General features: G+C 38.0%; 1 protein-coding gene across 1 annotated transcript; it reads right to left on the reverse strand.

The window, feature by feature from the left end:
• Positions 1-8,721: 8,721 nt before the first annotated feature.
• Positions 8,722-55,044, reverse strand: MEI4 (meiotic double-stranded break formation protein 4). The gene is made up of 5 exons (XM_058175997.1): positions 55,035-55,044; positions 54,235-54,480; positions 52,572-53,107; positions 33,210-33,341; positions 8,722-8,979 (listed from the first exon to the last, which is right to left on the reverse strand). Exons 1-5 carry the CDS (start codon positions 55,042-55,044, stop codon positions 8,722-8,724), a joined length of 1,182 nt encoding a protein of 393 aa, XP_058031980.1.
• Positions 55,045-72,089: the final 17,045 nt, after the last annotated feature.

The raw sequence follows: 72,089 nt of genomic DNA on the forward strand, positions 1-72,089 counted from the left end.
TATACTGATATTGTTTCCTGGTTGCTTATTTGTACCCTATGATTATCATTAAGTGTTGTACCTTGATGAAGGTATCTTTTCTTTTATGTACACTGAGAGCATATGCACCAAGACAAATTCCTTGTGTGTCCAATCACACTTTGCCAATAAAAAATTCTATTCTATTCTATTCTATTCTATTCTATTCTATTCTATTCTATTCTATTCTATTCTATTCTATTCTATTCTATTCTATTCTAGTGTTTTCACTACAGAAGTTTGCTATTTGTTTTCCCTGAACATAGATCCTCACATACGATTTATTCTGAATGGACTACCCAGAAAAAAAAATCTCATGAGACAGCAAATGGACAATGTGAGTCTTCTGCTTGATTATATCTCAAGTTATATCTCAAGTTTCTTTCAGGACATTTTTTAAAAATTGTCCTTTGTCCTTCTTAGCCCGTTGAAATAGCAGCATGGAAGACAGGCAACCTATTTGTCATAGAGTGACTGACATATAAGTCTACATCAAAGTAAATGATGTTCACAAGTCAAATCTTTCAATTATCTTTGTTCTGCTGCCCAAAGTTTTCAAAGCAGTCTTTTTCTGTTGTACCAGATCAGATGCTCATTGCCCCCATTAATAAAAGCTGGAAAACCATGAAAAAAATGCTTGCTAAAATGAATTTAAATATCCATGAACTTAGCAAATTTGGTGGCTATTGGAAATAAGAAAACACCCATGACACTGTCTAGAAAATCATGTCCAGGATGTTAAGTCTCGGCCATATATTGTAATTTGTTGGAAAAATAAGGGAGGCTGATTTGATGTATATTGTTTCCCACTTCTCACTGACAAACTGATTAGCAAAGTAGTCTTTGCTTGTAAGGTGTCTTTATCTATAGGAATCTCTGGCTCGGGATCACCTGAGTCAGGGATTCCCAACCTCTGATCCATGGACCGGCACTGCAAAGCCCCATCTACAGGATGCAGGCAACATACAAATCCACACCATCAGTTTGTGGGAAAACCTCTCTCCATGAAACCGGTCCCTGGTGCCCAAAGGGGGCGGGGGGCACTGACTAAGTACATTGGGAGTTTTAAAAAAATCTTAGAAGGCAATGATGACAAACAACTTCTATAATGCTGAAACTATAAGGATGTCCCTGTGAAGTTAGCAAGAATCAAGTTTAATTTTCAGGGTTTACATTAATGATCTGACTAGATATAATAGAAGGATGGCCATGTTAATCTACGATAGGCAAAATCAGATGATGTATGGCACCTTTTCCTACTAACACACTTTACTAACAGGCATAAGCTTTTTTGAGTTGCAGCACACATCATCAGACTGATCAAGCATATGTCTTTTAAACCAAATGTTAATGCTACCAGACTCCTTTGAATTCTTAACTGGGACATGACTGATATGCAGAGCAAATACATGAAAACAGGAGGAAGTTTGGTGTGAGCAAGAAAACAAGAATTTAGAAGTGACGGCAGAAACAGAATTATGTATGAGCTACACTGGAAACTGGTAACCTGATTCTATTGATCAGTATTGCCATCAGGGATCCATATATCTATTGCAGGGAATATGTGTAGATAGATACCGAGAGAGAGAAAAATCTTGTTTAGAATAAAATAACCATTTATTTATTGATCTCTAGGTTGAGTTGTAGCGAGTACAGCTTAGAAGAGATCCATGCTATATTCAGTTGTGTCACTTGAGACCTGCTGAAAGTACATAGAATTGCACCTGAGTTACCTCCTTTGAAACCATTTATGAAAGCTAATTATGTGCTAAGAAAGCTTCGATAATTTCATACAGAAACTGTGATGAAATGGACTCCACCATGCATTTGGTCCCAGTTTCATTTGTACACGTTAAGAAATGTAAGAGGTTTTACATTGCACATAAAAAAGGAGCTTGAGAGTACCAAATCCCCCCTTGACAGAGAAAGTTCTCTAAATGTAATTGGTAAACCTATAGATTCCATACTCATAACCGTGGCCTATTCTCCTGCTCACTAAGTGTGCAGTTAGGCAGGGAACACGCTTGGCACTTGCCTGGATTGAGTCAAAACATGACAATTAGTAAGTGGAACCCTTGATGTTATGATGGTCTTTCTTTTGGCATATTTGATCATTCTTCCAGATGGAATCATTACTATGGATCAGATTCAGTAGGATTCACTCAATGCAATAAGGGCAAGCACAAAAGTTCTTTATTAGGAGTCCTAAGTAATGTATCTGCTAATGTAATAAACATGACATGCTCTTCTTACATGGTTTTGTTTGAAAAGAAAAATTGTGGTTCAAGTGCAAGGTTCCATAGCTTCCTCCTAACAGTTATATTGAATACAGAATAAGAGTTGGAAAGGACCTTGGAGGTCTTCTAGTCCAACTCCCTATTTTCTAGTCCAACTTCCTATTTTCTGGGGACAGGAGGAATAGAACTGGGTAGAAACAGAAACAAATCCTAGTTAACTCCACAAGTAGACTTGGGAAGTTCATGTTTTCCACCTCAAATTAGGGGATAGAAAATGAGAGGGCTCTACAGAATGAATGAATGAATGAATGAATGATGTTTGCATGCAAACCTAAACTGCTTATTCTTGTTCTAGTTGCTTCCTACAATAAATGTGGAGGGATAAGATAAATTACTTTAAAAGTGACTGCCATCAAAGGCAGGTATTTGTCATCCTTTGTCATACTACAATGAAAAACCATATTACGGAATCAGATGGTGTAATTCTTGCTTTTCCATTTCACTTTAGACTGAACAAGACAATAGATGTCCCAAATTTGAAATTTCCTCAAAATATAACCTTCTATCCTACACTTCAATTACAGATAATCCTTGTTTAGCAACTGCCTCTGATAGTAAACATTCACAGTTATGATGGGGAAAAAAATGACAACAACTTTAGGACCTTTTGTAAAGCAAAGGGAAGCTGAAGTAAGACCGTAAGCACAGTTGTAATTTTACTTAATGACCATTTCACTTAGTTGCAAATCCCAATTGTAGTAGCTAAAAAAGGACTGCCTATAAATAATTTCTGTTTCTCATAGAATTAAAGCTTCCCATTATTTGTTAATGATCATTTAAATAACTTTGTTAATTAGAACTAAGAACACATAAAGGTATCATAACTTTTAAAAAAGTTTAGATACATACAAACAAAAGTAAAGACAAAAAATAGATTATAGTGAGATAGCAGGCTGACACTGAATGTTACAAAGTGAAATCTTTTCCTTCTGGCATAGAACAATCAAAAGAATGAAAGGTAAGAAAAATAATTATCTTTGTAAAATGATGTGCTTACATATCTGAATATTTAGAATGTCTGCTATCTTTCTCGGACTTGTTGAAGACTTGTAAGGCAGTAAACAATTGTCAAAAATACTTACTGTGATATATTTGACTGACATATATTTCTTTATTCTGCTTGCTGCAATTACTGCTTAAGTGACTCTTATGCTATGATGTAAATCTGTTTAGAAAGATTTCCCTGCATATTTTGAACAAAATTAAAAGTGCCAAAATAAAATATTCAGGATTAGATTTAAATAATTTCATTTCTGAATCTCTAGAATATCAATTCTGACAGAATCCTTTGGTGGGAGAAGGGAGGCAGAAAGTAATCTGAGGCTATCTGGAATATATAACAGTTTGGGGGATCCTCTGCGGGAAAATATTTCTCCACAGCATGGTTGCAATATTCCAGTTTCTTAAATGCAATATATAAGTAAAAAATCTCTTGCATTGTAAGTCTAAAATTTGACAGTGGGGCACAGTTTTGCTCCTTGGAGTGTCAAGTCACTGTCTGGGAGTTAAGTCTTCACCATCAACATTAAGATCATCATAATGTCAATTTAAAAAGAAAAGAGCCAAGAGGAGGAGGAGAAAGGGAGGAATTGGAATGTTTTATTTCATATTTTTGCAGCTTCTACTTTCCCACAAGTGGACATTTGAATAGAAAAAGGTATACTGCAAAATGCTTGTGCAGTTTCCAGGTTCTGTTTGATTTCATCTTCTATTGCAGTGGTAGTCAACCTGGTCCCTACCGCCCACTAGTGGGTGTTCCAGCTTTCATGGTGGGCGGTAGGGGTTTTGTCCAATACTGAAGCACTTTCCTTTTTTTTATTTTAATTGATTTTTTTTAAAAAAAATTCATAGCATTAATTAAAAACATTTTCATTAGGTTTTCATAAAATTCCCTGTGACAATTTAAATTTCTGAAAATATACTATTTGTATCGCCTGCGCATAAGTTTAGTTCATATTACGTAAATGAAACTAAATGACGCTATAGTGCGACCGCAAACAAAAGATCCACATGAGAATAGCTCGCGCATCTCCCCCGACACCACCCAGCTGTAACAGACAAGCAGAGCTGGTAGCCAGCAACCCCCACCCCCAATCCACAATGTGCGAGAGACATGCGCAGATGACGATACATGGCGCATTACCGTGGAACCGGTAGGTGGTTAGAAAATTTTACTACTAACAGAGATACAAAAGTGGGCAGTAAGTAAGAAGGTTGACTACCCCTGATCTATTTTATCTGAAGGAATGCAAGTGAAACTGAAAAGCACATGATTTATAATTTACATAAAGCATTCTTTTTATTTATTCTACTTCTCCATTATGTCTGTCGATGGAGTGGCAGACTCCCATGTCTGCCTAATGAGCAACATTAGTTTGATAGGAAGCATGTTGTGCTGAGCTCAGAATTAAGAGTAATTTTCAAAACTAGCATGCTAAGAGAACGCTAAATCTACTAGAGTAGTTGTTTTGTCTGGCACTGTACACAGGCTATCTTCTCTGAAATAAGTGATTTGAGAGCCTTACTGGGTAAAATATTTAATTGCTGGCAAAATGTTTAATCTGATGATTTCATCTTACTTGTTTTATCCTAGCTCAGTGAAAGAATTTGGCTAATTATTCCCTTCGGCTGTAAGTATTGAAGGGTTATTGGAATATGTTACTACAGTGTTTCCCTGAAAATAAGACCCTGTCTTATATTTTTTTGAACCCTAAAATGTTTGGCCTTATTGCCATGCGCTCAAAAGCCTGATTGGGCTTATTATCAGGGGATGTCTTATTTTGGGGGAAACAGTGTACTTTGCTTGACTAATTAGACTCCACTCCATTTTTGTGTTAATGATTCTCTCATTAACTAAAGGAGTTTAATGATAAAAACTATTAACAGTGAGCACAAAAAGAAATGTGAGCAACTGCCTAATTGAATTATTGAACTGAATATAGTAAATTCATGTTGGTAAGAGAATGAAAATTAAAGCTACAAGGATAAACTAAATCAAAGAATTTCCCAGGGCTCGCCAGATGTTTGGATGCAATTTCCATCCACACCTAAACCTGCCACTATAAACTTTTGCTGCTATCTAGTGGTTACTCAGACCTTTGCAGCCCAGGTAAAACAGTTCTCCAGTCACCCCTTTTCATATTGGGCATGATTGATGGGAAAGATAATTCAACATAAGACACAGGCAATTTGAAACAGAAGAAATCTGAAGAGCAAATAAGAGAGGAGGTTATGACAGGCAGAATAATAGATTCTTTGATGATGAGAGAAAATATTGGAAATTTTACTCCAGAAGACAGATTGATCAGAAAATAAATGGTCAAAAGAGTTTTGTATAAAACAGGGGTGCCACAGTGCTTAGATCTGACCCACGGTGCCGCCCTGAAAGTAGCAAAGGACCAGCCCATGGTGCCTCTACCAGTGAAAATGAAGCCCGACCCTGTTTTTGGCCGCGATGGTCTCCTTCACCATCTGCTAGCGAAAACAGAGCTTGGGGCGGTCCCTGGGCTCCGTTTTTGTTGGCAGAGGGCTGCAAGATGCCATTATGACCAAAAATGGGGCCCAATTAGCCCCACTGACAGAGGGCTGCAGGTCATTGGGGCCAAAAATGGGGCCAAGGGGGATACATGTAGCTCCCCCCCCGCTCCGTTTCACTGGCAGAAGGTTGCAGTAGGCTGTTGCAGCCATAAAGCTTAGTTTTCTCTGGCAGAGGGCTAGCAAAACAAACTAAAAGCAAAACAAAAGAAAAGGAGAAATGTTTCCCCTTTTGTATTTCAGCATCCAAGAAGGGACAGGAAAAGAGAAAGAAAAAAGAGGAAAGAAAAAGAAAAAGAAGGAAAGATGGGAAGGGAGCAAGGAAGGAAAAAGAAGGAAAGAGGGGAAGGAAGAAGGAGAATGAAGAGAGAAAGAAAAAAGAAAAGGAAGAAAGGAAGGGAGATTATAATGAGAGGGAGGGAGGGTCTGAGGGAAGTTCTGCCTTAGCATTTGGCCACCAGCAGCCCAGCTGCCCTTTTGCCATCCCCTTGTCTCCTGACCTCTCTTGGTGGTCTCCCATCCTATCGCTGAGGATGCTTTGGTTATAAAGCTGAGTCTCCTTGTGTAGAGAGGGAGTGGGCCTCTCTCTGACCCACACATTTTGCCCTCCCACACACACCATGAACCTGGCAAAGGAGAGTGAGAACAGCAGCAGCAGCATCGGGGGGTGGGGAGGTAAGTGCAGATAGGCATCCCCTTGGGGAAACGGGGTTGGGCTGGGTTGTGGGATCCCAATGCACTGGGAGCTTGAGGGCCAGGCTGGGTGCTTGCCCTCCACTGCCTAGGGCTCTGGACACCCTGTGACGCTATCTGGGGGTCCTCCACATGGCCCGAGAGGGACGCTGAGGCTCCTCTGGAGGACAAGGGTTTGGTGCTCTCCCTGGTCTCGCCTTCCTTGACTGGTGACAATGGATCCCCCCCCCATTATTTTAAAAGCTATTCACATAGTTGCTTAGGATGAGGAAAGTGTTGCATCTCTCTAGTGCTTTTTTCTCTGTTGCAATTTAGGTATGCTCTTATAATTTTAGACAGCTATTTTTAGTAGAACAATGCTTTCCATTTCATTTTTTTCTCATTAATCTTGATTACTTGTTGAAATGGCTAAAGGGCAAGGTACATATTATGTATGTAAATTGCCTGAAACATCTTTTTAAAAACAGCACAATTCCCAGCTATTCAGAAACTTACTATATGTTGCAAAAAAATAGCTGAGGCATTGGGACTTTTAACCTAATGGTAAAATCTATGTGATATGCTTCTATTAATTTCAGGGGATGTCTGGAGTACTAGAGGGTTTTTATTCAGTAGTTGCAAATGGTAGATCTTTCCTAATTATAGATATGCCAATCATTTATTTCTTGAAAAAAGTGGGGAAGACTTTTAGACTTTTGACCTTCTGTTGCGATTTCAATTTTAAAAAGTCCTTGAACCGTACATCTCTGCTAAGAGTTAATATTCTCCAGAGACCTGTTATGAAAAGGAAGTAAATTGATAACTATGGAGAATCAGTCAGAAAAAGAATTTGCATCAAGAAGCCAAACTGTGACATAATTAATTATGGTCAATTAAGGTACCATTCTGAGAAATTTAAAAACGAAATACTTGATAGAAAAAAATCAATTTCGAATCCACATTGAAATTGCTCATTATAAGATGTTTTAGGAAACAATTCCCTATTCAGTAATTAAAGTTGAAAAGGGAGGCCAGCATATTTATTCAACATTCCCCCTTCTCCATTGTAGAATAATCACTTTAGATGACTCAGTATTAATTATGTTGGAATAAATTGCAATTTAAATAGCTTATACACTCACACACACATATATATTGTAGTTATATATATAATATACGTATGTATGTGTGTGTGTGTACGTGTGTAATATAAATTTCAGCAAGGATTACACATTTGTTTTATAAAGTAAACAATATATAAGTCTAATTATTATACCTTGTAGATATCTAATTGTCAGAATGAAGCACAGTGAGCATTCGTCATTGTGGAAATGTATTTAGTGCTTTCCAATAGAAAATAATTCAGAACCTTTTCCTGAAAGCTGTTGGGTGGGAAAATATAACCTACAAATAACAGTTCCTAATCATGAAAACTATTCAGAAAGCTGAAACTTAACTGTGTGCTTAAGTTGTCTGAAAAGTATGGTAATTAGGCTCATAAACGGGTGTCCTTCATTGCATTACAATTTTAAATATACACTCACACACACATATATATTGTAGTTATATATATAATATACGTATGTATGTGTGTGTGTGTGTACGTGTGTAATATAAATTTCAGCAAGGATTACACATTTGTTTTATAAAGTAAACAATATATAAGTCTAATTATTATACCTTGTAGATATCTAATTGTCAGAATGAAGCACAGTGAGCATTCGTCATTGTGGAAATGTATTTAGTGCTTTCCAATAGAAAATAATTCAGAACCTTTTCCTGAAAGCTGTTGGGTGGGAAAATATAACCTACAAATAACAGTTCCTAATCATGAAAACTATTCAGAAAGCTGAAACTTAACTGTGTGCTTAAGTTGTCTGAAAAGTATGGTAATTAGGCTCATAAACGGGTGTCCTTCATTGCATTACAATTTTAAATATTCTAATATCTGAATTTACAATTTCAGAGCTAATTTTTAGTATCAGAGCTAATCTGCTTTATTCAAAGGTACATATTATAAATGTTGCTCAAATTTTAGCCACCAAAAACTGAAGTGGTGATCATGAAACTGCCAAACACCCAATCAAGCAATATCTGACTCCAATACAATAAAAATTTATTAACACCTTTGCTTCAGAGCTTCATTCTCATTCAATGGAAAATTTTAGTTGCTTCCTGCCTCCTTCTTAGCAAAAGCTGGTCAGTTTCTTCCTTGAAGTTCTTTTTGTGCTGCATTCAAAAGTGTACCCAGGCGCCATAAATAAATACAGAACAAAGGAAACTCATCAGAGAGATGGAGGACAGCTTGATCAATGTCCTGCAAAAACTTTTTCTTCTCTTTTTCTTCATAACCAAGCCTGGTTTTGTTTTTTTGCTCTGTGTGGGTTTCAAGAAGCTGTTCCAAAATGTTACACAGAAAGAACATATTTTCATACTGTACACTGTATTTGGCTTGAATCTGGGATGGGAAAAAAGATAAATAGCAGCATCAGTATGAAATAATTATAGTAGTAGCTTGAAAGAAAAAGATATATGATTATTTTGTACATGCATTATTTTATTTATTTTATTTATATGTTACCTATCTCACTGTCAATGGAGTTTATCAGATTAACAGAGTTGGAAGGGACCTTGCAGGTCATCTAGTCCAACACTCTGCCCAAGCAAGAGACCCTAGTGGGGATGGGATCTTCTTTCTAGCCCACTATCTCCCTGTGGAATGCCCCCATCAGGACCCCAGGTCAATTGGCAAAGCCACGTTTTGAGGCTCCTTCAGAAGGTCAAGAGGTTGGGGGAGGATCTCGCCTCACGGGACATAATGTTCCAAAGGGTTGGAACCAAGGCAGAAAAAGGCCATTCTCCTGGATCCCACCTACTGGAATTATATTATGCAATATTTTATGGTACATTACTAATATTACGTTCAGAATGCACTGAAAAATCATGTGTGAAGTAATGTTTATTGATGGCTAAATTTATGATGGGTCATTCATCAATGTATTACTAGTTAGTATTAGTAGTACATTGTTAGTACTAATGCAATCAATGATAATAAGCAAATGCAGATTGAAAATAATCCCTAGAAAAAATTATGGTGTAGATCAGGGGTGTTAAGCTCAATTTCATTGAGGGCCGCATCAGGGTTGTGTTTGAATTGGGGGGGCTTGACGTCACTCCTGTTGGGGGTGCCTGTGGTGGTCTAAGTGCTTTGCTAGCGAAAACGGGCTCCCAAGCTGTTTTCGGCTGCAACGGCCTCCTGCAACCCTCTGCCAGCAAAAACGGAGCTCAAGGGGGCTGAGGGTGGTTCTCCCGAGCTCCTTTTTGCTGGCAGAGGGTTCACAGGCCAGTTCTTTGCTGTTTCCAGGGCAGCCTCATGGACCAGATCTAAGCACTCCACAGGCTGGATCTGCCGTCCAGGCCTTGAGTTTGACATCCCTGGTGTAAATACAAAGCATTCATTAAACAAGAAAAAAAATCACATTGCTTCACAGGAGACAGGTCTGATTTTCTTTGTTTCTAACAGATCAATGAAAATGATTGGCCATATCAAATTAAAGTAGCAATAATATGAGGAAACCATGAATATCTTGATTAATCAATTATGCATACAGTATATTTTTCAGCCGTCATTTCAACATGCTTTTTAATTAATTAAATGTATTATTTTATTGAAAGGTGTCAGTTTGCTTTTCTTGAATGGCAATTAAGCAAATGCTTTGAATAGTTTTCCCTTTCTATAAAGACAATCTAATGTGCTGAAAATGAATTGAAATGAAAATGTAGTCAAATAATGAATATCTAACTCCAGCTGACAGATGACCTCACCCAGAGACCTCATGGTGAAGTTAAATAAAAAGTGTCACAGTGTAGAATTTGAACGCAATCCCTTCCCTAATGCCAAAATTGAATGAATTCAACCACAGAGAAAGATAAACCATCAAAAGTTCCTCAATCACTGCACTTAAGCCAGCAGGATACCATGGTTGATGATATGGAAAGCCTCTCAGAAATCAAAATAACCAAAATGGTTGCACTACCCATATGTTAGTTCTCCCCAAAGCCATAAACAAGTGCAACCAATGCTGTCTCAGTATATTTTTGAGCCTGAAATCTCATTGAAAAGGGTGCATATAATCATCCCAGTCCAAGGCTTCAGTGATAACAGCCCCACCATCTCTTGGATAAAAACTGTCCAATATAGTTAGGTCTAGAGAAATATTCTTGAGGAGGGGGCACATAACACCACTCCTTCAAAAAAGCTGGGACTATCCCCTCCTTCTACAAAATACATATTACACCATGCCTTTCCCTGGGCTGACTTCACAAAGAGGAGGGACATTTATATAATAAATAGGTGGTTGGATTAGCAGTCTTGGGGATTCTGCTTACCTCCTTAGGAGTTTGCAGGTTCTAACTTATTTTTATTTATTTATTTATTTGTTAAACTGATTTGCCACCTATCTACATTTATTTGCCGTTTATCTCGCCATGGCACTACTCTAGGCAGTTTACAATAAAAAGGAAGAAATGAAAAGAGTGCAAACAAAACAGAAGTAAAATAGACCAATAAACAACAGAAAATAAAAAAAAGAACACTTGTCTCAGCTAATCACATAACACCACTTTGATGTGACTTGAGCAGTTGGAGTCCAATTCTGACTCTATGGCCCTGTAGATATTCTTAAGACTCATCTTTCCTAGCAGAGTAGGAGTCACTTAAAAAGGTCTGCTGGACAGGTTTTCTTTAAACAGAAAAAAATATATTTTTGCCATTCTTATCAGCACAATATAACCCCTAACATGGGGGGTCTTATTTGAATTTCATCATACTCCTTATCTCTGTTATAGAAATTTTATTATTTGAAAGAGTTGATTGCTTTCTGTTGATATGAAGCTGCAGTCTTTTCCTGTATTCATTGCAATTTAATTCTCATAGGTCAACACATATTTTTCCTTGAGCCTTTTGGCGTTGAAGCTGGGTGGACATTTCTGCTCTGAAACTATGGCTTTCAATTTAATTCCTAAACCTCTGGTAGAGAAAAGTATGGCTACCCACTTTTCCATAACTAAGAAGATTGAACAGATAAGTATAGATCAGTGATGAAATCCAATTTTTTTTCTACCAGTTCTGTGGGTGGGTGCGCTTGGAGGGCGTGATGTGGCTTGGTGGGCGTGGCAGAGGAAGGATACTGCAAAATCTCCATTCCCTCCCCACTCCTAGAGGAAGGATATTGCAAAATCTCCATTCCCACCCCACTCTGGGGCCAGTCAGAGGTGGTATTTGCTGGTTCTCCGAACTACTCAAAATTTCTGCTAGACAGAACCTGTCAGAACCTGCTGGATTTCACCCTGGTATAGATGATAGATAGCATGAAGTAAACTTATATGGAATTTACTCCAAACAGAATAGCTTGTAGTTATTGAAGAAAAAAAAATCGGCTATAAGATTTACCAGCCTATATTAATTAATGTTTTACAATAAAACATGGAAACTATGAAACAAATATAGTTTTAAAACAAAATACACGTTAGTAAGTTCATTTTATTTACAGTTATATTGCCAGACACTATTTATTTGTTAAAATTTGCTGGTTTAAATTAAAGCATTGGAAGCCATTTTAAAATGAAACATTCAAGCAATTTTACATGTATTATCAGTTTGTGGAGAACAATTAACCTACTTTTTGACACAAGAGTTTGAATTACACAGCAATAATATTACAGGAAAGGCATATGCAGCACACCCATTTATAGTTGAACATTTGGAGTGCATTCAAGAATGCTGAAAGGAAGGTATGATTAATCAGCCCATTGAACAGATAGAAATGAAAACAGCCCCTGAGAAAATTAATATTTAAGCTTCCTGTCCTCCTGATATTTTCTTTATTAAAAGATTCCAGGTGGTTGAAAGTAGATTAAAGTTCTAATTCCAATTGTTACTGAACAAAAGCCTGACACAAAGTTTCTGCTATTCATGCAAAATCTCTGCTGACTTGAAAAACCACTTATGCATATATATGAAAGCATTAAGGTAAACTGGTAATTTTTAACGGGTTCTATCCCAAGGTAGTTATTTTAGGAATAGGTAAGGCTTTCAAAAGTCATTTTGTGAGTGTAGAGTACCCATAACTTATCCTCAAAATTCCAAATATGCCTATCAGTCTAAAAAGGTTGGGTACTCTTTTTATGAAATTTTATAATAATTAACTGGCTGCTGTTGAAAGATTACATTAACTATATGCCCCTTATTTTGAACTAGTACAGCATTTCAAATACTTGATTTTTCCATCCTAAGAAAACTGTTATTTATAACCAAACAAAATTTGCAAATTCCGTCTTTCTCAATCAAATTCTTATGCAATCATTCTCCACCCCAGGAGAAGGACTTATTCTATATGCATCTCTCTGTAAGTATTCCATTAAATAATGCATTATTAGTAGGAATGATAATTGAAGGTTGGATGATGATGATATTCCAGATCCTTAGGAAGAAATTGATAGGTGGACAAAAATGCCAAATTCAATCTAAATGTCTGGCTGTATGGCCAACCATAATAATAATACTCCAAGGAGGGGTAAAATGCTCCTGGTTTGGACCAGATCACCTGATCTGGTAGTGATGGCGGCGGGTGGTTTGGAGAACCAGTAGCAAAAATCCCTGGCCCTGCCCCCTGCCCCAGCTGAGCCGTGTGATCATCAGAGGTTTGTATGGTTTTTTTAATTTTTAAAAGCATTTTTTCTTCGGCTGAAAAAATGCTTTTAAAAGTAAAAAAAAAAGCCTTTGATGATCGAGCGTTCAGCTGGAATCGTCAGAACCCTTTAAAAGCTTTTTTTAAATAACCTATTCGGCCGAAGAGGTTGTTAAAAAAAAAAGCTTTTAAAAGGCTCCTCTGGCGATCCCAGCTGAGTTGCCTGATTGCCGGAATCTTTAAAAGCATGTTTTCTACAAGCTCTTCGGCCAAAGAGGTTGTTAAAAAAATCCTTTTAAGAGGTTCTGGAGATCAGGTAACTTCAGCTGGGATCGTCAGAGGAGCCTTTTAAAAGCTTTTTTTCCTCTGGCGATCCCAGCTGGGTAGCCTGATCATCACAGTCTTTTAAAATCATTTTTTTACAACCTCTTACAACAGCCCCCACCCATGCCCACACAATCACCTGGTCCCCACTTGCCTAGTTGTTGCTTCTTTCGTGCTCGCTAAGCCTTGCTTCGGCTGCTGCAATCAGTTGCATCAGCTAGCAATTAAATCTGCCTGCCTGCAATCCATCTCCTCGGTAAGCAACTCAATCTGCCTGCTTCCAATTGGGTAACTAACGGGGGGGGGGGGAGAGCTTTAAAAAATAGTTAATTGGGTATTTTTTAAGGAGTTTTTTTTTAGACAGCAATTTAAAGTTAAGAAAGTTTTAAATCTAGCTGCTTTTATCTAAAACAGGGGTCTCCAACCTTAGTAACTTTAAGGCTTGTGGACTTCAACTCAGCTTTGCTGGCTGAGGAACTCTGAGAGTTGAAGTCCACAAACCTTACATTTACTAAGGTTGGAAACCCCTGATCTAAAAAATATAAATAAAATAAAATAATAAAATAAAGTATTTGTGTAGCTTTCTGAGATTTTGTGTGTTTCTGTAGTGTTTCACTCTAACTACACAAACACACAAAATCTCACAAAGCTGTACGTGGCATTTTGTGTGTGTGTGTTAGTTGTGTTGTGTTGTGTGTGTGTAAAGTGTGAAAGTTGGTTTTTGAGCTTTTTGTGGCTGTGTGAGGTTCCTGCTTGTTGCAGGGGCCATTTTGAGTGAAGTACAGCTGCTTTTACATTGTGTGTGAGTCAGCTATGTTGTGTTGTGTATGTGTGTAAAGTGTGAAAGTTGGTTTTTGGTACCTCTTATTGTTTTGTGTACTTTATTATTTTTATTATTTATTGTTATTGTCCACGCCACCCGGTCACCTGACCACCAAGCCATGCCCACCAATTAAGCCACGCCTACAGAACCGGTAGGGAAAATTTTTAAATTTCACCCCTGACTCCAAGAGTCATATGATTTAGCCACCTCAACCTATTTTTTATTACTTAGGATCAGTTTTTTCTCCAACAATTTGTACTTTGCATTGTTTATCTAAAACATTTAAAAATTAACTTCATTTTAGCGCTTCCAACATTATTCAATATTAATCTAATATCAAGTAACTTTTTTTTCTTGTGGTTCAAGATATTGAACCACAATTTTCCTCAGAACATGATTTCCTTAGCATCATGTTCAAAGGCATTAGTATTTCTTCAGCTTTACTGATGGTTCAGCTTTCACAGCATATACTGTATTACAACTGGAAAAACCATAGCCTTGACAATATAAATTGTTCAAGAAAGGGATGATATTATTTTCTTCCATTTACAGAGAGCATTCCAGGATTTTCTCAAAGAAACTACATTAAAATTTGACCATGTCAATTTTTCAATCTGGAGCCTGTGAAGAGCAATGTTGCTATTTATAAGTTTCTGACAGACCGTGAATTATAATGTTGAAGAAGACTGAAGCAAAGTAGAGATTGGGTAGGTTTGCCTTTTCTTGGTTGGTGTTTTTCTCTCATAGCTGAGGAGTCAATATATTTTCTTCTTCTCCATTTATTTTGGACTTATCTAAAGAAGTCTTAGCTTTCCTTCATTACCTTCACATCATTTGGAACATTAACTTTCTAGATCTGCTCTCTACAGTTTCAGGCTACTTCTTCGATGACTTGTCTTTCTTTTCATCTTCTGTATATGTCAACTTTTGTTTTCAGATCTTTAAGAAAGATTTTATGCATTTACTGGCTTCTTCTGCTGTCCTCTATTTTTTTTTCATTTGGATTGCTTGCTTTTATCTTTTTTAAGGAACTCTAATTAGCCTTAAGCTTCTTTTCTCACTAGTTTCTTCCCATGTCCTATTTCTCATTTCTCTTAGTTTATTAAAATCTACTTTTCTGAAGTCCAAGATCTGCATTTAACTAGGTTCAGCTTTAGTGTCCCTTAAAATTTCTAATTCAAATTGTTGAACGTCACCTCTACAATACAGCATTGGGATACATCCGGTAGCAACTTGTTGAAATTGAACCTGTCCATTCAATTCAATACATTTGAGATTGCTTGCTATGGTTCTCTCCGGCCAGTAGTCTCCATTTTATGCAATATTTTCCCCTTGGGAGTACAGATTGTAGGATAGGATACAGACAATAGGATTGTTCCCTATTGTAGAAGTACAGGATTCTAAAAACAAATTAAAGCAACACTAATATTATAATTTAAAATTACCAATACAAGCAAATTGAAAAATGTATAAAAAGAATATGTACAAGAATATATACAAAGTTAGGATTATTTGCTTGCTAAAACTGACATAGGTACAAAAGAGCTTTTTATTTTAACATCATCATTTCTTCTATCAAGAGCTTAGTATTTGAGCAGCATTTTTTTTTTATTGAGATGCTGAAGTATAAATGTCAAACCAAGTCAAGTTTAATTTAGTTGTTCAACCATAAACCATAACATTCAGGGTGGAAGAATAGAGGATCAATAGATTATCACATCGACAGCATTCCACTTAAACTTTAAAATACCATTTATACTGACCACATCCTTGGATTCTAATGTAAAAGTACACATTTCCCAAAGTTGGTTAAACCATAATTATACAAAATTTAAGCATTATGTATAATATTAATTCAAACTGCCATAAAACTAATAACTAATTATCTATTTAGATATACTGTAGATTCAGAATAATGTTTTATTAAATGTTCCTAAAGTTCTATTCAGGGAAGAAATAATTGCATATATTAATTTGACTTAGACTTTGAGACAAGGTTTAATATTTTGGGATGCCCATTTTCTTTGAACTACACATTTATTCCATGAAAATTTGACAGGGGAATACAGAAATGCATTATCTTTGTTGTTCTTATTGCTGAGAGATAGTCCTTCAACACTGGAAATACAATTTTCCTCAGTGATTTGAAGACCTGATGCTACTTGCAATTCAGGAACAGTTTGCTTATAGACATAGATATTTCTATAGACAAAACATACACAGAATAATCCTTCAAAAGCTATGTGGGTTTAGATGGGGAAGGGAGCCGTATCTAACTCAAAACAAAGTGGCTGTGAATATCAAACCACCGAAATCTGGCAATAACCCATCTTTAATCTTGTTCAGGGAATGAAAAAAATGTACTTTATTGTGTCATACATGTGTTCACCATTGTGAATCAGTAGAGCAACTATATCTCCAATATTTCTGCAAGAGAAAATCCAGCTCACACTAATACTAATTTTTGTCCATACGTGGCATTATAAAGAAGAAGAAGAAATCTGGAGAAAGTAAGAATTTGTCAGAGAAAGCTACCTGAACTGATGCTTTTAAAAAATATCAAATTATCATTTTCTTTAGTGAGAACCCACAAATAAGAATTTGGTGAAGTATAAGTCACTGAATCCTAAACCAATGTTAACAACCAAATACAGTAAGATAACTCAAGCTCACATTACAGAGTGAATTAAATTTATTGCATAATCCTACTTAGCAATACTTCACAGAAGTCAAAGATACACTCTGTCACTCTAAATCTGATTTTTGTTAGAAGAATAAGCAATTTGTTTATTATTTCATTCCATCATTTTTTCAGCATGTTATTATTTAATAATAAGAAATTCACATTTTTTATATACATGAAAAACACAATCTCTAGCATTATAATGTTAAAGCAGTGGTTGCTAAGTGGGAAATAATGTGACAGTGCTTTTCAGTTGGAAAGAGACAAGACTATTCAGTTTTATACTTTTGGGTTTTGTTGAAGCAGTGGTGAAATCCAATTATTTTTACTAACGGTTCTGTGGGCATGGCTTGGTGGGCGTGGCAGGGGAAGGATATTGTAAAATCTCTATTCCTTCCCCACTCCAAGGGAAAGATACTGCAAAATCCCCATTCCCTCCCCACTCCTGGGGGAAGGATATTGCAAAATCTCCATTCCCACCCCACTCTGGGACCAGCCAAGGGTGGTATTTGCTGGTTCTACGAACTACTCAAAATTTCCGCTACCGGTTGTCCAGAACCTGTCAGAACCTGCTGGATTTTACCCTGTGTTGAAGGTGTGAAACAGTGACTGCCCCTCTCTTTGGAAATACTTGCTTACTACTTTGTACGCATTGAAAACAATGTGCCTGCATGTTATAGAACAGCTTACTCTCTTGAAAATTTTCTCTCCAATCTCTTTGAGGTGCAAGGTGGGAGAGGAGAAAAAAGCAAACAATTCCTGTCCTATGCCTGATGCTTTTCACTATCACCAGAATTGTGTTTTTTTTCAATGTGGAAAAGAGCAAATAGCTTATTCTTTTGAAATCTCTTCTTCTCCAATTTTTTTGTTAGGGGGGAGAAAAAGGTTAACAATGAACAAAGGGATGTAAACAGAGCAAAAGCTTGCCCACGGAGTTTTCTTTGAAATAGAACAAACAGAAGAATCGTCCAATGCCAATCCAGGATTATTAGCCACTGCAGAGGTCACAAGTTCAAGGTTTCTTTTACAAACAGGAACATCACACAAAAGCCAGAGGTCACACATTGATCCAGCAAAAACATGGTCAGAACTGCGCTGGCAGCTAAGACTGCAGCCAGCTGTCAGTAATCAAGAGATTTACTCCCTTGCTTGATTTACTTCCATTGCTCTAGTCTTTTCTCTACTCATCAGGGGAGCAGGATGGGAGGCCTTACATCCTCATCTGACTTCTCCAGCTGCTGAAGTAATGCCTATGGTTAACTAGCCTCATGTGATTCCTGGCTTTATTTATTTATTTATTTTTTTCACAACAGGATATATAAGCATGCATGAAAATAACTATATAATATATAAGCATATATATGAGCATAATATGTAATAACTATATTAATTGGATATGATGAAAGGAAACAATAGGACAGGAAAGGCAGGCTCGTTTGTGCTCTTATGCACACCCCTTACAGACCTCTTAGGAATGGGGTGAGGTCAATAGTAGACAGTTTTTGGTTAAAGGTTTGGGAATTTTGAGAAGAGACTGCAGAGTCAGATAGTGTGTTCCAAGTATTAATAACTCTGTTACAGAAGTCATATTTTCTGCAATCAAGATTGGAGCGGTTAACATTAAGTTTAAATCTATTGTTTGCTCTTGAATTGTTGCAATTGAAGCTGAAGTAGTCTTCCACAGGAAGGACATTGCAATAGATGATTCTATGAGTTAAACACAGGTCCTGTTGAAGGCGGCGGAGTTCTAAGTTTTCTAAACACAAGTTTTCAAGTCTGGTGGCATAAGGTATTTTGTTGTATTCAGAGGAGTGAAGAACTCTTCTTGTAAAATATTTTTGGACACGTTCAATTGTATTGATGTCAGAAATGTGGTATGGGTTCCAGACAGGCAAGCTGTATTTAAGAATTGGTCTAGCAAATGTTTTATAAGCTCTGGTTAGTAGTGTAGTGTTTCTGGAGAAGAAGCTACGTAAGATTAGGTTTACAACTCTTAAAGCCTTTTTTGCGATATAGTTGCAGTGGGCTTTGGCACTTAGATCATTGGATATGAAAACTCCAAGGTCTTTAACAGGGTGGGGGTCATCTGTAAGGTAATGTCCATTGAGTTTGTATTTAGTGTTTAGATTCTTTTTCCCAATGTGTAAGACAGAGCATTTGCTGGTTGAGATTTGGAGTTGCCAAGTTTTGACCATTCTGACACAAAGTCAAGGTCTTTTTGAAGGGTAGCTGTATTGTTGGTAGTGTTAAATATTTTGACATTGTTAGCGAAGAGAACACGATTACTTTTAATATGGTCACAGAGATCATTAATGTATAATATGAAGAGTGTTGGTCCAAGAACACTGCCTTGGGGAACGCCGCTATTGACAGGAACAGGATTTGACAGGGCACTGCCTATTTTGACCACTTGTTGTCTGTTTGACAGGACAGTCTGTTATCCAATTGTGGAGGGGTCCGGAGATGCCCTAGGATTTTAGTTTTAGGAGAAGTTTGTCATGTATCACTGAGTCAAAAGCTTTACAGAAGTTATGTAAATTGCATCTATTGCTTTGCCTTGATCAAGAATTGTAGTCCATATGTTTTTGCAGTGAAGAAGTTGTAAGTTACATGATAATTTTTTTCTGAAACCAAATTGTTTATTAGAGAGTAGATTGTTTGTTTCTAGGTGGAGGGTAATGGATTGGTTGATGATAGATTCCATAACTTTACAGGTGATGCAGCATAGAGAGATTGGTCTGTAATTTTCAACTAAGCTGGGGTCTCCTTTTTTGAAGACAGGGATGACTGTGGCTAGTGACCAAAGTTTGGGAAGGGAACTGGTCGTGAAGGCTTTTCCAAAGATTATGCTTAGGGGTTCTGCTATATTAGTGGAAAGGTTTTTTAAGAAGTATGCACATAGTCCATCAGGGCCAACCAAGGATGGTTTCAGTTTACGAAGAGCTTTTTCAACATTTTCTTCAGTGAAATCTATATGTGTTAGGTCGTTGTTGGTACGGTTGGGGAATGTCGTGTATGAGCCATTACTGTTAACAAAGACTGAGCCGAAGAATGTGTTAAAGAGGTTTGCTTTAACTGTTTCATCATTATTTTCTTTGCCGTTAGATTCTTTTAGTGGTGGGATGGATCTCGAGTCATTAAGTTTATTTATTTATTATTTATATTTTTATACCGCCCTTCTCTGAAGACTCAGGGCAGTGTACAGCCAGAATAAAACAGTAACACAACGGTTAAAAACAATATATCAATAAAAATCTAATTCAATTTGGCTAAAAGTTAAAAATTATAAGATAAAAATTATAAAAGACCCTATAAAACCCTATAATCCCATTAAAATTCCCATTAGGCCAGCCCTGCTCGATGAAATAAGAAAGTCTTGAACTCGCGCTTAAAGGTCCAGAGGTCAAGTTTGTTGTTCACAAAATTATAAAAAGCACGACTGGAATTTGTGCGCAGAAGGTCTTCTTCTTGCTTGGTGTGGTAATTGGTACATTCAATTTTTATTTGGTTGCATATATCTCTGTAGCAGTTTTTGAGATTAGCTACATGTCCCTTTTTGTTTTTTCTCCAAAGGGATTTGTTTGGATTGAAGCTTTTTTATTGATATGGTAATTTGTTTTTCCTGATTTTGGTGGTGGTTTGTGGTACGTAGCGTTTAATGACTCTATTGACTTCGAGTAGGAAAACTCTGTAGTGGTCTTCAGCAGTGATACAGGTTGAGAATAGATTTTGCCAGTCAAGAAATGAGAGGTAGGTCATAGTTGGCTTTTTTGAAATTGTAGTTTGGAATACTATTATTATGACGATTTTTGTAAGGGCGTATATTGAGACAAAAGTCTATCATGCTGTGGTCACTGTTGGAAAAGGGTTCTTTTATTTGTAATCCATAAATTGAGTTTGTGTTGTTGCAGAAGATGAGGTCAAGGCAGTTGTTGAGTCTTGTATTGTTAGTTACTAGTTGTTCAAGACCTAGATTTTTAACAGTGTTGTATAGGGTAGTATGGATGGGTTCAGTTGTACATTTGTTTGTTATCCAGTTAATAAGAGGTAGATTGAGGTCACCCAGGAAGATGAGAGGATATGGGCAAGAGGTAGCCCAAGTTAGTAGTGAGGTTAACATGTTCGCATGTGCGATGTCGTAGTCAGGGACTCTGTAGCCCCTGAGTAGGAATCAAAGTGTGGTGTTAAGGGACAGGTTGCATACAATAGTTTCAGGGATAGCAAGTTTATGTGCAACTTGAACATTTTTTAGATTCAGTGACTTTTTATGAAAGATAGCTACTCCACCTCCTCTGCGGGTTTCACGATCTGATCTAAAAACATGGTACTCTTTGTCTGAAATAATGGAGTTAAGGATGGATGAGTTCAGCCATGTTTTGCATACAAATATATCAAATGTACCATTATTTAACATGAGGATAAATTCAGGCAATTTGTTTACAATGCTTCTTGCGTTTATCAATTTGCATTTAAGATCTGCAGCATTGGGTGAAGAGAAAATAAGGGGCGTGTGTACCTAGTTATTGATGATAGTTGGTTGGAGGTTCTGATCCATGAATGTTTGGAGGTTCTGTTCAACAGGCAGTTGGAGGTTGGTTGGTTGAACAATGGATGGTTGAACAATGGATGGTTGTTCAACAGTTGGTTGAACAGTGGATGGTTGAACAATGGATGGTTGGGGGTTCTGTACGACGGATGGATAGAGGTTAGTTGGTTGAGCGATGGTTGGTTGAGATTTTTGTACGACGGATGATTGGAAGTTCGGTGCGACGGATGGTTGGATGCTTTGATTGATGGGCGGGTTGGATGTTGGCCAATTGACTAGTTTTTTCTTTTTATGCAGTCAGCACGGTAGTCAATGTAAAGGTTGGTTTCTCCTTCGTCTTGCCTTCGTTTGAGTTCTGTGCGAAGTTCACAGGAGCGAATCCATTGCAGAAAAGATAGATCGGGTCTTGCTCTAAGTTTGTTGAGGCTGAGGTTGGTTCTGGAAATTTTGTTTATGGCTTGAATGAACTTTCGTTTGCAGATGATTCTACAGAATTTTGGTGCCACTGAGCCATCACTGTTTTTGTATTCAGGTCCATCTCTGGAGACTTCAGTTATTTCGTCAGGGGAGAGGGTGGGTGAAATGTAATTTTTAATGATGTTACGAACTTTAGTAATATCTGATTCACTGGTATTATCTAATCTAAATAATATTGAATTTTGAAGTTTCTGTTCTCTTTCAATGGTATCTTTAATTAAAATGGCTACATTGTTTGTTTGTTTGATTTATTGATTAGAATATATGTGCGGTTTAGGTTGTGGATTAGGCAATGTTTGTTGGATTGGGAAAAGATTTTGTTCTGTGGAGTTTCCATTTTTTTGTACTGTAATAATTCTTTTTTCGAGATTTGTGAGACGTGGTTCTAAACATGCTAGTATTTTTTTTCTAAGTTTGAGTGGATTCTATGATAGTTTCTTGTGACATTAAAGTTGTTTCTATGATATGGAGTCTATTAGACATGTCTAATTAGGTCTTGTCTCTTCTAAAGCTGGCATTCCACAGGCTGAGCCACTGCAGCTTCTTCAAGCTCATATTCTGAATCTGAGTCCTGAGCCAAGACTATGACACCCACCACTATTACCAAGTACGCTTGGTCCGCCAGTTGCGCCCCTTCCTTGACCGGGATGCCTTATGCACGGTCACTCACGCTCTTGTCACTTCCCGTTTGGATTATTGCAATGCTCTCTACACGGGGCTGCCCTTGAAGTGCACCCGGAGGCTGCAGTTAGTCCAGAATGCAGCTGCGCGGGTAACAGTGGGAGCAACTCATTGCTCCCATGTAACACCAATCCTGCGCGGCTTGCACTGGCTGCCTGTAGTCTTTCGGGTGCGCTTTAAGATTTTGGTCACCACCTTTAAAGCGCTCCATGGCTTAGGGCCCGGGTACTTACGGGACCGCTTGCTGTTACCGTATGCCTCCCACCGACCCGTACGCTCACACAGAGAGGGTCTTCTCAGGGTGCCGTCCGCCAAACAATGTCGGCTGGCGGCCCCCAGGGGCAGGGCCTTCTCTATGGGAGCTCCTATGCTCTGGAACGAACTTCCCCCTGGATTACGTCAAGTGCCTGATCTTCGGACCTTCCGCCGTGAGCTGAAAACACACTTATTTATTCAAGCGGGACTGGCCTAATATTTTTTAAATTTTTTAATTGGGGTTTTATCATTTTGGGGTTTGAAATTTTAAATTTTAAATTTCTTCATATTGGCCATTTCTTCTAATTTGCTCGGTTTTAAATTGTTGTCTTAACTGTATTTTTTCATGTTTTTTACCTTTTGGCTGTACACCGCCCTGAGTCCTTCGGGAGAAGGGCGGTATAAAAATTTAATAAAACTAAACTAAACTAAACACTGCAAGAGCTAGTATTGCATGGTACATGAAATCCAAAAATAATTTGTTTTTTAATCACAATCTCTCATGAAACTCTAGATCACGTGTGTCAAACTTGCTGCGTTACGTTGCCATCATGTGATGTATTGCGAAGTTTTCCCCCTTCGTGAAACTGGGGTGGGCGTGGCCTTGAGTGATGCCTCTGGCACGCGGGCCACCAGTTTGACACCCGTGCTCTAGATTCTTTGGAGCCCCAGTTAAGAATGATGTGCAGAATTATGATAGAAATGTATTTCATTGAGGATACCAAATATTTAGCACATACCAAAATCAGAACCATGGTTGAAGGCTATAAAGTTTTATTTCTCTCTATAATCTGATATAGGACAATGGCTTGTGCTCTCTGATAATTACTTGCAACCTTTCCATCTCTAGGGTAGTCAGACAGCTATTTAATTCAATTTTATGGCAGAAAAAGAGGGTAATTAAATCTGTTTTCCTAATCTATCTGTGGATAGATTAGATCAGCATGCTATTCTAGAGAGGCCTGCTAAATATATATTTTCCTTTTATAATTTGATATTTAAAACATTATTGGTCCTTTTTCATGCTCACACCTGTTTTGTTGGGAAGAAGGAAACAGAAGCACTATAATTATTTAGCTGACCCAAAGTAATGTTCTCTTATTGACAATTAGCTCCAAATATGGAAATCTCAACAGTTTTATACCCTCACACCTGGGAAAGTATCGGTGCATTCTAGCTTGTTAACTAAATTATGCTACGTCCATGTTGGCACTTTAACTTTTGAAATGGTTCCCTTCAGACCCATGAGCTGATCAGCAAATTTGAACCTGTTAATGCACATGTGTCTTTGTTTTTAGATCACCTCTTGTGTTTGAGAAACTTATGTCTGAAACCCATCTATGAAACTTACTATCTTTTTAAAAATGCATTTGCCCATTCCATGTGGTTAATAAATGCATAATAAATGTTTCTCAAGTGCTCCAAAGATTCTATTTCTAGAAATGTTTTATAATTTATGCCTTTTTATTATTTATCTTTATTGTAGTCTTGATTTAGTTTTTGTTACATTATTCAAAATCTTCCTTGAGTTACTTCCAGCATTGAATTTAGTGAAACACCTCCGTGCTACATCAACCTTTATATACATAAGCTGTCCCAAGTTTCTTAAATTCACAATACTTTAAAGTGTATGCGAACATATATGTCAACACCTTGCAAGACTAAGAAAAACCTGATCCCTTCATCCAAAATAATGTTAAAAATAACATCCCCTTCCATATTACAAAAATCTCATTTCAAATCACTGATCCTTCCAATCGTTTGCCCAAGTTAATACTAAACTTTTGAATCTTTTGTTCACTATGCTATCCACATAGACGTATTATGCAGTATAATGGAATAATTCAAGAATGAAAGGAAACATCCCAAGCCCGAAACTATACATTTTTTAAAATTCCTTATTTGATCACAAAAGAATCTTGCCTTAACATAAAAAATGCATCATATAGTTTAAGCACTTCACCTCTTTTTCTTTCTAAGTAGAAGGTGAACCAATTGATAATACCATGTGACTTTGCTTTATTTCCAGTAAATCAAACACATCTGAAATGCAATCCATTTATTTGAAGTAAAGGAAATGTTCTGTTGAACTTCTGATATGTGGTTTAGTTAGAAATTCTCTTTTTTAGCATTTCTGGCAATTACCTTTACACTGTAAAGTAAAAACCAAGGCTGAAAAGGAAATGGATTTTGTGGTACTATAAACTCTAGTTCTCCAGGGACAAAACAAAAACAACATCAACAAAACCTTACTCTTCAGCAGGTGATTCTCACTTTGCTCCTTCTTTGTTTAAGTTAGCATCATATTTCAGAATAGTTAGTAAATTCTGCATCTCTAGAAAAGTAATTCAATGATAGATATATTGTTAAATTGTGGATATTAAATTGTGGTATAATTATTCCTGACTGAATCGCAGTTGGAAAAATCTAGAGAGGCATTTACTGTTCCTAATTAACTCACCCTCCCCAACTCTTATTTTCCTTAAAAACTTTGATGTGATGATGAATTGAAAATACTGATTTTTAAACAAGGTGCTTTTAAAATGGTTTCAACTGTAAAACCTGCTAGGCAAATTATAAAATACAGTTTTAATCTGTATGATACAAAGATTCATACAGATGAGAATGACAGATGAGTTTTAGCTTCAGAAAATTAGTGTTTGCTTTAATTTTTATGAATGTAATAAACTACACTGTTGTCTGTAGAATTTCATGTGGGGACTCCACTTTATTACTTAAAGTATTTACAACCTACTTTATTTCAATGGATTTATGGGAAAGGAACAAGAATAAGCCAAAATAAACCTACAATAACAAATGTTTCAAATTCTATAATGCAATATTATAAAAGAGAACAAGAATTAACTATGGTTCTTAATGATAGAAATGTTTGGATAAATAGCCAAATCTTCCTTTGGCTCTGAAATGAAACTTACAACTAGCCTTAGCATAGGGCATTCTATTACTATTATGAACTCTGTATGCAGATATATTCTAAAAAGTAGCACTCCAAGCGAAAATACAGAAATATATACCAGAAGTCCTTGTTTAGTGACAATTGGAACTGATAACTCAGTGATTAAGGGGCAATTGCTAAGTGAAAACCATATGTTTAGATGTAGGCTTGCAATTTTACTTCAAAGGCTTCCTTTGTTTATAGTGTTAGAAGAATATAGCAAGATTTCAGCTTGATTTATTGACATGGCCAACAACCATGGTTTCAGAGGAGGAACTGGCCCACATTTGAATTTTAAGGCAATGCTAACAAGTTACAATACTGTCCTTGGGTTTTTCTGCTGTGTTGCTAGTTGTAGCTAGGACTGGGTTAACCCAATAGCAATCCCAACTTTGATGTAACCCAGATTTCCAGTGGGAAAAGAATATAATGTGATATTTAAAAAAAGCATTAATATTTAATGGAACTGACTAACCTGCCATAAACTCCTTTGAATTTTCTCAAGGGAGTTCCTCTCTAAATGGATTTTGCTTTTTATCTTCAAATTTATTTTCTGTATCCCTGAGGTTGATGGTTGGACTATTTAATTGCAATAATGACATACAAAGAGCCTCTGTATGATGGCCTCCGTTGGAAGCCAGTTTGGAGGAGGAAGATGCTGGAACTGGAGCCCTCAGATGGGGTTGGCATGAATCCCCAAAAGTGTCCAAAGAGCCTGGGCCTGTCTGGCATCAAGGTGAGCAGTCGACTGGATAGTCAGTGCCTACACTACTAGAAGCAGGGGAGGATGGTCTGCTGCTGAGTTCCACCTCTGATGAGGAACAGCTACTGCTTGCACCCAATCCACAGAGACAAAGAATGTGGTGTAGAGAAGCACAGAGGAGGTTGGTGAGATTACTTGCAAGGAAACAGCTTTTGTTGTGTCCTCCTCGCCTCCGTCCGAATGATGGCTTAATTAGCCAGCTCTTATCAGCTCTGGCAGCAAAAGAATCAGCATCTGCCAAGAGCCCTCGATAGCTTCCAAGACGCTGGTGAGTCACAACCTTCAGCTCTAGTCAATCCGTGGATTTGCCTGATACAAAGAGACACACCAGCTCTTGCTGCCTTTTATATCCTGTGGGGTGTGGCTCCATGACTCAGCACTTCCTAGGCCTGCCCCTCCCCTGCTTCTGTCGTTCTCTTCTCTCCTGCCTACAAAACCTGGGATTGAGCCAAGCCTGATTGCTGTCAGCTGGGTCTACAGGTGTGGCCTGGGGAGTGGGGAAGAGTCAGAAGAAGGAGGCCTCGTTATCCCTTTCGCTTGGCCTGCTTCTGGCTCCTGGAGCTGATCCAGGGAGGCCGGTGCTTCTGAGGTAAGTCCTGATGGCCCTTCCCCCTCACTGTCCAAATCACTTTCTGGCAGCAGGCCCGGCTCCAAGGCACTTTCGGACATGGGGCCAGGTTCGGGGGCAGGAGCCACAACAGCTTTACCCCTCCTAATGAAAAACATTGGACTTGGGAGATTTAGTCAGACATAGAAGGTGAATTTGTTGGAGACAACCATTTACTTCTGCAGTGAACTCTCTTTGACTCTGTGAATGTTGGACCTTGTTTTTGTTTTTCGGATTGCTTGCAGACCCTGCTCTGTGGACTTTGGGCTTTGCTGTTGCCTGGTAGAATTGCAGATCTCGCTCTTATAGATATTGGACCTTGTCTTTGGAACTGGACTCTTGTGGATTGTGGGGAAATTGGGGCCAAACTTTATCAGCCTGACTACAGAAAGGTTTGGGGGCTGCTTTGAGAAACAGTTTGACATAATATAGTTGGGTAATAAACATACTATACTAGTTCCTGCTGCTGTTTAAGTGACTCAGGTCAAAATATCCTATACAGGGATGGTATTCACTTATCTTTGCTATTGGTTTGCAAATGTGAGCGCGCACGCAGAGCGTCATGCACATGCGCATAGCATCAAAAATGAGACATGATGACATCTGGGCAGAGCCTCCCTCAGCCACTGCTACCAGTTCACCCGAACCGGATAGAACTGGCTGAATACTACCACTGATCCTATAAGGCAGCGGTTCTCAACCTGTGGGTTGGGACCCCGTTGGGGGTCGAATGACGATTTGCCAGGGGTCGCCTAAGACCATCAGAAATATGGGAAGTATACTTGCGAGTTGAAGAATCGTGCTCCAATGCTTGACTCCACAAGCCAGCTGCAGGCTCTTCAAATTGCTAGTAAATTCGGCTTCAGGCGCGATGAATTAAAAAAGAGAGAAATCTTTGCTCTGATGTCTCCCTCTCAAGCCAGCTGCAATCACTCCCAATCGCTAGCTTAATCTGGCTTCAGGTGCGATAAACTTAATAGGGGAGGAGTCTCCGCTTTAATGCCTCCGTCCTCAAGGCAATCGCAAGCAGTTCAGATCGCTAGCCAATACGGCTTCAGGCGCGATAAATTCAAGACGCAAATAATTTTACGGTTGGGGGTCGCCACATTGTGGGGAATTGTATTAAAGGAGTCGCACATCATGGGGAATTATATTAAAGGGGTCGCAGCACTATAAAGGTTGAGAACCACTGCTATAAGGGAATCATGGCTTATCTCTAACTCATCCCTGACTGAAAATAGCTGTTAGAGAAAGCTCTAACAGCTATTTCCCCTCCCCCCCAGATGTGTTTGCAAATCCCATTCTAAAACTTCAAATTTGTGGAAAATAAGAGGAAGGTTTGTTTTATTTAGAATCTTTTCATGTAAAAAGTTACCCTACCTTTGGTTGTTTAGGTGACTTCCATGGGGAGAAAGATTTAGGGCCGTTACTATGCTGTTTCTTTTTTACATATCATATGTACAGAAAATCTTGCTCTTTGTCTCACTTAGAATAGTGTAACTTATGTTTAAAAGGAGTCCTAAAATATGTTAATATAATTAGGGATAGGAGAGTTGTGAAATGTGTGTTACTAGGCTGATGTCTCAAGCTTCTCCTATACGTTGAAAGGAATATATTAGCACTGGCTATTTGCGTAGTGAGCTTGTGGATGGCAGTTTTTTTTTTTTTGTTTACATTTATACCCCGCCCTTCTCCGAAGACTCAGGGCGGCTTACAGTGTATAAGGCAATAGTCTCATTCTATTTGTATATTTTTACAAAGTCAACTTATTGCCCCCCCAACAATCTGGGTCCTCATTTTACCTACCTTATAAAGGATGGAAGGCTGAGTCAACCTTGGGCCGGGCTTGAACCTGCAGTAATTGCAGGCTTTGTGTTCTTAATAACAGGCTTTACCAGCCTGAGCTATCCCCTATCCGGCTTTGTTTAGGAAGCAAATTAAAAGTCTTTAGTGTGAAACTGATTAGGGCCTTCACAATATTAGGCAGCAGATAGTAACAGGCTAATTAAGGTCACAGAACTGAGGTTGTTAATTTGAGGTTAGCACTTTCAGAGGGGAGCTCTACTACCAGAAGCAGCTCAGGAAGATAATAGTTTAAGCAATCACTTCACTCTGGAAATCAAGCACAGGACAATGACTACTAACTGACTGTGATGTTGAACAGGTATGCTGCAAAGGTCATAAAAGCATGAATTGGTCACAAAGGTATTTTTTCATCGTCATAACTACAAACTGAAGCAGTCCCTAAACAAGAATGGCCTGTAGATGAATTTGTAGTATTATGAATATGGATTTATCAGATGTAAATAGGGCTTAGGTGAACTAATGGCTGCCATTCTATTGAATACAAAACACCTAGAGGTCATGTTTTAATACTCTAGCTTGCTTTTTGGATGGTACAGGAGTGATCAGCTGTGTCAGAAATGTACATTGGCATTTCTAAAATACATTCTTATCCATTCCATAGGTACCAGTTTCTCATAATCTGGAATAACAATATCTTTCTGTTTTCATTTCATTTAGTTATCTCCATCTAAATAAATTTCTTTTCTAGAGTTGTCATCCCTCTGATTTCTACATAGACTTGAGATTTGCAGGTTAAAATTGTATATTTGACCATTACTATCAAAGAGATCCCATATGTTTCAATTAAAAAGACTGAATCAGCATGATCGACCATTCAGTATTTCAACTTTGTATACATTTAGTCCTTGACCTACAACCATTCATTTAGTGACTGTTCAAAATTGTAATGGCACTGAAAAAAATGACTTATGATTGGTTTTCACACAATCGTTGCAGCATCCCCATGATCAAATGATCAAAATTCAGATGCTTGACAGCTGACATGGGTTTATGGATAGTTGCATTGTCCCGAGATCGTGTGATCACTATTTGTAACCTTCCCAGCCAACTTCCCATAAGGAAAGTCAAGATTCATTAAATGAATTTAGATTCACTGAATGATCAAATGATGCACTTAACAACTGCAGTAATTCACTTAACTGTGATAAGAAAGGTAACCAAATGGGGTAAAACTCACTTAACAACTGTCTTGCTTAGCAATGGAAATTTTGGACTTAAATTGTGGTTGTAATTCGAAAACTACCTGCAATGTATTTTGTAGGCAAGCTTCCTAGGGTTTTGCTATTTCATGCCAAAAATCTTATAAAATTAAGTTGCGCCTTCCAGATAAGAATGGGATTATGGAAACTGTAAAGCAACTAGAGAACTTTCATTTGTTAAAAACATGTTTTACTCAGAGCAAGAAGGGAATAGTAAATGCAAGTGCTTTAACAGCTGTTATCCATGGTATGTAATTATCTGTTTTTATCTGATAGAAGTGGTGACCCATAGTGACCATACATTATACATAAAGTGTACTTTAATTTGGTTTTTTTTTCTGTAGCATGAGAGGTACATACCTACTTACTGGAACAGTTCTAAAACAAATGAGTCCTACAATCATATTATGAATATGTGGATATGTTTGAGTGGTTTTTGACACAGCTTCAGGGAATTCTCAGGACTCTCTCAAACCTTCTGCAGACACCTGTTATTTGACAGCCCAGAGGAAAGTGTGAAGCAAAGGGTACCATCAGTCTTTCTCCTGACAAGTACCTATCTCAGCATGTTTCTCCACAAGTTAAATCATCTTCAACGGAGCATATCAGATCTGATTTTCTCCATTAATGTCTTTCTGTTTGTTTTACAGTTCTGTGCTGCTTTTTAATATTATAATTCATATCTGCTGTCAATAATATATTGGACAGACATCTTATTCCGGATGCCACCATTTCTGTGCTTGGTCATTGGGTTCAGAATTCTTTATCAAAGTTCCTGGATTTCTATAAGCATTCCTAAAACTGATCCTATTAGCTCCTCAGCTAACATGTCACCACAGAAGGTCTCTAGGTCAGGCAAGTCCAACCTTTTAACTTGCCTGAGCTGCACTGAGTGAAGAGGAATTTTCCTGGGCCTCATATAAAATATATAGTTAATGTATATAAACAACAAACTTCCTTTATTTTGGGGAGTCTTGTGTGCTCACATGACTAGTTGTTCAGGGCTGCATGCGGGGCATGAATTGGACTTGCTAAGTCAGGGCTGTCAAACTCCTGGCCCGCAGGCTGGATGCGTCATGCGCTGACCACGCCCATGCCCAGTTTAGCAAAGGGGAGAAAAGTCCTGATATGTCATGCGATGCTGTCATGACTATGTGAGTTTGACACCCCTGCTCTAAGTTGTTGGTTTCTTCCCAAAACCCTGCTACTACAATATTTTGGGTGTGGAATAGACTGACTCGTGCTGGCTAAGTCACAATTACAATCATATAGGATGTATTTTCTTAATAGCAACAACTTGTTAACTAATGGTGTCACTTCCCAAAATGGAGGCTCTTTTTTCTCTTCCAGAATGCATAGAAGATTAAGAAAATTCAAAAAACAATCCATGGTATTTCTCATCATCTTTCATCAGACAATGGGCTGTCATACAATTGTTACTACAGAGACTTGCCAATTATTTTTACAGAAAGACAAATGGAGCCTCTCTCAACACACAGATAAAGATGTCTTAAATGCATTTTATCTTAAACCTTTTTATAATAAATCATTTCATGTTCACAAAATCAATTTCATTGCTTATTCAGCTGAAGAAAAAAATAACTTCTGTTTTCTGATTGTCACATTCAGTTTTATTGTACAATAAAAGAAAACAGCAAACGTCTGCTTCTAATCTGCAGAGCACTGGGTTTGTTTTTTTTAAAGCCACTGATCATTCTCCAGGTTGACTGGCAGGTCACATTTTTAAATATTTTCTTGCCATTTCTAGAGTTGACTTACAGCCAATGAATGTTCTGGTCAGCAAGGAAGTATTATGCTTCAACTGAGATAAAATACAAGGAACATCATAGAATTTAGTTGAAAGCCCAGATTCAAGTGCATAAGAATATCTCTAGTACCCCTAGTATATTTCTGCGGGTGACAATTCATGCTTTATTCTGCATTATTTATATGTCATCTATGTGCAGAACATTTTACAAAGAGCGTGTTATGACAGTGCTCTATTCCCACAAGCTCAAAACAGATACAGGAGCACAACAAAGGATGAGAGATGGAGGTCGGTAACAAGAATGGACAAAAAAATAATTTATATTTTGACTTATTTACAATAAGATAAAGGAACTATCTTTTCATCTCATATACCACTGTCAATTGTGGTATAAGGCTCTAAGAAATTCTAGAAATAGTTTAGTGAATTTGCTCCATTTTCTGGGAATCAAATCATTCTTAACAATACCTAATCATTTCATTTAATTTTGTTTCTAGGTAACTTTTAATTTCCCCATCTTAAAGGCACTGAGCCACATGATCTGATTATCAAAACACCATAATCAGCCTGTGTAAAGCATTCAAAACAGCCACTTTTCAAAGCATGTTGATGCAAGTCAGGCCTGTCAAACTGGCAGTCCTTGGGCCAGATGCGTCACATGCAGGCCACACCCACCTGGGCTCTGCAAAGGCAAACAATGTGATACATCACGATACATCACGTGACATGATCAACACAAGTGATTTGACACCCGTGATGTAAGTGAACCAGTCTGTCTTAAAACATTAAAGCATCCATGTCACTCAATGAAGCTGCTTCAATAGCTTTCCCCAGTTGTTTCTGGATGCATGCGTGTACATGGCTGCTTCCTCAAGGTTCACTACTGAGATGAATTTCACCACTGGTGGTATTAATCATCCCTACCTTCATTGAAATCTGGCTAATAAGCTACAGATGTAAGTCAGAATACTTAAAAGAAAGCTTCAAGAATAATAGTATCAAGGTAAAATCTATAACATATTTATAACAGCATAAAGCTACAGAATTGTACCTTGTTTGCATGCTGCAATTTATTAGCAAATAGACTGATTTCTCGGAAAAGCAGGGATATTGTAGAATGCTTCAGTATGTTACATTGTCCAAACAGAACAAGGGTATGGGAGATGGAATTCTTAATCTGAAACTGAATAAAAATATCATTAAGTTTCATCTCATTTACAAAATAGTTGTTGTTTTTTTATTGAAAAAGTTTTTAAAAAAACAAAGACATTTTCGCCCCTTTTTTCCCCCCTCCCTCCCAGAAAACCCCTTCCCCTCCTTCCCCCGGCTTCCCGGTCAATCACAAGGTATTGTTATACATAAACCAAACATAGAATAAAATTTTCCTTCAATCCAATTAACCTCATCCAAAGCTTTTCATCTCCCAACCCCTCCCATTACATAAAATAACTTTCTAATTATTCAAAGGCAATCTGATATTTCTTAATCTGATATCTGTTTTGTAGATAATCAATCCATTTTTCCATTCAATTAAATATCTTTCCTGCGTATTGTCTTTTAAAAAAGCTGAGATTTTAGCCATCTCAGCCAAATTAATGACTTTCAGTATCCATTCTTCTATTGTAGGTACCTCTTCTTTCTTCCAGTATTGTCCAATCAACAGTCTTGCTGCTGTTATTAAATTCAGAATCAATTTAGTCTCAATCCCTGTACAATCCGTTATAATTCCCAAAAGGAAAAATTGTGGCAGGAACTTTATCTTCTTCTTCAGTACATTTTGAATAATCCACCAAATTCTTATCCAAAAGGCCTTAATTTTCTTGCAAGTCCACCAAATATGAAAATATGTAGCGTCATCACAATCACACCTCCAACATTTCGCTTGGATATTAGGATACATACATGATAATTTTTTGGGATCTAAGTGCCATCTATAAAACATCTTATAAAAATTTTCCTTAAGTTCTGTGCTTGTGTAAACTTAACATTTCTAACCCAGATTTTCTCCCATGTTTCCAACATTATTGGTTCCTGAATATTCTGTGCCCATTTTATCATACAGTCCTTTACCAAATCCTTTTCCGAATCTATTTCAAGCAACACATTATACAATCTCTTTATATGCTCCTGGGTCTGATTTCTAATTTGCTTTATTAAATTTTCCTCCTTTGCATTATACCAATTTTTGATCTTCTTTCCATCTAGCACTTATTTGCCCATATTGAAACCAAGTATAATTCCTCCCTTCTTCATTTAATACCTGTAATGATTTTAATTGCAATCTACCTCCTTCAGCATACAAAAGTTCTTTATAAGTAATCATTTCCTGTTTCTGTTCTATATTTATATTCTCTATTGCATGTCTAGGGCTCGCCCATATAGGAATCTTGTAATCTAATTTATAAGAATAGTTATTCCAGACCATAAAGAGCACTTCTCAACACATGATTCTTAAAAGCCCTATCCACTTTTTTTTCATAAAATAAATATGCATGCCATCCATATAACAAGTCATAACCTTCTATATTCAAAATTCTTTCCTCCGTTAAATTAAACCAGTCACTTATTACTGAAAGGGCTACTGCTTCATAATATAGTTTAAAGTTAGGCATTTTTAAGCCACCTCTTTCCCGTGAGTCCTGTATTATTTTCATTTTAACCCTCGCCTTTTTACCCTGCCATATAAATTTATTAATCCCAATCTGCCAATCTTCCAAATTTTTATCCTTTTTAATTATTGGTATCATCTGGAACAGAAACAAAAATCTAGGTAACACATTCATTTTAATAGCTGCAATCCTTCCCAATAGCGATAACTGCACTCATATCATTCTGAACTTTTTGCCATAGCAAGTCATAATTATTCTTATAAAGTTTCTTGTTCGATGAGCTAATATAAACCCCTAAGTATTTAACCTTTTTTACCACCTCAAATCCTGTCATTTCCTCTAGTTTTTGTTTCTGTTGTATAGACATATTTTTAATTATCACTTTTGTTTTATTCTGATTTATTTTAAATCCTGATACCTTTCCATATTTATCAATTACTTCCAACAAAAGTCTACTTGAATTTATAGGATTTGTTAAGGTAACCACTACATCATCTGCAAAAGCTCTAACTTTGTACTCATATTGTCTAATCTTAATTCCCTCTATTTTCGTTAATTCTCGTATTTTATCTAATAATGGTTCCAGAGTCAAAACAAACAATAGTGGTGATAAGGGACATCCCTGTCTCGTTCCTTTTGCAATCTTAATAACTTCTGTCAAACTACCATTTATTATAATCTGAGCTGTTTGCTCTCCATAAATCGCTTTAATTATTCTAACAAAACAATCTCCAAATTGCATTTTCTCTATTAATTTAAATAAAAAATCCCAATGCAATCGATCAAAGGCTTTCTCTGCATCCAAAAAAATAAGTGCTGCTGAAGTATTCTTCTTTTCCAAATATTCCAATATATTAATAATCTGTCTAACATTATTCCTCATCTGCCTCCCTTTTATAAAACCAGATTGATCAGTATGAATTCTTTGTTGTAAAACTAACATTAATCTATTTGCTATTATTTTAACAAAAATCTTATAATCATTATTTAAAAGTGAAATCGGCCTGTAGTTACCGGGTTTAGAGCAATCTTGCTCCTCTTTTGGTATCAGTGAAATAAAAGATGTTTTCCATGACGGGGGTATTCCCACTCCTAGTTGTATCTGATTAAATAATTCTTTAAGTGGGCCTAATATTTCATCCTGTATTTTTTTATAATAACTTGCTGTAAGACCATCTGTACCAGGGGTTTTCCCCATTTTTAATTGTTTAATTGCCTCCACTATTTCTCCAGTAGCTATCGGCCGATTCAGCTCCTCCCTCTGTTCTAATGTTAGAATATTAACCTTATAATCTTTCAAATAATCATAAATGTCCCTATTCAATATTTTGTCTTTTGCATATAAAGCAGTGTAAAATTCTGAGAATGCCTTTTTAATTTTATCCTGTTGATATATCTCTTTGCCTTTATATTCTATTTTTTGTATGACACGTGCTTTCTGTTTTTTCCTTAAGTTATATGCCAACCATCTCCCAGGTTTATTTGCATTACAAAAGGTATTATGTTTAGCATATTGTATATTTGTTGCCACCTGGTCTGCCATTAACATATTAAATTGACTCTGTAATATTTTTATAGCCTCTTTAAGTTTGTGATCTTGTGGGTTTTGAATTAATAACTGTTGCTTCCTTTGAATTTCTTCTTCCAAGTACCTACGCTGCCTTTGTTTATTATTCCTTTGCCTGTTGTCCAAGTATATCAATATCCTCTAATAAAAGCTTTACTCGCCTCCCACACAGTTCCTATAGGTGTCCCTTTGTGCATATTAAAATCAAAAAATTCTTTCAACTGTTTCTTACAATGATTTACATTATCCTCATATCTAAACAGATTTTCATTCAACCTCCATGTTCTACCACCTTTTTTCCCTTGTAATAATTCCATCCATACTGGGCTATGGTCAGTTAAACACCTCGGAAATATCTTCATTTTCTTCACCCTAGAAAGCAAGTCATTAGAAATTAAAATAAAATCAATACGTGAGAAAGATTGATGCCTATCGGGGGAAAAAGTAAAATCTCTCTCATCTGGATTCCGTAACCTCCATATATCTCTAAACTCAAAGTCTTCCATCATTTCAAAAAAGGATTTTGGTAGTTTTGCATGTATAGGTATCTTCTTGGAAGAGGTTCTCTTATCACTTCTTGTATCAATTACTCCATTCCAGTCTCCTAATAAAATAAACGAACTATAATCCCAGAGGATCAACCTCTCGTGTAACATTTTATAAAACTTTTCTTGTTGCTGATTAGGTGCATAAATACCTATCAGCAAAGTCTTTTTTGCATCTATCACCAGTTCAATAGCAATAAATCTTCCTTGAATATCTGCCTCAATTAACTTAGCTGGTATATCCTTCCTGATATATACAACAATTCCATGCTTCTTTTCCAAAGCTGATGCAACAAAATGTTTACCTAATTTTGAGTTAATTAAATATTTTTGGTCTGATAATTTTATATGTGTCTCTTGCAGGCAAATCACATCATTTTTAAATTGTTTCAAGTAGTGAAATATTTTCCTTCTTTTCTGAGCTGAATTCAAGCCATTAACATTCCATGACAAAATTCTATTTGCCATTACTGGCCTCCTGAAGCTTTGAAGCAAACAACGGAAGATCCTCCTCCGGTATCTTCCGTCTGGCTCCTCCCACAGCTTCCATACTGGGGTCCTGACTTTTACTTTGAGACTGTTGCTCTTCTTTACGCTTAAGAGCTCCTCTTGTCACCCTTTGCTCTTGTGGTTCCTCTAATGCTGGCAGCAATGAAGGCTCTTGGATCACCACGCCTTCTTGAATCTCTTGAAGTTTTTCTATCACTTCTGTTTCAACTTTCAAAACTGTAGAAAGAAAATCCTTTGCCTTTAAAACAGTGTCAATTCTATATCTCCTTCCTTGATAAAATACTGTCAGTCCAACTGGCACCTCCCATCTGAATTGAATCTGATGTTTTTTAAGTTCTTGTGTAAAAAAAACAAATTCCTTCCTATCTCTTAACATCTTGGAAGGAATCTCTTTCAACACCTTCAGCTCCTGTTCTCCAATTTTTAAAGTTGTCTGATATGAAACTTGCAGAATCTGATTTCTCATAGTCCTTTTCACAAAATAAACCACAATGTCCCGAGGAAGCTTTCTCTGTCTTGCAATCCAGGAGTTAACTCTATATATTTTATCAATTTGGTAAGCTACCTCTTGGGGTTCCACTTCAATAAATTCAGCCAATGCTTCTGATATAATTTTTCTTAAGTCTTCTCCTCGCTGTTCTTGCATACCACGAATTCTAAGAGCTCCTTCCATAAGTTTATATTGTAATATCACAACCTGATCTTCATTTTGATCCACTTTTTTCTGAACACCTTTCATTTTGTCTTCTAAATGCTTATTTGACTGAGAGATCTGTTGCATTTCCACTTCCAATCCTTCAATTTTTTTACTCAGTCCTTGAACTGCCATGAGAATATCTTCTCTTATTTTTGCATTAAAATTCTCCATCATCTCTTTTTGCCTATCTTCAGAAAGTTTTAATTGTACTTTCAATATATCCTCAAGACTTGGTTCAGATCCCCTTCTTCCAGAAGGCTTTAAAGGTTTAGCTGCCATTCTGTCTTCAAAAAGATCAGGAATTTAAACTTAACAACTTTCCTTTACTCCATTCAGTATAAGAGAACTCCGTTTGTAACAATCCACAAATAACGCTACTTTGTTGTACTAAAAAATTTTACTTTCACTTTCAGACGCCATTTTAAAAGTCAATTAATCAGAGACAAAGAAAGGTTTCAGGTTTCAAAAAGGGAGTCGGTACTTGCCGTGTTGATTCTACATCAAAGATTGAACGCTTGTGAAATTCCCGTCTGCTTAGAAAATCAATCAATTTAATTTACAAAATATTTTAACTAAATTAAAATGTGCAGATATATTTAGAACATTTATAGAACATCCAAAGGACTAGTAGAGACTAAAAAAAGCAAATCAAACACATTTTATTGAAATGTACTATGCATCAATATAAAACTATTTTATATACTTCACAACCATTAAAAATATGAGTAGATATAGTCAGAAGATTATTTGATCATAAATAGCATGCTAAATTACTGCCTTTCATGCCAATGAACCAATTTTAGAACAACTTCCACGCAGTGAAGCTACACTAATTTACTGAATACTATTTATTTATTAGATTATTATCCTGCCTTCAGAAATGCAGGGTAGTATAGATCAGTGGTCACCAACCAGTGGTCCGTGGAGAAAATTTTGGTGGTGTGCAGAAAAATTATTTGCATTTTTTATATTGCACTAAATACTATTTATCTTTTTAAAAAAATTCATATTAGTGGTCCTTGGGATTTAAAATTATGAATTTAGTGGTCCCTTAGGTCCGAAAGGTTGGTGAACCCTGGTATAGATAATGCTCCTAGCTCCTATTTTCTCCACAATAACTTTATGAGGTACTTTGGACCGATAGAAAAAAACTAGTCCAGAATCAGTCAATATGCTTCAGTGTCTGAGGGGAGCTTAATATCTGGATTTACCTGGTGCCAGGGAGAGTTTTAAGTTCAACGTTTATACTAATAACTGACAGGAATAAAACCAGAATGCAATAAACTCTTCTATAACTTGATTTGGTGTCTTAAAGCTGTAGGCGCTTAGCATGCTTATAGGGTTTACTACCATAATCCTCTACTAAGTCGATATATAGTGTGTTCAAATATATCAATTATTAATAAATAATGATTTCTGGAATGTATATACTGGTAGTCTTTGCTTAATGACTGGTTACTTAATAACTGTTTGAGATTATAACAAACTTCAAAATATCTACTTACAACCTGTCCTCCAACGTATGACTGCTGCATACACACACACTCACACACACACATTCCCATGATCACATAATCGCAATTTGGATACTTGGCAATCAAGTCACATTTACTACCAGTTCTAGCATCCCTTAATCACATGTTCATGATTTTTTGCCATTGTCCGGCAAAAACACGCATTAGATATGCTGAATTTGATTAATGACCACTTGGTTTGCTTTATGACCATTGTAAAAATGGTTGTTAAAAAACCGTAATGACTAATATTCCAGACTCAATTGTGATCATTAGTTAAGGACTACCTGCAAAGCCCAGTACCAATACACACAGAAGTGCAATCTTTTTCTCCCTTCACCCAAGACAAAATAATAATAATAGTATCATGTTCAGTTCCTTCCTTCAAAAATATTCTACCCTCTTCCTTTTTCCTAGTACAGGACTGTATGGCATTTTTGCTTATTTTGGAATTCCCAAAACAATGTTATATAAAACTGAAAGGATAAGCCTAAAATTGAATTGCCAATATCTAATGGTTTGTCAACATCAGAATATTTTTCCTTGTTTCTTTTAATTTCATTTATATACGAAAAGTTACTAATGTTATTATTATTAATTTAAATGACATAGATTACCAATATTTGCAAAACAGTAAGTGATTCTTAGTACGTTATTTGCACATGTTTGTTAATGTAATAAAGCACCAATTTTTAAAGCCATTTTCACAAGTGTCTCTTCGCACTTCTACCATTGGGCAGAAGACATCGAAGCATAGCCAGCCGAACAAATAGATTTAAAAATAGTTTCTATCCTTGGGCTGTCAGACTCTTAAACACAATCAGGATTTCCCGATTCCAAAGGAAAGCGTTTTCGGGCAGCAGACCCACGATCCCCTTCCTGATTCCAAAAGTAGGGTGTGCAGAGGCAGAAAAAGTACATCGCGTTTTAGGTGGCAGATCTGGCCAGGAGGAAAGAGGTGAGTCTGCTGAGAAGGATGAGAGTGCGCGGCTCTGCAATATGCAACGGGAAGGAGCATTTTCAGGCGGCAGCGCTACGATCGCCTCCCTGAATCCAAAATGGTTCCCGGTTCCCCGCTGCACATTACAGGGGAACTGGCCGCTGCCTGAAACGCAGCTCTGAAAATTGCATTGGGGAATTGGGCCAATGGCAGCGGTGGCTGGAAAAGAGGGACGTTTCACGGCTCCCGTTCAGCTTGGCTCGGCTCCTGGGCATAGGGGGCTTAGACGGTGGCGGCAGCAGTGGCTCCTCATGTTGCTGGGGAATGAAGTCATTGCAACCACTGTCTGGCCTGAGCTGCCCACTGGGCGGCCAGAGGGGTGACCAGCCACAAACCGTGGGGCCCGCCTTGTTCACCAAAGCCACTGGGCAGATCGCCCCTCAAAGTGTCCCAAAGAGGTTTGTTCCTTTTCAGGACAGGCTGTGCCCTGGCCCAGATCCCTGCTGCCTGGAACTGTCCGAAAATGTCCAAAGGGTAGGGGCCAGCGGGTGGGCAGGGCTACATTCAGCGTATAAGACGCACCCAGATTTTCACCCTCTTTTTGGGGGTAAAAAGGTGCATCTTATACACCGAAAAATACGGTAATCTGCTGTTTAATTCAGCAGTATAATTATTGAGCACTTCATTTTTATTATAGTTCAAACCATTTTTACCAATTAGTTTCATTTTAAAACCACATAAGTAGCACAGCTATCTAAATCAATGATGTTACTCTGGATTTCTTCTTATGCAGACAACAGACCTATATAATTATGGTAGATTATTCTTAAATTGCTGAGAATTGGGTAGTGTACAAATATTTTTATTTGCATTATTCATATCTACTGATTTCATTGGGATTTACTCCCACCTATTAATAAGATTATGTGAATCATCTAGATATAACAACTGCAACAGCATTTAGGAACTTATTGGGTTGTGGTGCCATGCTTCTGGTGAGGTTTTTTTCTCTCCTCCATCCACCAGTATAATTAAAACTGGAGAGCAGAGAAAGAGACAGCAACATTAGTATTTATTTCCTATTCCATATTTTTTCTTTCTTTATTTTTTTGCCTAATGAGTCTAGATTATTTGAAACTCTACCATTTATGCATCTTAATCACTTATTTACACTGTAAATTTTGAGTCGGACTATTAATCTTATATATCATTGTATACTAAATAAAGGAAAAGTTATATACAATTTATTTTCTCTCGGAAATCCTTCCCTGGGCTTATTTACCTATAAACAACAGCAGAACATTGAAGAAAAATCTCAACCAAAGCATATTAAATATAGAAACAATTTAGCATCCAGCATAGCTGAGTACTTATTCAGGGATATGGAGGGAGAACAAGACAATGCAATCATAGAAATGGATATATTTTTGATTGTACAGGTAATCAATTTATGACCACAATTATCTCTGGAGTCTTCTTTTGTCGAGTGAAATAATCATTAAGCAAAGCATCATATGATTGCTTTATTCAATGAATGCAGTACTGACTCCCCCATTGTGGTCATTATCTGATAGCAAGGGTGCCTCAGGATGGGGAAGACTGCAACAGCTACAGGGCCCACTAGTATGCTGCTGTGAGCTAGGCGGCCTGGTCTGACTATTATACAGGATCTCTCATTGTGCAGAAAACTGCGGAGGGTGCCCAGGCCTTTTCACTGCCCCACCATACTAGGGAGTCCCAGACTTGCTCGCCACCATACCATACCTGGGAGGCCTGCATAATTGCAGCAGCATGCATAAATGTCTCCATTTACTTTGCCTTTTTCTGCAACTGCTGTCAGGCATGCCCAGCTGATATGCGGTGCATCCTTCCTATAGAGGCCATTTCATGCCTTTCTGCAAATGGGCACCATTCTCACAATTGGGAAGCTCTTATTCCAAATTGTGTGATTTGGAGAATCAACCTTCCAAATGATTGTGAGAATGGCACCAGCTTTTGTGATTATTTGGAAGGTTAGAAAGTTTGTATGGGTGGCTGTAGAGTAAGCTAGAACAGGGGTGTCAAATTTGATTTCACTGAGGGCTGCATCAGGGTTGGGTTTGACCTCAGCTCAACGTCACACGTCGGGTTCCTGTGGTGGCCCGAGTGCTCTGCCAGTGAAAATGGGCTCCCGAGCTCCGTTTTCGGCTGCAATGGCCTCCTGCAACCCTCTGCCAGCAAAAATGGAGCTCTGTTTTTGCTGGCAGAGGCACCATGGGCCGGTCCTTCACTCTTTCCAGGGTAGCCCGGCAGGCCAGATTTAAGCACCCTGTGGACTGCATCTGGCCCACGGGCCTTGAGTTTGACACCCCTGAGCTAGAACATCAGTTAAATATACTTTTCCCGGCACTTGTATTAACAAATAAGTAGGTTACTTGTTGAAAACTCTATTTGCTGATTCTCAAGACTTAATAAATTCAATAAGGATTACTTCTCCATAAAGGTGGGAACAGCAGTCAAGAATGGGTTAACTCTGTCTGTTAGCTGCTAGGACTGAGTCTGCAAACTGTTAAGCCATGCCTCTTCCTGTTGCTTCCCAGCTTTTAGACTCAATCTAGTTTGGACAGACATGTCTTTTTGAGTTAACACATTTCCACTTGTTTTTTCCACCTTTAATGACAAAGATCTCTTCTTAGAGGCTCCCAGGACATTTGGTTGAGCAATTATCTTACCAGCATGAAGGGCTTTTAGCCTGACCCCACTGAAGGCTGCGTGGGTGGCATCGAACTGCCAGCTGGCAGTTTCCGAATGGGCAGCGCTCATGAGCTTGCTTTGAAATGCTGACCCAGGGGTTTGCCTTTGCAACCCACATTGTGTACTGAGCTCGATGAGGACAGAGTGGCGGTGGAGGTGATGGCTGCGCAGATGAGCATTTGCTCCGCAGCTCTAGACTGGGAGTGCGAAGTACAATCCCGCGCCGATTTACATTGCGCTTGACGCCGGAGGTGACAAGGCATCAGGGCGAGAGAGAGAAAAACTCCATCATGCCTCAATTACCTGATCTCGGCAACAGCAGGGCAGTGCTCACGAGCTTTGCTCCATACCGCTGCCTTGGGAATTGATCAAAAGCCTCAGATCAAGTTGTGGATCACAGCGTGGAGGGTGGTGAGTAGCGGGATGTTCTTTATGCCCCTGCAGCCCTTGCAACATGGACACAGCCCTTAACACCGACTAGGCATTCAGCCTAGTCCAGCAGCAAGGCATCTAGGCCATGGCTGCTAGGCCTCATTTTCAAAATGGCAACCACCATGCCTGGATATTGCACCCGTGTGGCAGGTACTTGGGGGAACAAACGTCATGACTGCAACCTGAAGGAGGGGCCCTCGGGAACGAGGCCCCATAGCAAGCACTCTAGGGCATATCAGCCTCCAACACAGCCACATGGTAAAGCCTCTAAGGCCAAAAAGCAGAGGCACAAGGCCATTGGAAAGGCCATTAAAAAGGCCCCAAAAGAGGCTGATAAAAGGGCCAAGAGTCTCCAAATCGTGGAACAGCCCTCACACCAGAAAGGTCTCAGCAGCTTGATCCACTTGAGGGGAGCCCTAGGGCATCATGGTCCCCAGAAGGCGCTAAAGAGCAGGGTCTTAAGCTGCCCAGCAACACTGATCTGCTATTCGGCCCTATGCCAAATACCAGGCTTCCACAGCCATCCTGGGTGCAACCTGGGACACAAAGGGGTCCATCAGCAACCTTCACTCCCACTGCCTCTGGTCTTCATTCGGATGAGCAACCAGGACCTCAAATTTCAGCCTCCATGGGGGCGTTTTGATATCAGAGGCAATCAGGCAGGGCATTGCAGCTGGGCTGCAGCAAAGAGCTGAATCGGAGGTCTCAGACTATACCAGACACCTGGACTGCCATCAAGAACCCCAAATCTTGGGGGATTCTGTGGGGGCCCATGAACAGGACTACTCCCCTGGTCTTTTCTGACAGTAGTCATCCTCACCCGGTTTTAGTCTGGCCCTAGGGGTCTGGGGGGTGGGGTCTGATCTTCTTTGTTCACAGCTCGACATGTCAGTCTGTGTTGACAACCTTGTCAAAAAGCTGGGAAGCAACAGGAAGAGACATGGCTTAACAATTTGCAGACTCAGTCCTAGCAGCTAACAGACAAAGTTAACCCATTGTTGACTGCTGTTGCCACCGCCCCGAGAAAGGACATCTCAGATAAGACTAACGCCCATTCTAATTAAGCTTGAATAAGTTTATAGCCATACAAATAATACAGCAGCAGTTACTTTTTTCCCCTTTTCTGGACAATACAAAATCATACACAGAAACTCCCCCCCCCTTTTTTTTTAGTCAGGGATAGGTGATAGACTGCTAATCCAAAATATCCATAGACAAGATTGGACCAAAAACTTCACAAATGGTATTAATTTAGACTTTTACAAAGAATAATGTTTAATAAAATGCCACTTAGCAGAAATTAAACACTAATAATAAATCATGGTTAAAATTTTACCAATAAATCCTTTCAGTGATGCTTATAATTAATAAATGAAAAATATCAATGAAATGTAGAAGAGATTAATTGGGGGTACAAAATATAAAAGTTAATACCCAAATAATGAAATGAGGCATGAAGAGGATTTGAGTGATTAATTCAATAAACCCTGAGACCATGATATATTGCCTTTTTATACCAGTAAGCTAACTAGCAAAGTACTACTGACAACTGCATACATTCTTCCATCTGGATTACTGTAAACTCACTTGACAAATCTTATCTGGACTGATTATGTTAATATATTTACATTCAGCCCTGGGGCATTTTTTAAAAATATGCTTAAGAAGGTTACAAGCATTATTGTTTCCAGAAGATAAATTCTCTATTATATGAAATAAGTAGCTGAATTCTGAAATAATATCCTGAGAAATTTTTTTAATGTTGAATTTGATTGTTCTATTTTTAAAAACAACTTTAGGTCTCTCCATATAATCACATCGTGATATCTGACAGTTTGAAGCAAATGATAAAGTGGCATTATAATCTCAATTTCACATTTCTGATAGTTGAAATTTCAAGAATGAAAGCAACTGAAAGCAAACTTTCAGTTGAAGGCAGCAAAATGACACTTAAGCTTAAGCATATGGAGCATTGCCAAAAATTGCCAAAAATTATTTGACCCTCCCAATATTGCTGGGAAAATATTCCTTGACCTAGGCACCAAGAAAAGACCAACGTTAAAGGACACAGACTGACTGTTCACAATCATAAATTATAATCTGCCAAGTGCTTGCAATTGAATTTGGTTGGCCATGTTGTATAAGATAAATCATAGTTTAGCTTTCTGATTTCCAGTAGTATTTTCTTATAGTATTTTCTTTTAGTGAACATATAATCTACAAAATAATGTATAGAATTCCAATTTGAATAAGAGAGCCACAGACACTGTAAAGGCAGAACATTTTTTTAAAAGAAATGTTTAGATTTATGTGACTTTCCTTCTTGTTTCATGACATTGAAATAAAGTGTCCAACAGAATGGCTGGGCAAATGCTGACAGCAGAGTCCAGGGTAGATTCTATTTGCATGCCGCTGCAACCTGCTTAAAACCTCACATCCGGCACATGCTACTGGCTTTCATACAAACAACACAGCATGTAGCAACTGGACTTTGAAATTTTAGCATATATTATGTCTGCATTATTCTTCCTACATTATATGTAATCTAGAAAAGGTTAAGCACATATTCCTTGTCCTCTGCTGTTGACTTACAATTTCTATGATTCTAGATATTAGCCATATTGATATGATAAAGTAATTCTTTGTTTCTATAACACAAAGATATAAAAGGCTGTATAATCTTAATTAGAATGAATATGATTAATACTCAATTATATGGCGAGCAATTGCCTGTTAACACAAGTAAGATGAATTTGATTAAATTAACATGTTCTAGATTAAGTCAGCAAAGCCTAAAAGCACAACCAGAAATATTCCACTGGTCTGCATTTTCATACAATGTCAAAGACGCTTTCTTGTTAACTACATTGAACATTAGGTTTCCTTCACAGAAATATTGTTCTCAATGTTGTTAATCTTCAATACAAGGAGCAATGCTGTTTAAATAGATACCGAAACAAGATTTTCAAAATTAAGTTAAATCATATTTAATTTCTAATGTTCTATAAATCAATAACTTTAGCTACTTTCCAGTTTTATGAAATACAGAAAGAAAGAATTACCACGTCCTTTTTTAAAACTGGGAAGAAAATTAGCCATATCTTTTAAATGTTAAGCACTAGACCAGATCATGACAGACATGAAAAATATAGTGAAAAAATGAGAAAAGTATACAGTAATCATTTCAAAGTTTACTGGTGTAAATAAGTTTTTTTTTTTTACTATATTTATTTAGTGGATGTACTCCTAAATAAATAATCCTAAACCTGTTTATATTTAAATTCAAAGAATCATGACCTTAATCAAACAAGATTTCTCTGGTTTCTTTTCTCTAGCTCAAATAAAGTAGAAAAGAATAAAAGGTTAATGCAACTTTCAGCAACCTCAGTGCTCCTCCATCAAATTCTGATGTTTTACTGCTTTTATACCCAGCCAACAGATTAAAAGAAATCTAGTCTGCGCTAGTGATTCCAAAGATGTTAAAGAATTTTATTTGCTTTCAAAAATACTCAAGAGATACATTTACAATGACTTACCAGATACAATTCAGCCATATTTTGTTTTTCAATCTCACAAGTTATTGCTAGCATATGATTCCAATGGAATATGTAACATTTGGGGCTTTTAATTTCAGAGCTTTACCAAGGAGGCAAATTTCTTCATACTCAGGTTAGTACTACACAATTTGCTTTACTAGCCACTGCAACATATTCATGTCATTTATAACCATGATGCAGAAACTGATTACAAACCAGATTAAAAAGATATATGCTTAAAGTGTGACTTCAAGTAAAGTCACTTGTCAAGTGACAAGTTCTACTATATTCTAAATTTTATTGAGAAACTACTGATCTGCAACTTCAGATTGAAAGACTGAAGCTCCAATGGCACTATTAGGATCATCCAATTCATTGGTGATTATCTTTATTTTCATAAACTGAAAGGGGGGTGGGTCCTACCTGAATGCTCCTTCTCATGGGCCAAACTGGGACGTCACCAGGCAAGGGAGGCGTCACCAAAAATGATGACAGCCTCGGTCTCCAGGTAGAAGAGAAGAGCAATACCCAGTCCTGGATTTTCTCTCCCCAGCGCAAAGGAGACCGTATATGGGTGTCTCTAGCTACATATTTACAAGAAAAATGACCTTAACACATAGTCATTAACATTTTCATTTACTGTAGTTTTATATAATATTTCATAGGTCTCAGCCTGGACCTTGGGGTGATGTGATTCTAAACATCAATGGCCATCAAGTGCTTTAAGTATCCAGCCTACCAGACATAAACATACACTCACACCCAGAGGAACCTGTGTAAAGATGGGAAGACTTTAAAGAATATTCTAGGTCCCAAAATGCCTAGAGGCTTCTATAAATTTTCTTAGGGGGAAAAAAGGATGGCATGGCTACAATCCTATGGTTGTTTGGAACTGTACTCACTGGCCCAGAAAAGGGGCAAAAGTAAAGAGGCATAAGTGTGTTCTGCAACAGGAAGAAAATAATAATAATAAGAAGAAGAACAGGAAGAGGAGGAGGAGGAGGAAGGGTGGATGGTCGACATTGCTATACCTGGTGACAGCAGAATCGATGAGAAACAACTTGAAAAAGTCACCAGATATCAAGATTTGAGAATCGAATTGCAGAGACTCTGGAATAAACCAGTGCAGGTGGTTCCAGTGGTACTCGGCACACTGGGAGCTGTGCCTAAAGACCTAGGCAAGCACTTAAAAGCAATTGGCGCTGACAAGATCACCATTGGTCAGCTGCAGAAGGCCACCTTACTGGGATCTGCTCACATAATTCGCCGATACATTACGCAGTCCTAAACGCTTGGGACGTGTTCGACTAGTGATCTGTGATACGAAATCCAGCATAATTATCTCGTTTGCTGTGTATACTGTCATAATAATAATAATAATAATAATAATAATAATAATAATAATAATAATAATAATAATAATAATAATAATAATAATAATATATTATATTATGTTCTCTGTGAAAACAGAGAACAGTATAAAAACAACAGAAACAAAGGCAGAATATAAGGAAAAACAGCTGGATGACAGATTAAATAGATGAAAATCCAAAGCTTTGCATGGGCAGCACTTGAAAAACATTGAAGGAAAATGTCATGACAACTTTACATGGCCATGGCTTAAGATGGGAACCATCAATAAAGAAACGGAAGGTTTAATATTCGCTGCTCAAGAACAGCACTACAAACTAATGCCATGAAAGCAAAGATACAAAAATCCACCAATAATCCAAACTGCCGACTTTGCAACAACAAAGTAGAAACTGTTTCACATTTAAAATGTGAATGCAGCAAAATCACACAAACTGATTACAAAGCTAGACACGACCAAATTGCTAAATTAATCCACTGGTCATTATGTAAAAAATATTACTTACCTGTATTCAAAAAGTCATGGGAACATAAAGTGGAAAAAGTTATAGAAAATGAGAAGGTGAAGCTCTTGTGAGACTTTCTAATACAGATGGATCGTCACTCGGAACACAACACACCAGATTTCACAGTTGTTGAAAACCGAAACGTAGAATTTATTGACATCGCAGTATCAGGAGATGCCAGAGTTGGAGAAAAAGAACTGGAAAAAATCATAAAATATTGCAACCTGGCCATCGAAACTACACGGCTATGGATGAAACATGGAACAGTGATACCCATTGTCATCGGGGCACTTGGTACCATGTCCAAGAATTTTATGAGCTACATCAACAAATTGCAGCTTCCTGCATAACACAAGCAGAACTGCAAAAAACTGCACTACTTGGAACATCATACATCTTAAGAAGGTACTTGGTTGATACCTAGGATGCTGGCAGCAACCTGTATCAACCATTAGCACCAGTCAATCCCAAAACAACTAGAGGACCATTTGAACACCATTGGCATTGACAAATTCACCACCAGTCAAATGCAAAAGGCGGGAAGGACTTGATAGGTAGACAAAAATGCCAAACCCAGTCTGAGCATCTGGCTGACTGCGATGAACAACAATAATAATAATATTCAATTATTAGAAAATTGCATTTAAAATCCAATAGCTGTCTGGAACATCAGTCTTTTTTACGTCTCCACCAATTTATGATCACCTGGTTACCGCATCTCAGTAAGACAAGAAGAAAATGTGAGAAGCGTCACTGCAGATGTTTCAGGAGAAGCAATGCACCTCATATTACTTTACTTTGTCCTCCACTTCCTTGTTTATTTTGCAATTGCAGCCTTTAAACACCAAATTAAGTGGTGGCAAATTTAAAAGTTCTTCTATTTTACTTAACAGTTATTAACGCTTATGGCCTTTTTGCCATTGTTGTTAGGTGAATTATTCTGTTTGTTAAGTGACTCACATGATCATTAAGTGGTTTCCCACACTGACTTTTTAAAAGCCAGCTGGGGAAGGTCACAAACAGCAATCACTGACTCTGGCATACCACTATGTGTCATAAATACATGCTGGTTGCCAAGCATCTTGAGTTTTGATCACATGACCATGGGGATGCTGCTACATGTGAGGACTGGTAATGAGTCACTTTTTTCAGTTCTGTTGTAACTTTGAATGGTCACTAAATGACCAGTTGTAAGTTGAGAACTACCTATAACAGTGGTTGCATAATCACTGTGACCCCAAAACAGAAGAAGTTTGCATATAACTACAATATTCCATATTTTAGGGCAATTAAACTGCTCGAAAACACAGATGTACCTGTTAATATTTTATGAACAGGTAAATCTCTTTAGAAGCTATTTTGCAAGATTCCTCACTATAAATTCATAAAATTTAAGTTTATCCATTATCCTTGAAACATTTGATAACAAATATTGTTGCAACCCAACTGCTCAAAAATGCATTATTTTAAATACACATAGGAAGCAGATTCTAAGCTATATCAAATCTAACTTCTTCACAAAATAAAGTTTGAATCTAAGAAGATACTCTTTGTTATCAGAAACAAAGAGTGACTGAAAGGATATCCTTAATAAATCAATTGTACAGTGACAATCTGCGTTTGTTTTTAAATTATACTCCTAGTATAAATTACATATTCCTGATCATATTTGCCACTAAAAACAACTGCTATTTATAAATAATTGATTTTAAAATTTGTTATTCTGAATACATTAAGACGTCTCTTGATAGAAGTGATCTGAAATTGAAAACATTAATCAAACAGTGACTTTTGAAGAAGGCAATTTAAGAGTACTACTATTGTCCATACTTTTACTATTCACCAATCTATAAAAATGTTCTGTATAGTTATGCAATTTGTTTCTCCATTTCCTTTATTTAAGGTGCCACAAGAGGAATGACAGGAATCTAATCTATAATTTTTTGAATCAAGAATACTTTGTTATCATTTCACAATCAAGGACAAAAGTAGTTCTTTAAAGTCTCATTGCCTAAAATTATCTGGTATGTTCTACTATTGTGATTTGAAGTTTAGATATTATATTTTGGTCACCGACCTTCAAACAAAGTAAAGCCAAGATCTAATTAAAGTCTTGTAAAACTTTTATGTTCAGGTAATTTTATATTCAAGATTAATAAATGTTCTATAAAATACTTTTTCAAAGTTACTTAAACATTATTAGTATCATCCCACTTAATAGGGTTTTCAACTATTATCTAATAGTTGAAAACCATAATATTAACTATTACGACTTCAATCTGTAAATATTTAATACCAAAAGAGCTATTTTCTGGAACTGCAAAGAAATTACTTTTGAACAGTGTTCAAAAGTAAATTTAATTACTAAATTTAATTACCCTACTTAAACTATAATCTGGAAAGTCTGGGGGAATCTATAAAGATTATACTACCCTGGATATTTCACAGATTTTCACTACATTCCAACACATACCTTAATTTATAAAATATTTTCAAATGCTGACATTTGCTGAAATTCTGTCCTTATCAGAAAGTCGAACATCTGGATACATTATCACCCCTTGAGCTCATTTAGTAGGAAAGAGCTTGATTCTCTTGCACTATGAAATATTTGAATTTAGATGACACAGGCTAATCTTCAAAATGCATGCATAATATTTATGGAGTACTTCTTGAGCACTTTTTAACCAGATTATAAATTGCCAGCCTGCTCAATGAATGTATTGCAAGTTTCTTCTAGAACCATCAAAAAGCATGTGAGCATGTAACACAAGCACTTCTTTATTATGAAAGATAACTTTTACAAGCAGAACAAATGAACTAGACTCTGCTCCATAGTTAGCAAACTTTCAATGAGGTATATAAATTTTGCCCAGATAGAATCTGTCAATAAAAATGGTTATAGTCCATGAATCCAATTGCAGAGGCTCCACAAATTCCTATGTAAGTAGCAAAATTTGTTCCTATGCAGCTTTGTGATGCAACCTAGTGAGATGGGTTGCCTAGGGACGCAATTCCTAATGAGGAGGAGCTTGGCAACTTGCTGGCAGTAATAATTTTTAAACTGCAGATTTATATTCAGTTCCCAGGACATCTTAGGGTAGCTGTTCAAGAGACAATGCTAAATTAGTTGGACCAGAGTTATGACTTAACGAGAAAATCATAAGTTTCCTCAGCCTGATTCTGTCAATAGACTACACACACTCTCTATATAGGCTGTCCATTAAACAGTAGATGTAATATGTTGATATGCCTCATTCAGATATATATATGGGTTGTATACTATGTACAAACTCATTGCCTTTGATGCTCTCATTCATGCAAGGGTTGGAAGCTCAGAATTTCCAGCAATGTAAAATGTTTAACATCACATAAATAAGCATCATACAACCGAATGGTCATTATTCTTGCAAACTTAAAAATACATTAATTCCTGGAATGTATTTTACTTACTCTGTTGAGATAGCTGCTGTTTAAAATAATTTGTACAAGTCTTTCCACAGAGTCTTCCAACTTTTTAAAACACCTTCCCAATATCCGACAAGAAAAATCAGCATCGTTTAATAATTTAGCTATGACAAAAACAGCCTGAGCCATAAAATCTGGAAAGGGTTGTTCAGGAAGGTTATATGATGTAACCAGACCATCGAGTAACTGGGAAAAAGAATTGGACACCACAGAGGAATCCCTTCCAAGTTTCATCAAATCTATTTTCGCACTATTGGACTCTGCCAGATTTCTTAGTTCAATGAAATGTTGTAGGAACTGCATGTGCAGCATCACAGATTGATTCTTGCTGGAAGTCAATGTGGGAAGTACATTTGACAAAACGGGAGGGCCCAAACTGTTGAAATCCTGTCCCCTGAGGCTTAAACTAGGCAGGTTTTCTGTACAATCACTTGAGATATCACATCCAGAGTCTTCAAAAAGGTCACTGCACTCTGTTGCATTAGAATTTGCCACAGACTGGCCTGTAAGTGGCAGAATCCCTGAAAGACAAGAAAGCTAGACACTCAGTGTATTACAATGCATAGAGAACTGGACTCTAAATCAAGAGATCTGAGGGGGGAGTCAAAATTTCCTAAAGGTATTGCATTAGGCTTCAAAAGCTCCTATCACTTCCATTATTTTCAATCAATGCCACTGAACAATTAAAAAAATCATAATAAAGGTTTTATCTAGTAGTAGTCAGTGTCATTTACTTAGAAGAAATGACTGCTTTTGTTTGCAAAATCTCATCTCACCGTTTTATGTATTTCTCCATTAACGGAGTAATATGTAAGCCTCTCTAATGCTGACAAGTATGGTGAAGTCAACAAATAGGCTCTTATGGAATAAGTCCCCATGTCTTAGACCCTGCTCTTAACCTTATCTCTCAGTCAACACACCTTCAGAGCATCAGGCTTTTGGGTATTGCTGTTGAAGCTATTCTTATTTGTGATCTGATCACAGATAAGAGGAGCCACCTGGTGTGTATTATTACCAAAACCTGGCTGGCTTTTAGGGAAGTTGTGTGAATTCAAAGATGTGGATAATCAAATAAAAAAATATGTTGATTGCTTATTTAGTATCCTATGACTATCACTAAGTGTGTGTCTTATGATTCATGATGAATGTATTTATGATGACTATGATCATGATTTACCATTTATAACTTTTATGTATACTGAGAGCTTATGCGCTGACAACAAATTCCTTGTGTGTACAATCACACTTGGCCAATAAAGAATTTTTTTTCCCTATTCTATAAGGGCAAGGAAAAACTTGACCTGTTTAATTTAATTTAATTGATATAATCATATGTTTAATAGTAACCAACTTCTAGTATATAAAGTTATATATAGCTACTATGTAGCTACTTTTTGGAAAAACTCTAGAGAGCAAGGTTTCAGGGGTCCACAGACTGTGATCCCAAAAACTAGAGGAGTTTGCAGCCTGTTACTGCCCAAAAGGCAGTGAAGCCAGCAAGAGATTTGGGCAACTTATCAGTCGTCCATGCTGGCTATCTATTCTGCTTTACTTCATTTTAAGCTCAAATACTAATGGTAAGGCAATTTATAAATTCCCAAATATATGAACAACACACTTACTTTTAAAGAGCTAATTTGAAACTTACTGTTTTTTACACTGATTCCAGAAAAACATTTATTCAAAAGAAGCTGTTGCCTTAAATGAAGAACTTCCATTTCTAATGCTTCAACTCTCATTTTCCATTTAGAATCCTGTTCAGATACTGTGTTGGCCAGGTACACTGCATATTCTTTGCTGCTTTTATCTGGTGGCTTGGAGCGGATAATTGCTAAAGCCAGTGCCAACTGCAATGTTTTGAAATACCATGTTGCATCTTCTTTATCTTTTATGTCTGTTAGAATGAAAGCAAAGCCATATTAGGTATTTCTCCCCAATTAAAAAGTTGCTTTATGTTTTATTTATTCAATGATCTAAAGGAAATATTCTAGCTCTGGCAAGGCTTATATTAATCAAAAGATTCAACCATCCAAGACAAGTAAAATTAAATATTTACAAATTGCAATGACATGTTGTCAAAAATAAATTGTAGTTTCAAAGTTTGAAAACGAGAATATGAATCTAAGGACTCTCATACTATGCTAACATACAAGGACCTGGTTCAAACTCTAGATAGGGTCTATACATATTTGTAAGTGTACAAATGCATTCTATTAAATTAAAATTCAGAAGCTATGTCCTATTCCTTTTACACAGTAGCTGGAACATAAAATGGCCTTATCAATAATTTGGGGTAAAATTTCCCTCTATGTTAAGCTCCTTTGAGGCTTAATTTGAAGAAGACCTATCTAGGAATTACTTTAAAGGTTGACATTCAACTCTGTCTCGAACACTGGAGATTCAAGTTCTTCAAATGCTGATCTTGTATTCACAACTTTGTTTTTTTACCAATACCCATAGCGGCTCTTTTTTTTTTTTCTTTCTAAATTTCTCTGATGGCTGAGTCGAGGCCACGTATAAGGGAGATTCCTGACATGCATCCACAGCATGAGCATTACATTAAAAAAAAGTGAATCAGGGCTGACCTTCACTCATTCTTGAATCAAGAAATTCTAGATGGGTAAGTAGATTGAGAACTTTAAAAACACTAAACTGTCGAGCCTAACAAGAGAATCTTTATGCTTTATGTTAAGTCTGGACATGAACAGAGAGGCAGGTTTATCGTAGTGAAGTAAAACAACCGTTTATTTCAGGCAACAGGAACAACAACAAAATTAAGTATGAACTGAGGGCTGCCCGAGGCTGCAGCTCCTTTTACCGGCCTGTCAGCCACTAACTCTTGTTCATTTTCCCGCCAGAGAAAATGAACCAATGAGTGAAGGCTGATGTAAGACTCACTCCTACTTGCATATTCAACACTTTATCTGATGTGAAGCCACTGATTCAGGCAGTGGTTGTGGAAACAACCGAATCCAGTCATTCTAGATTCTTGCTCTTTAGATTTCAGTTGAAAGATGAAGTCCCAACACTAATCCCGATGAATAATCAATGAGCAAGATTGCCTTTTCTGAGAGTTCCTTCATATCCAACCAAGCACCCGATTCTTTGTTGCTTAGGTCTTTCTCTCTAAAGACCTTTAATTCAAGGGGGACTTCCAACCAACTATCTCTATAAATCAACAGCATTACAAACCATACATAATAGGGCTATGCATGTTATGAAGATAATTCGGACAAATTGCTTTGGATCTCATGTGAGCACAGCATGTCTCATTTATTTACATTTTTCCCAAGACTAAAAACAGATTCCTTTGCTTTCAGAACTTTATTATAGATTACTTTAATGATTCTATTCATTAGAAGAGTACCAACCGTTCTCAGGGTCAAGTAGAAGCCTGAAAAAAGATTTGAGTGCTTTAATTTACAGCGGCAGTACTGTATTCACATGAGATCCAAACTACTTCTGAATAATTTTCAAAACACAAAGCTTTATTAGCTACTATACATTACAAAATAAGTACTTTGTGACCAACTGCTTGAAATAAACTGTACTACATAATGAATATTTTGTATAATTGCTCGAGTTCTGTTGGTTTTCACAAATAAACTTGAAAAGATGTCATTTAATCGCTAAAATAATTACCTTTGTATTGGAGGATGTTTAATGCAAGACAGTAAATTTTCAAGCAACCATACTCATAGAGTACTGGAGACAAAGTGAGTACTAGAGATGAATTAATTGCCTGAATCAGGCTTTTATTTAAAGGAAGATAATATGTCTGAAAGAGAGATATTAATTCTCTCTTAATGAAAAAGGAACTCTATGAAAATGAGACAAATTAAAGAAGCTTGGCACTAGATCAGATAGGATTTGTGTTTTGGTTTATCACTGTTATCCCTGTCTGCTCTTCTGATTTGGAGGGTTGATTTAATTGCAGGATTGTCTTCCTTTTGGGTAAATACAATAATTTTACAAGCAATGCTAATTTCCATATTCTCCTATAAAAAAGGTAAAGATTTCCCCTACCCGGTTGTGTCCAAATCCAGGAGGCGGTGCTCATCTGTTTCCTAGCTAAAGGAGCCAGCATGTCCTAAGACACTTCCATGGTCATGTGGCCAGCATGAGTATACACTAAGGCACACGGAACATTGTTATCTTCCCACCAAAGTGGTATCTATTAATCTACTTGCATTTGCATGGACACAATATAGCAATCAATTAATTTAGATGCTTTTAGTGCTTTTCAATGTTGTACAGTTAACCAAAGGGGAAAAAATAGCCATCTATTTTGCGCTGAAAAAAATAATTTACCTATTTGTATGAATTTTCTAGACCAAAAAAAGAAAAGAACTTTAGCCAAGTCAGAATATGATGAAGAGTTGGAAAAGTTAGAAATATTCTTTGACTTTTTTATACAAACTCAAAATTCCTCTCTCAAAGTATTTCACTTCATATTAAAGGATTGGAACGTAAAGAATTCTGAAACCACGGAAGTAGAAAGTATGCTTACAATTCTAAAATCAACACACACTTTTTGTGAAATCCTATTTCTTACCTATAGGGACCAGAAAAAAGAACAAGCCACAAATTTACAAACATATTTGTTAATCCTATCTTGAAATACATGGGCACATACAGACCACCAGTTTAACAGGCTTTCCTCCAGCCATTAGATTGCATATTAGTAAGTTAGTATAAACCTCTATCAACAACTATTTCTCCTGTGCTTTGGTAAATTGGGAGGTAGATGGTGCTGGCCTAACAGTTTTCTGAGAGGCAGGTTAATATGTAGTGTTTTGTGGATTTCATGCAGAAAATAAGGACATCTGCCAATAACTCTCCCTCACATGAGACATATGGTTGGGAGAAGAGATAAGGTCTGATTTATGGCTAGACTATTGTCTAGGGCAGGGTAGTCAACTTTTTTATACCTACCACCCACTTTTGTATCTCTGTTAGTAAAATTTTCTAACCGCCCACTGGCTCCATAGTAATGTGCCGTGTATCGTCATCTGCACATGCCTCTCGCGCATCGTGGACTGGGTTTGGGGGGGGGCACCAGCTACCAGCTCTGCTTGTCTGTTACAGCTTGGTGGTGTGGGGGGAGATGCACAAGGTATTCTGGGATGAGGCTCTTTTGTTTGCGGTCACACTATAGCGCCATTTAGTTTCACTTACGTAACGTGAACTAAACTTATGCACGGGCAATACAAATAGTATATTTTCAGAAATTTAAATTGTCACAGGGAATTTTATGAAAACCTAATGAAAATGTTTTTAAATAATGCTATGATTTTTTTTAAAAAAAGTCAATTAAATTAAAAAAAAAGGAAAGTGCTTCAGTATTGGACAAAACCTCTACCACCCACCATGAAAGCTGGAACGTCCACTAGTGGGTGGTAGGGACCAGGTTGACTACCACTGGTCTAGAGTTTAGCCATTAGTTTAGTTCTTAATCCAGAGGATGAATGGGAGCTTTCCGCCTATCCTGGTGTACCCAAAAATCCTTATATATCCCATGGATGATCTGTGGATTATTCTTCTCCCTCTTCTGTCTAACACTCATCTGTCTCTTATTTGTTTGTCTGTCTTTCAAGTTATTTCTTGCTCAAGTGCTCATTTTATCAGTTGCACACTCTCTCCAATTCATTCATCTTTCTCCATCACTTGTCTTTATTCATCGGTTTCATGCTTGCTGTATTGGTTACTCATGCACTTTTATCATTTACTCTCATTCATTTGCCTGTCTTGCTTTCACTTGTCTGTCTTGCGCAACTGTCTACCATTTTTGCTCATTTTTTTTACTAGCTCATCTTCCTTGTTTTTGTTTGTCTATTTGTGTTATATTCTCTTTTGTTGTCTGTAGGAACTGCTGATAGGGATGGTTGATAGGTGTTACAAAGCAGCTTCCCCATTTTATACAAGTATGTTTAGGCATTTTTAAAAATGTGTCTAGTAGTCACACATGATAAAAGAACCATATAATGTCTGACCTGCACTCGGTAAAGCACTACTCAGGCAACATGCAGACAAATGCCTGATGTCTGAATATTCCTATTATCCATGCCAAAATAGCCTTTCCCTTGACTTTAGGGGAAAGTGGTTCCCACAGCAACAGAAAATAGTCAACTGGAACTGGGCTAACCTGAGCTTCTACAAGTAAAATATTGTATACTTGGTATATAGAAAGTCCTATGATGGGAGAAGATAATAAACACAATTATTAACAATTATGGATTGGATAAATGAAAAGGTTAACAGACTTAGCTCTAGGATGCTGATAAAAAGAAGGTTCAAATGAGGACATTTCATTCAAGAATGATTAGCAAAGAATTATTAACCCCTATGTGCCCTGGAGTATATAGTGCAAGTATTTAAGCAATTTTTGTGCATGTCAGAATCAACACTAAAGGGACCTATTTACTAGAGTATAATGTTAGACACTGATTTGGGGTATCTATCAGAAACAACAGATTAAGAAAAAATACTGTCTTAAAAATTATAGCACATTAGTTATATTTACCTCATCTGCATACATACAAATGCAGAGTATTTAAAGCATAATCCATAACTTATTAAATCAGGACATTAATAAATTTGTCTTGGGCTGTAGAAGCTTGAACCTCTTAAACCTTTCTTAATAACTTCTGAACTGAAAAGGTAGGCCTTAGCTTTCCTCAGATTTAAGAGACTATGTATTACAATTCTTAATAGTAAAATAAAAAGATTAATGATGTATCTTCTTAGCTACAAGGATTAAAATGTGTTTGCAACAATGGTTAAGTCCTTGAAAAAAGATGAATGTTCTTCCTAACACATGGTGCTTTTTTGATATTCTCTTTTGAGATCTCATTTGTTATCTCTTCTTCTTGTTTCACTTTTTGCATCTTTATAAACCTTAGACATATACAGTAGCAATTTCCAGAAGGTAGAAGATATTACTATTTTGATAGCTACTTGAGAATGTGGGGAAAACAAGTGACTGGGAAGAATATAAATTTCAACAGAGATGCAAACAATGAGAGGATGAGAAATGAGATAGATATATTAAAAGAGGAAGAATGTGTATCAAAATCCTGTTGGACTCTTAACCTGCAATTCTATTTGTACTTAACTGACAAGGGAGACGGAGCCAATGCGTTGGTTCCGTCCCAGGCGCCTGATGGACCCGGAGAGGTTCCTGACGGAGCTTGGGCCGTTTCCTGAGGACCTGGCCCACGGCACGGCTGAAGAGCTAGTTGCGGCCTGGGAACGGGCCGCGGCTGGAGCTTTGGACCGTGTCGTGCCCTTGCGGCCTCTGACCCGGCGTAGGCCTCGCCCGGCCCCTTGGTTCTCCGAGGGGCTGAGAGAGATGAAACGCCGGAGAAGACGCCTAGAGAGCGTCTGGAGGTCCAGCCGCTCAGAAGCTGACCGAACACTAGTTAGATCCTATTCTAGGACCTACCTAGTGGCAATGAGGGAGGCGAGGCGTTCCTATGCTTCCACCCTCATTGCGTCGGCAGATAACCGCCCGGCCGCCCTGTTTCGGGTGACCCGCTCCCTCCTTCATCAGGAGGTGCGGGATGACCCGTTGCAGGGCCGTGCCGAGGAGTTTAGTGGTTATCTATACGACAAAATCGTTCAGCTCCGGGACGGCTTGGACCGAAATTGGGATGATCCAGGTGGGAGGGCGGAGTCGCGTCTTGTGGAGGTTATTTGGGATGAGTTTGACCCTGTGACTCTCGAGGACGTGGACATGTTTACTGGACCCGTGCCCTTCCTGGCTGGTGCTGGCCTCCCGGGAAGTGACACGAGGCTGGCTCCAGGGGATTACCAACGCTTCTTTGTTGGAGGGAGTTTTCCCTGCTGCCTTGAAGGAGGCAGTGGTGAGACCCCTCCTCAAGAAGCCTTCCCTGGACCCAGCTATTTTAGGTAATTACCGTCCGGTCTCCAACCTTCGCTTCACTGCGAAGGTTGTAGAGAGTGCTGTGGCACGGCAGCTACCCCAGTACCTGGATGAAGCCGTCTATCTAGACCCGTTCCAGTCCGGTTTCCGACCCGGATACAGCACGGAGACAGCTTTGGTCGCGTTGGTGGATGATCTCTGGAGGGCCAGAGACAGGGGTTATTCCTCTGCTCTGGTCCTATTAGACCTCTCAGCGGCTTTCGATACCATCGACCATGGTATCCTGCTGCATCAGTTGGAGGGATTGGGAGTGGGAGGCACCGTTTATCGGTGGTTCTCCTCCTATCTCTCCGACCGGTCGCAGACGGTGTTGACAGGGGGGCAGAGGTCGACCGCGAGACACCTCACTTGTGGGGTGCCGCAGGGGTCGATTCTCTCACCCCTCCTGTTCAACATCTATATGAAGCCGTTGGGTGAGATCATCAGTGGCTTTGGGGTGAGATATCAACTGTACGCTGATGATACTCAGCTGTACTTTTCCACCCCGGGCCACCCCAACGAAGCTGTCGAAGTGCTGTCCCGGTGTTTGGAGGCCGTACGGGTCTGGATGGGGAGGAACAGGCTCAAGCTCAATCCCTCCAAGACGGAGTGGCTGTGGATGCCGGCACCCCGATACAGTCAGCTGCAGCCGCAGCTGACTGTTGGGGGCGAGTTATTGGCCCCAAAGGAGGGAGTGCGCAGCTTGGGTGTTCTCCTGGATGCACGGCTGTCGTTTGAAGATCATTTGGCGGCCGTCTCCAGGAGAGCCTTCCACCAGGTTCGCCTGGGGCGCCAGTTGCGCCCCTTGATCGGGATGCCCTATGCACAGTCACTCACGCTCTGGTTACCTCCCGCCTGGATTATTGCAATGCTCTCTACATGGGGCTCCCTTGAGATGCACTCGAGGCTTCAGTTGGTCCAGAATGCAGCTGCGCGGGTGATAGAGGGAGTCACGCGTAGCTCACATGTGACACCTCTCCTGCGCAGACTGCACTGGCTTCCTGTTGCCTTTCGGGTGCATTTCAAGGTCTTGGTAACCACCTTTAAAGCGCTCCATGGCTTGGGACCTGGGTACTTACGGGACCGCCTTCTGTTACCTCATGCCTCCCACCGACCCGTACGCTCCCACAGAGAGGGCCTTCTCAGGGTGCCGTCCGCCAGACAATGTCGGCTGGCGGCCCCCAGAGGAAGATCCATCTCTGTGGGGCTACTCTTTGGAACGAACTCCCCTGGTTTCGTCAAATTTCTGACCTTGGACTTTTCGCGAACTGAAAACATATTTGTTTGTTCGTAAGGGCTTTCTTAAATTGTTGAATTTTAAATCTTAAATTTTCTCTCTAGTTTTAATTGGGGTTTTTAGATTCATAATTCTTAATTATTTCGGCCATACTGTATAATAAGTTTTTTAATTGTATTTTAACTGTATATTGTTCTTTTTTATCCTGGCTGTACACCTCCCTGAGTCCTTCGGGAGAAGGGCGGTTTATAAATCCAATAAATAATAATAATAATAATAATAATAATAATAATAATAATAATAATTAAGCACCACTGAAATTAGTGAGATGTCTTACAAGATATTAATACATTAATTTTGTACAAAAGCACTAAATGAATAAGATCACTAAAAATAGCATGATCTAAAGAGACTATTTAGATTAAATTAGGAAGTTTTACTTATGGGCTACTTTAACAAAACATTTAGAAAGCTCCCAGATATAAAACTTTTATGGTCTTCCTTGTATTCTACATAACCCTCTCCCCCGAAATAAAACAATGACAGAATCTATGTTAATGGTTCTTACTGTTCACCCCTTTTCCCAGACTTCAATAATATTGTTGCCCTGCCTCCCCCAAAAAGTCAGACACTGTTGTTTTACACAAGTGTCCTGTCAATGGCACTCCCAAACTGGATCTGAGTCAACCTTGAACCAGGGAGAATTGAACTGCTGAACTGCTGGTAGTGCATAAGAGCACAAACGTGCCTATCGTTCCTATTGTCCTATTATTCCCTTTCATTATATTTAATTAATATAGTTATTACATACTTATGCTCATATATATGCTTATATATTATATAGTTGTTACATGCTTATATATACTGTTGTGACAAAATAAATAAATAAAATAGTCAACAGAAGTAGCCTGCAGTATTGCATTCTAACCACTATGCCACCACAGCTCTTATCTTTAGAATATGCCCAAATTACCACCAGTTTAAGAACCACTAATCCATGTATGCCACAGCTGCATAGAAATAACTAGTTGAGCTTAATATTTTATTTCAGCTAAGGTTAATTTTAAATTAAAAAAATAGAATAGATGCCACTTTTCATTTAATGCTTCCAACAATATAGTTGAAGGTACTTCTGTACATGCCAGCATCTAAGAATTTAATCTTGCTGCATGGTAGGTAACCTAATGCCTTTCAGCCAAGAATTGTTGTATTGAGTTTACTCACATAATCTTAAACTCAAGAGGAAAGGACTTCAAAGGGCAGCTTTCAAATGGCTTTTCAAATCTTACCCTTCTGCTTATCTGGATGATTAACCTTCATCTCCCTTGAAAGATAGCCTATATCCAATTTTTATGTAAAGTGGAGGAATGAGGGGCCCAATTAGTCTCATGAAAATGTAGTACCTTTACTATAGATCTAAATATATACAAGATAAAGAAAGCACATAAAGTTTAAGAAACCCAATAAAAGAAAATAATGATAAATTCCTGTGAGTTGTATGTCTGTGTGGAAAGATGGAAGGGAGTGGGAGGAAAAAGAATGGCCCCTCTTTTCTTAAGGTTCAGTGAGTACACCACAACATCAGTGTTAGTAGAATTAGTAGAATGACACAAAGGCACAGCCTTTATGTTATTAAATACAGAAGTTACTAAGTGTCACAAAAGGCAATGAGGGAAAGGGGAAACCAGCATTCATGTCACAATACTCAAGCACATTATGTACAATGATGTATACAGACTGTAGAGATAGCTGCAGATCCACTGCTGGAACTGGGGAAATATAATGATTTGCACAACTGAAATATAATCTTGACAGAAAAATAAAGCATACGTACGACATAAGTAATGCATAACTACTTGAAACATAACTGTCCTTTATTCTAGATTAGCAAATATTGGTAATATTCCTGATTAGAATTACATGCAGAAGAAAGAGTGATATGAGTAATTGTGACTAAAAACATATATTTCCTTTCCCTTCTGGTTTTCTTCATGGGAAAATAGGCTTATGCTACATGCTACGATAGATGATGACCAACTTTTATTAGCTTAAGGACTGCATCAGACTTTATGTGGCAAAGAAGGGCCGTTAAGTAGGAGGGTCAGTTAAGTAGGAGGGTCAGGTTCCAATTTTGCATGGGGAATTTTGGATTTGTCAAAAGGTGAAATTGGTGTCTTGAGTCTCTGCAAACATAATGGTATAATTTTACTCCTATGCAAACTCTGGGGATTGGAAAATAGTTGTGGTCTTCTATATTAATCATATTAAGCTGTTGAGAGTGCAAGAGCTTTACGAATAAGTATATTCTGAAAAATGAATTAACTTTCAGTTATAACAGGAAGCAAAGAATATATCAATTAAAAAAACCTACCATTAGTGAAAAATTATAAGTGAATCATAGCTGGACACAAAATGATTCTAGATGCTTAACATTAGGTCAGCAAAATTCAGGATCTGACTTAGCAGAAATTGTCTGCAGTGTGAAATAAATGTCATTTGTCCTTGAATAACTAATACGTTAGATAACATCTGTGTATTCTCCCTTTATATGTATAAGAGGAAGATACTGAATAGTGTATGGTAAAAAATTAGTACTAATCTATGGTACATATGATTTCTCTATCTATGAAGAATTGTAGCCTTACTATATTTTTCTCTCTTTCAAAAGAATGCTGTAAGTTGCTGACATAACTATGGCATGGGAAAAATCACTCCTACTCATTAGGCCCCCAGGGCCAAAGTAATCAGTAGCAGGAATTGTGCTTTCTTTAGCAAGAGAAGAAAAACTTACATAATTAATTAACTTACGCTGTCTATATTTTTTAAAAACCAGCCTTTTGGTTTCAAGAGAAATCATAGTATTTTAAGGCACTGGTAGGAATACAGCAGAAAAGACAGGATAGATGGAACATGCAGAGATTTTTTTTTCTCAGAAATTGCAATTTAGAGTCATGTTGGTGCAGTGATTAAGGCATCAAGCTAGAAACTGGAAGATTGTGAATTCTAATCCTGCCTCAAGCACAAAGGCAGCTGGGTGACCTTGGATCAGTCAGTCTCTCCCAGCCCTAGAAAGGAGGGAATGGCAAATCACTTCTGAAATCTTTCCAAGAAAACTGCAGGAACTTGTCTAGGCCATCACTAGAAGTTAATATTATCCAGAAGGTACCAAAAACCAATTACAATTTAGCAAATAATTTTAAAGATTTAATTGATAAACTTCATGATAGTGTACCTAAAATGTGTAAAGTTGCTATAGTATATCTTCTTGAACTTTCAACCCATTAACCTCACCTCCCAATCTCATTTCCTTGTTAGAAAAATAAGCCTCTTCAGTGCTGTCTCATGAGAACAAGAGAATCTAGATTTAGTGAACAGTAACTCTGAACTTCAATGATAAAGCAGCTGGTAAATTTAATATGAGCACAGGGAGTTTATTTCAACATAGCCTTACAAAGATGAAAATATGGTTCCTACATCCAAGTTTGATTTCCAAACAAAAATAAATATTAAAATGTTAGCATAAATGTGAACTTATTTATAAACTAAAAGTCATTTGTATTACCCAATGACTAGCTATTGTACTTTTTATCTATATCAAGTTTCTAATAGGTGCTTTTTAATTATGAAAATTTCAGAGATAACACTCAATCCAGGTAGGTTTTTAAGAAAGGGCAAAGCTCCAAAGATCATACTTCCATCCCAGGATGAGGACATCATTCAGGCTAATAGGAAAAGATGTCTTGCACTCAAGAGCAACAAGAGATAATTTTGTATATTTTGGTCTTTAGAGAAACACCATTACTCTGGCTAAGAAAAAGGAGAATGCCTTGTTTAAACTTGTATTTATCGTTTTATAATCATGAATTAAATATTACAATGCATCCATAAACGTTCCACCAATTAATCGTGAACAATTCACAATTCACAATTCACAATTCACTATTATTATTTCTAGTGTTCAGTTGATTAATTTTATTGTTTATCTGTCTGATCAATTGGATGTCACTATCATTAAAATCATATTTTTTTGAGCCATAAGCTTGATGCACTTCCTAACATATTGCCAAATGTTAAAAAAAAACAAAAGCTAGCAATCTCTTCAGAAAGATCCTGGCTGTCACACCACGTTACAGGTAGTCCTCGACTTACATTCATTTAGTGATCGTTCAAATTTACAATGGTATTGAAAAAGGTGACTAATGACTGTTTTTCAGACGTATGACTGTTGCAGCAACCACATGGTCACATGATTTACATTCGGATACTTGACAAGTGTTTCATATTTATGACAGCTGCCGTATCCTAGAGTCGCATGATCCTCTTTTTGCTTATTTTTCTGATGAGCAAAGTCCAAGGGGAAGCCAGATTCCCTTAACAACCATGTTGTTAATTGAACAAGTGATTCAGTTAACAACTGGGGCAAGAAAGATAATAAAATGGGGCAAAACTCCCTGACTTAGCAACATAAATTTGGGGCTCAATAAGGATCATTAAGTCAAGGACTAATGGTACCTCTACAGAGGAAGAGTTGTGCCAACCAGGAGTATTGGGGGACTCTCCCTTCCCACACAACCTGCAGCAAATATAATGTGATGGGGGGGGGAGGGGCGGACACTCAATTCCAAGTGTTCACCCCAACATTGCAGGGCTCCATGTTGAGGAAAGTGACTGATGGTTGAAACAAGCCCTAGGGATTCCCTACCCTCTCCCCATATTAAACCAGTCAGGACAGCTTCAGTCAGTGGCCTAGTTCTACTGGCAGAATTACAATTAGGCCAGAATCCCTTTTTATCATCTCAAGCCCTGCAGGATAATATAATTTAATTGTGTGTGTGTGTATGTGCATGTTCTTGACTTTTTGCCTTCTGACTGACCAGAGGAACTATTTTTTCCACTTAAAAGTACTCTGGAAGACAACAAACCCCACATAAATTATTCTGGAACAGGAATAGTCTAGGGCAGGGGTCTTCAAACTTCGGCAACTTTAAGCCTGGAGGACTTCAACTCCCAGAATTCCCCAGCCAGCTTTGCTTTGCTTTGCTGGCTAGGGAATTCTGGGAGTTGAAGTCCTCCAGGCTTAAAGTTGCCAAGGTTGGAGATCCTTGGTCTAGGGGACACTTCAAAGGCGCTGGGTTTCAACACGAGGCCAGGCATCTCGGCATTATTTCGTGGCAGAAGGAGCAGCAACAACCGGGCATTACCGCGTCTACTCGGGCGTGCCACTTTTCAGCAGTCCTGCCCACTCACCCGCAGGCCGTCGTCCTGCAGCCGACAGGCTCTCTGTAGGGCCGCTGTCTTTCACCCAGGGAAAAGCCGGGGCCTCCATGCCATTCCCCGTCCTTCCACCCTTTGCTTATCTCGGTGCTGCTAGCACGGCAGCGATCGCTCCACGCAAAGCCCGAGACAAACCACGCCGCGCCCGGCGAGGCCCGCGCGCCTCAGCGGAGAAAAGCGCTCGGGCGTTGAGGGCGCCGGAGAAAGCAGCTGGGGTGGTTGGGATGGTCCCGCGCTTTGCTAAAACTCCCCGCAACTACGGCTTTATTTTTATTTTTATTTTTAAAAAAAGCCCGTTATGAGTCCCCCAACATCTGATTAAGCGCTTATAAATGGGACGTTTTGGCGCTTCAAAACCAAACCAAGCCAATGGCTGGCAACAGAGGTTTACTGGCGCCTGAATTTGAGGGACAAAACGCGTCTGGAGGGGGAGGTGGAAAGGAGCTGTAACAGCTGCGCTCAGTAAATCTCTATGATCTTTTGAGAGCAATAAAATAACGTACTCCCGTCAGCAGAAAGTGTGTGCATTCGGGGTGAGTGTGCGTGCGTGGGTCCACTTAATGGTAAATCGGGAAACCTGCCCTGGAGCAAATTTAAGCATTCAGCATCTAAGTGGATGTTCGTGTTTATTCCCGGGGATGCAGTGATCTTCATAATCAGGGTGGAAAGTCTGATTGAGTAGAATAGAGTTATTTCTGAGGAAATCCCACAGGTTTGTGAAGAAAATCTGCACTACTATTAATTTTCTCATCGTTCCTATCACTTGTCTCCTCCCATTTATGACTGTAACCTTGTTGCTGGTATCCTTACGATTTGTATTGACTGTTTCCTAATAATTTTGATTGCTTATTTGTACCCTATGACCAGTGGTGGGTTGCTACTGGTTCGTCCCAGATCGGGTGAACTGGTTGTGGCGGTGGTGGGAAGCTCTGCCCACCCACACTGGATGCTTCTGCGCATGCGAGCGCCCGCACGCCCGTGAGTGAACTGGTAGCGACGGGTTTTGAAACCCACTACTGCCTATGACTATCATCAAGTGTTGTACCTTATGATTCTTGATGAATATATCTTTTCTTTTATGTGCAATGAGAGCGTATGCACCAAGGCAAATTCCTTGTGTGTCCAATCACACTTGGCCAATAAAGAATTCTATTCTGTTCTATTCTAAAGGCATGCAGCAAAGTTGTCTATCCTTAGTGAGAAACAACCTTTTGCTCTACAAAGAGGAAATAAACCTATGTACTTTCTATCATACTAAACTTACGGCGTAACAAAAGAATTTTTTAAGGTGTTCAACTCATCCTGCTCTTACTTCCAACTGACTTTATCCTCCACCATCTGGGGTAGACTATTTTTTATTATTAGATTTATGCCCAACTTTGCTTCCTGTATCTCTGAGCAGTGCGTATAGTAGTTCTTACACAGTGACCCCTGCCTTCCCATCCTACATCTAACAAATCTGAGGAAGATTGAGCTGGGAGAAATTGACACAAGGCATTTAGCTTCAATGGCTAAAGATGGATTTGAACCTCGGGGTTCTTAATCAACGTTAGAGGCCATATTCAGAAGTCTTTCCATCAGTTTTGTACCTACAATATTCTTCTGAAGTTGGTTACACTGAAACAGCATTAAACTACTTAGAAAATCCATATTTTCTACAATAATGAAAAAGGTCCTTGATCTGAAATATCAGAAAGTTGACAATGGAGGGAAGAGCAACCAAGCATCTGAAGAACAATGACATTATGTAAAAAACACATTGAAGACGGAGAAGATTCTGAAAAGCAACTCAAATTAATAAAACAATTTCAAACCAGTGATCCTTTGTATTACCCTTATTATAAATGTGCATTTTAATAGAGTTGTTCTAGAAAAATCTCCCATACTTAGTTGGGTAGGGGGGGTTGAAAGAAACTGTATTGTAGTGCATTTAGAGGACACCACATTGGAAAAGGATGCTTCAAAATTAAATACTTAAAATTTTGCTTCCATCTTACTCAAGATATATTGTTTGGCTCATTGATACTATTACTATCTTTTTAATGAAAGATAAAACATGCTGATGTCTTCGTTATGTACTGTATAATGAATTATAATGAATTTGTAACTATTGGTGCCTTATAATGTTGATAATTATGACAGAAATACAGTTCAAATATACACAATCTCTTTTGATCTCAATTTGCAACTATAAATGGACCTATTGAATCAGGATGCTCAGGGAATAATGAAATGTTTCTCTAGCAACTTTTCAAAATATCCCAATATGGCTTCGGGCTTTTCCACTCAGTTAAATTCCTGTTTATATGGCTCAGAAAATATGAAACATGGTACTTCTATTTCATTTCTAATCAAAGAGGAAAATATTTTTCAGCATATTGTTGTCCATGTCACACTGATTCAGAGCAACTAACAATACATGAAAATATGCCAACAATACTCATTTTTTTATTTATTTTGTCACAACAGTATATATAAGCATAAGCATGAAAATAACTATAATATATAAGCATATATATGAGCAAAAGTATGTAATAACTATATTAACTGGATATAATGAAAGGAAACAATAGGACAGGAACGGTAGGCACGTTTGTGCTCTTATGCACGCCCCTTATAGACCTCTTAGGAATGGGGTGAGGTCAACCGTGGACAGTTTTTGGTTAAAGCTTTGGGGATTTTGAGAAGAGACCACAGAGTCAGTTAGTGTGTTCCAAGCACTAATAATTCTGTTACAGAAGTCATATTTTCTGCAATCAAGATTGAAACGGTTAACATTGAGTTTAAATCTATTGTTTGCTCTTGTATTGTTATGATTGAAGCTGAAGTAGTCTTCAACAGGAAGGACATTGCAATAGATGATTCTATGAGTTAAACACAGGTCTTGTCGAAGGCAGCAGAGATCTAAGTTTTCTAAATTCAAGATTTCAAGTCTGGTGGCATAAGGTATTTTGTTGTATTCAGAGGAGTGGAGAACTCTACTTGTAAAATATTTGTAGACACGTTCAATTGTATTGATGCCTGAAATGTGGTATGGGTTCCAGACAGGCAAGCTGTATTCAAGAATTGGTCTAGCAAATGTTTTATAAGCTCTGGTTAGCAGTGTAGTGTTTCTGGAGAATAAGCTACATAAGATTAGGTTTACAACTCTTAAAAACCTTTTTTGTGATGTAGTTGCAGTGGGCTTTGTCACTTAGATAATTGGATATGAAAACTCCAAGGTCTTTAACGGGGGAGGGGGGTGTCATCTGTAAGGTAATGTCCATCGAGTTTGTATTTAGTGTTTAGATTCTTTTTTCCAATGTGTAAGACAGAGCATTTGCTGGTTGAGATTTGGAATTGCCAAGTTTTTGACCATTCTGACACAAAGTCAAGGTAGCTGTATTGTTGGTAGTGTTAAATATTTTGACATCGTCAGCAAAGAGAACACAATTACTTTTAATATGGTCACAGAGATCATTAATGTATAATATAAAGAGTGTTGGTCCAAGAACACTGCCTTGGGGAACGCCGCTATTGACAGGAACAGGATTTGATAGGATAGGACAGGATTTGACTGCCTATTTTGACTATTTCTTGTCTGTTTGACAGGAATGCTGTTATCCAATTGTGGAGGGGTCCAGAGATGCCGTAGGATTTTAGTTTTAGGAGAAGTTTGTCATGTACCACTGAGTCAAAAGCTTTACAGAAGTCTATGTAAATTGCATCTATTGTTTTGCCTTGATCAAGATTTGTAGTCCATATGTTTTTGCAGTGAAGAAGTTGTAAGTTACATGATAAATTTTTTCTGAAACCAAATTGTTTATTAGAGAGTAGATTGTTTGTTTCTAGGTGGAGGGTAATGGATTGGTTGATGATAGATTCCATAACTTTACAGTGACACAGCATAGAGAGATTGGTCTGTAATTTTCAACTAAGCTGGGGTCTCCTTTTTTGAAGACAGGGATGACCATGGCTAGTGACCAAAGTTTGGGAAGGGAACTGGTCGTGAAGGCTTTTCCAAAGATTATGCTTAGGGGTTCTGCTATATTAGAGGAAAGCTTTTTTATACAAAATACAAAAGCAAGAGCAATAACGTAGCTACCTACAACAACAAAACCCATAATAAACACACATAACTAATGCAATGCAACCAAGACTTCTGATACTTAAACTGGGGGGAAAAACCTTAGCCATCCTTATATAATGGGCTCATTTAACATCCTGGTTGAAAGTCTGAAGGAAAAGCCAGGTTTTCAAGGTCTTATAGAAGGCTAACAGGATTGGAGCCATCTAAATTTGAGGGTAGTGGTGGTAAGGAATCCCGTTTTAAGGCAAGTGCATGGGCCCTGCTAAACTATATTATTTCAGAGAAAGGACCCAGAGCTTGCCTACCCTGTTGGATTTGGTAGGATGAATGGAAGCAATTGGAGATGGTAGTCCCATAAATCTTGAATTGCACCCAGAAGCCTACTGAGAGTGTCGTGTCCCACTCCTCCGCTGACGGCCGGGTCAGGGAAATCCGAATCAGGCTTGCCTCTGCAGCTCTGCCCAAAGTCCTAGCAAAGTCCTCAGAGCAGGCAGGAGACCAGAAAGTGACTTCAGCAAGATAAGTTCGACTTTGCCTGACTCAGAGACTGCCAGAAAGCAGATCCTTTATATAGGCCATGGGGTGTGGCTCCATGACTCAGCACTCATTAAGGCCTGCCCTCCCTTCCTTCTGTTGCCTCCGCCTATCCAGTCTTCTGATGCGAGGGTCACTCCGATCAGCAGCTGTTGGAAATAAACTTTCCTCAGGCTCACATGCTGTGGAGGAGGGGGAGGGGTCTAGTTGCTCCGTTTGCCTGGGTATGGAGCCAGAACTGGGGGCTGGAGATGCCCCCTCTTCAGCCTGTCTGGGCATGGAGCCAGGGCTGGGGCCGGGAGATGCCCCCTCCTCAGCCTGTCTGGGCATGGAGCCAGGGCTGGGGCCGGGAGGACATTCTTCAGCGTTCGGAAGCAGATAAGCAGACCCCGGCTGTGGTGAGAGCGGGCAAGACACAACAGAGAGTCAGTGCAGTTTATGATGCAGTGGTGTTAACATGGCGTA

This window comes from Ahaetulla prasina, chromosome 1, assembly GCF_028640845.1.
Source record: "Ahaetulla prasina isolate Xishuangbanna chromosome 1, ASM2864084v1, whole genome shotgun sequence".
NCBI classification, from domain to species: Eukaryota; Metazoa; Chordata; class Lepidosauria; order Squamata; family Colubridae; genus Ahaetulla; species Ahaetulla prasina.

Coding starts and splice junctions, on each gene's coding strand:
- MEI4 (XM_058175997.1), bottom strand. Junction 53,108..54,234: donor TGGAATCAGTGTAAAAAACA/GTAAGTTTCAAA, acceptor CTTGTCTTTCAG/GGATTCTGCCACTTACAGGC. Junction 33,342..52,571: donor ACAGCAGCTATCTCAACAGA/GTAAGTAAAATA, acceptor ATTTTTATTCAG/TTTCAGATTAAGAATTCCAT.